Source organism: Pseudophryne corroboree, chromosome 6, assembly GCF_028390025.1.
Source record: "Pseudophryne corroboree isolate aPseCor3 chromosome 6, aPseCor3.hap2, whole genome shotgun sequence".
NCBI lineage: Eukaryota > Metazoa > Chordata > Amphibia > Anura > Myobatrachidae > Pseudophryne > Pseudophryne corroboree.
The window spans coordinates 705,569,613-705,641,701 of record NC_086449.1 but is presented as its reverse complement, the minus strand read 5'-3'; positions in this window follow the sequence as shown (position 1 = coordinate 705,641,701).

Here is a 72,089-nt window from a genome sequence, read left to right as displayed (position 1 = left end):
CAGCAAGGGTGAGATTGTGTTTTCGACGAAATTCCCACTTCAATTGGAGAATATCGTCCATCTTTTGGTCTATGACCTCTACCGGATCCTCGGTGCTATTTGTGATATACGTGCAACACTTTATGCCGTACTGTGTTGCTAATGTAACACAATATCCGCCTGTTACTGCTGTAAGATAATTAAGAACCATCCTATGCTGAACTAGTTCTGTTTTATAAGCTTGAAGTTCTCTTCCAGTGTATCTAAACGTGTCATCATACATTTCAGTGATATTATCTAACAAATTGGCGAGTGCGGAAATGTATCTATAATTCATCACTCCTCGAGCGGTACGAGTGAAATCTAACGCTACCAGAACCTGAATCCCGGTGGATTCATGGATAAGATCAGAGGCCGGATGCTCTAACCTTTCTGACAGTTGTCTTTTAACTCGGTGCTCGTAATGAGTGTGAGTATAAGGAGCTTGGGCACCACGGTGTATGTCCTTCATTTTGTCATGTGTAACAGTCATCACTTCAGGCAATACTTTTCCAATATAACACAATCCTTCAGAGTTTGGGGCAAGCCACTTGTATGCCTTTCTCCCGCATATGAAATATGCATCATCGGGGAGAACATATGGGACGGAGAAGGACATGACAATGTTACAAACCTTCCAGGTGAAATCTCCTGACCCTAATTCTTCCATCTGCCTAATGCACGTATCGGTTTGTACGATATGTGCACAGTATCCTGGTGATACCTCTCCAACTCTAGTAATCCTATTTCCTAAGGTATATCGATACCGGAAAGATTTTCCTCTACTGGCTATGTGGCGTACGAGCTCTGTATCTGTAGGCATTCTATCTGCTCTGTGTGAAAAGGTCATGGTAAGGTTGCTCCATGACACTTCCCAATTTCCCGGTTTTCTGGGATTGGAGATGTTAAAACATAAGAGGGACCTATCCACATGGTATTGGTGGAGCTTCAAACTAGGAGGGCTGGAGATGTTAAACCTCCGGTCCACCGGTCTCCCACCACTTAGCTCAAGTACCTCCCCTAACGTTAAAGGAAATGGTACTAGCCCTGATTTACTGTGACCCTGAGGTACTTGAGAGCATACCCAACAATCGGTCTTGTTTAACACATTACCCACTAGAGAGTGATAGTCACTCAATGGATGCCGGTCCATATGGATATTAAAACTAGATTGGCATTTCTTTATGCATCCATCTTCAACCAGATTATCACAGAGCCTACAGATACAATTTTCTTCAGCTAACAATCCATCACAATTTCTTCTATCGGATCGTTTTCTGATACTCGCCTTTGCTTGTTGGTTTGGTTGATCTTGGAAAACTACGCCTCCATCATCATAATCGGAACCCATTCCAGAACCTCTCTCGACCTCTATGGTACTCTCGCCGGAACAGACTGCTCTGGTCAACATCATGGTTAACATCAAAATCCGGATCACAGTCTCTTGGGGCAAGTCCATCTTTGAGGAAAAAAATAGAGAAGAATGAGAAGGGGGAAAAAGAAATCTTAAGGGAGAGGGGCTGGGAAGTGGAGAAAAACAATAAAAGGGAGAAGGGAGTCGACAACTGCTTTCGGTCTTCAAGGCTCAGGTGCCGCCTCAGTCCTCCTGGAACAGACACTCCAGTGATACAACCTCTACCGTCTGTTCCTTATCACGGGACTTCTCTGGATCGGCAACCTTTTTGCAGTGGGATGAATGGACCCAAGTCTCTCTCTCAGCAACCTTCAATGCTGTGGTGCTAGTCAATAAGACCTGGTATGGTCCTTCCCATCTATCAATAAGACAACCTGAGCGTAGAAAATTTCGTATCATTACATAATCCCCAGGTTCAATGTCATGACAATTACTACCTGGTAAATCAGGAATCACCAACTTCAGATTATCATTTTGACTCCTCAACTGCTTACTCATGTTAATCAAGTACTTTACAGTTACTTCATTGTTACATTTCAAATCATCCTGAGGGTTAATCATGACATGCGGTTGTCGACCAAACAAGATTTCAAAAGGAGACAGATTAAGAGGGGACCTGGGAGTGGTTCTGATGCTATACAAAACAATGGGTAAAGCTTCTGGCCATGTCAATCCTGTCTCTGCCATTACTTTACTCAATTTATTTTTAATAGTGCTGTTCACTCTTTCGACCTTCGCACTCGCCTGTGGACGGTACGGAGTGTGCAGCTTGCTATCAATACCCATCAATTTACACATTCCTTGAAAGACATCACCTGTAAAATGGGTACCCCTATCACTTTCAATGATTCTAGGGATACCATATCTACATACAAATTCCTGCACAATTTTCTTAGCTGTAAACATAGCGGTATTTGTAGCTGCTGGAAAAGCTTCGACCCAATTCGAGAAAACATCTATACAGACAAGTACATATTTCAAATTTCGACATGGGGGTAATTGAATGAAGTCAATTTGTATTACCTGGAAAGGGCCGCCGGCAGGTGGGATATGGGATGGTTCTGTAGGTATTGCTTTTCCAACATTCTTTCTCAGACAGGTAAGGCATGACATTGCTCTTTTACTCGCATGAGAGGAGAATCCTGGGGCGCACCAGTATGCTCTTACCAATTTGCACATCCCCTCCTTGCCTAGATGAGTCAGCCCGTGAGCTGCTTCAGCCAGACATGGAAGGTATGCCCTGGGGGCCACCGGTTTACCATGTCCATCCGTCCAGAGCCCTGAGGACTCCTGGCCATATCCCTTTGCCTTCCAGACTGCTCTTTCCTGTGTGGAACACAAATTCTGCATCTCACACAACTTCTGTGTGTTGATGGTATTAAATACCATCAACTGTGTGGTGTCTGTCCGTGTGGGGGTAGCAGCTGCAAGCTTTGCGGCTTCGTCTGCTCGGCTGTTACCAAGGGATACTGGGTCTTGGCTATATGTATGTGCTTTACATTTGATAACAGCCACTCTGTCGGGTTCCTGTATCGCTGTTAGAAGCCTTTTTATGTGAGCTGCATGCGCTATCGGTGTACCAGCTGCCGTCATGAAATTTCTGAGACGCCATAGCGCTCCGAAATCATGTACTACCCCGAACGCGTATCTAGAATCGGTGTAGATATTGGCTGACTTACCCTTAGCCAATTCACATGCTCTGGTTAGGGCGACCAGTTCAGCAACCTGGGCTGAGTGAGGTGGGCCTAGCGGTTCCGCTTCTATGGTGTCTTGGTCATCTACGACTGCGTATCCAGTACACAAGTCTCCCGAGTCTGACTGTCTGTGACAACTACCGTCCGTGTAGAACGTGAGTTCTGCATCTTCCAGTGGATTGTCACTGATGTCAGGCCTTGCGGTAAAATTTTGGGTCAAATATTCCATACAATCATGTGTATCTTCCTTTGCATTAAATCCTCCTTCCCCATCACTCTCACCTTCCACCCTTTGTGTCTGACCAGGCACACCTGGGAGAAATGTTGCAGGGTTTAATGCACTGCATCTTCTTATGGTGATGTTTACGGGGGCCATTAATGCCAATTCCCATCTTGTAAACCTTGCTGATGAGACGTGTCTGGTTTGGGCAGAATTCAATAAGGCAGATACCGCATGTGGTGTATGGATTGTGAGGTTGTGGCCTAGCACAACATCTTCGCTTTTCGTCACTAGCAATGCTATCGCCGCAACGCTACGCAAGCATGTGGGGAGGGATCGCGCTACCGTGTCTAGCTGGGCGCTGTAGTATGCGACTGGCCTGCTGGCGTCACCGTGTTTTTGGGTTAGTACACCTGCTGCGCACCCAGCACTTTCTGTTCCGTATAGTTCAAAGGGTTTCCCATAGTCTGGCATACCTAGTGCTGGTGCCTGCGTTAGGCACTGTTTGAGTCTCTCAAATGCTGTTTCAGATTCGTCTGTATGCGAAATCCGATCAGGTTTGTTTGAAGAGACCATTTCCTGCAAAGGTAGCGCCAATATGGAAAACCCTGGGATCCAGTTACGGCAATACCCACACATTCCTAGAAACGTCCTGATCTGTTGTTGGGTTTGTGGCAGTGTCATGTCTCTAATGGCTTGGATTCTATCAGCGGTCAGGTGTCTCAGTCCTTGTGTTAGACAGTGTCCCAAATATTTTACCTTAGCTTGGCATAATTGCAACTTGTCTTTGGAAACCTTGTGACCTGTGTCTGAAAGATGAAACAGGAGCTGTTTCGTATCCTTCAGAGATGCTTCCAGTGAATCTGAACACAGTAATAAATCGTCCACATACTGTATCAATACTGATCCACTGTCTGGTTGGAAAGACTGTAAACAATCATGCAAAGCCTGAGAAAATATACTTGGACTATCTATGAAACCTTGGGGTAACCGAGTCCACGTGTATTGGACTCCTCTGTATGTGAATGCAAACAAATATTGGCTGTCAGGGTGCAGAGGTACCGAAAAGAAAGCGGAGCAGAGGTCAATAACAGTGAAAAATTTGGCAGTGGGAGGAATTTGCATTAGGATGACAGCTGGATTAGGCACTACGGGGAACTGACTCTCAACTATTTTGTTAATCCCCCTTAGATCCTGCACTAGCCTGTGACCCCTCCCCCCACTCTTTTTAACAGGGAAGATGGGACTATTTGCGGTGCTGGACGTTCTTACTAGAATGCCCTGTTGTAGCAAGCGCTCTATTACGGGAAAAACTCCTAGCTCCACCTCTGGCTTCAGAGGATACTGTGGGATTTTTGGAGCTATCCTACCATCTTTTACTTGCACAACTACTGGAGCTACGTTTGCCATTAATCCAGTGTCCTGTCCATCTTTTGTCCAAAGTGACTCTGGTATCTGAGATGTCATTTCTTCTACTTGGGATGGATTCCTATTTGTCATAATGGAATGTGACATTAATTTTGATGGGGAGTCTAGCATGTCTCGTACTTCCTGAGCGTGATTCTCAGGAATGTCCAAGAATACACCTTCAGGGGTACAATAAATGACGTAACCCATTTTACATAGTAAGTCTCTTCCCAGGAGATTGGTTGGTGCCGATGCAGCCAGCAAAAAGGAATGCTTGGTATGCAAAGGCCCTATTGTAATCTCGGCTGGTTTGCTAACAGGGTAGTGCTGGACTACTCCTGTTACTCCCATGGCTGGAATTGTCCTACCAGTGGTTCTCATGCCCACTGTCGAATTTATCACTGACTTGGCCGCCCCTGTGTCTACAAGAAAGTTTAAAGTTTTACCAGCCACATTGATTGCAATCTCTGGTTCGCTTCCAAGACTGGCAATCAACTTAACTGGCTGCAGATTACAGGTATGGCCACACCCCTATTGGGTATGCTGACCTTCCTGAATCCCATTGGCAGCAACTACTTGTGGGGGAGTTAGCTGGGAACTACCAGAGGCATGCCAATCTCTGTTCGGGGGATATCTTTTTGTTTCCCCTGTATGTGGCTCAAAACTCCGCCTCTGTGGACCCTGCTCCCAATGTCGTGTGTTGTGTTGTTGTCTAGGGGGTTGAAAAGATCTTTGTACATTCTTTGTTCTACATTCTCGTGCAAAGTGTCCCGGTCTGTTACAAGAAAAACATGTTATTATACTTGCCTTACCCACAGGATTCGGTGGTACATACGCAGGCTGCCTTGTGGTCAGCGCCTGTATACTTACGGACATCAACTTATCACTTTGCGACTCTCTGTGCCTAGTGATGTTTCTGTCGTGATCAATAGCAGCCTCTCTCAAGCCGGACACTGACAGACCTCGCCAGCATGGTTGCGTGGTCTGAACCCTAGTCTTTAATGTTTCCTTTAAACCATCCATCAGTACAGATACTGCTACTTCCCGATGGTTTGGGTTGGTCTTTATGTCTTCTATACCCGTGTACTTTGCCATTTCTAATAGTGCCCGGTGAAAATATTCTATTGCCGTTTCGGACTCCTTTTGCTTAATGGAAAATATTTTATTCCATTTAACAACGGCTGGGAAATACTCTTTTAGCTGTAAATTTATCCTTTTTACATTATCCTTGTTGTACACGTCTGTAAGCGGTACATCTTTATCCAATGCACAATCAGCTAAAAACTGAGTTGCATCAACATTGGAAGGTAAACAAGCTCTTAGCAGTATCTGCCAATCCTTGTTGTTGGGTTCTACAGTGTTACCTAAATCCCTGATGTATTTTTGGCTAGCAACTAAATCCTTCCTGGGGTCAGGAAATTCGGACACTATTGTTCTTAATTCCATTCGGGAAAATGGAGTGTACATGGCAATGTTCCTTATGGGAGTGGCTCCAGACACATCTGTTTTTCCATTGGGAACTGCTATTACCCTTACAGGAGCAATTCTAACAGCCTCTTCCTGTGTAGATTCTACTGCTTGTTGTGGTACAATTGTTTCAGTGTAGTGCATGGTGCCGTACTTACCCGTTGACACGACCTCACCTATCCCTCCGCTAGGGGCTTTCACTAATCTCGTGGGTGTCGCTGTGCCTACTGTGGTCTCTGCTATGGTGGCTGCAAGAGAGAGAGCTGAAATTGTTGCTGAATCGTCTTCTTGATCACACTCCTGAGGAAGGTTCAAAACAGGGTACAACTTGCACGGGTTAATACTTGCATGAGTTATTTGGTTAACATCATTAACATTTACAGGGTTACTAAGAGTTTGTGTTTTACAACCCAGTGCGTTTCTCTCCGCAATCAACTTCTCTCCTGCAATGTATGGTGGAGGAGGAGCTGTGGCAATCAACTTCCTGACTGCCCCAGATCCTGCCGCCAGAGCCAACCCTCTCTGTATCTCACCTTCCTGGTGCCATAACTGTAAACAATCATGATGTTGAATTCGTCTCTTTGTTGATTTTACGAGACATATCCTCCTCCTTAAATTTTGTAACACTTCTGGACTGAAGCTACCTATTCTTGGGAATTTGTCCCTGTCTTGTACAGTCATTCTCTCCCATTCATCACATAAAACCTCTGTGTGACTACCGTATTTTTCACACATTACATATCGTGCCGACCCAATTGGTCGGTTCTCTGAATCAACCCGAACCGAGGTTGATCGCCCCCTACCTGAACAAATGGCCCCCATAATCTGCAGGCGTTGCTTATTCCTCCTTGGATCTTTATCTCAAGGTTTTCAGCGAACCCTTACAAACAAACCAAGATGTCCTTGGGCAGGCCGGCGGTGGTGGTTTATCAAGTACCCCACTTACTTCTCGCCCACGTTGGCCAGTACTGCAATCACTGTAACCAGAGCTGCTGTACCCAACCTAGGGCCCCTGTGAACCTTTATTTACTGGGGCGCGTTCCCCAGCAAGTATCGGTTGTTGGATAGTTCCTGAGTGACCAGCGAACTTCCCTTCCAAAAATAAAAAATTACGCAAATCACGTCAGAATGTACAAATAGCGTTTGTGACCACTTTACTCTAATGGTATTAGGTCAGATTACTAACTACTGCACACAATTACGTGCGGTCCAATCGTTCAGTACACGAGCACTACTTGTCATGTACTGAAAGATCAATGGAATCGATGTTTCCGGCCGCGATTCCTTCAGCAAGAGCTTGTATGGCCTATATGGGTTCTGCACCAACACCCCAGGCGTTGTGCCACTGGACTTTTATAGCGGACCTCTTTGTCTATTTTACCTGTTACCTTATGACCTCCTGGTCTGTTACCTTATGACCTCCTGGTCTGTTACCTTATGACCTCCTGGTCTTGTTACCTTATGGTCCGCTATACTCTAATGCTCAAATATTATTTAACCAGGGATGCCTCCCTAGCCACCGTATATGTCACTTACACGTATGTCCCTTGACGAGTACCCGGCTTTCCTTTTGGTTCCACCTTAAAGTTATATAAACTTTTTGTATACAAAACACACTCACTCAACACATGTACACTTTTGTTTCTATATCTATTTCTGCGCAGAAATTGTCTTTAGGCCAAAAGTGTTACCAATTAGGAGCAGGATCTGTTAAACTAAATTTCAGATTTTTCCAAAAATAGATTTGCGTTATTTACCGCGTCGCGTTATCTACCGCTGTGCGTTAATTATCGCCTTTGCGTTACTTCACTTTATCACAGCTTGAGCTACGTGGGCGTAACCGGACGCTACGTTGCGTAATGAACGCTGCGTGCGTCTGCCTTTTGGATTGCGTACGCTAGTCTTTGTTAGCGACACGTGTACGCAATATAAAGATCCACCGTAACACAATTTCTATTTTTATCAATGTAAATGATCCCTGATCATCTACCGCAATCCACACTGACTGCCTTGTATCTCAGACAAACCGTGTGTTTGTTCTATACTTTAACTATCACCTCTACTATGAAATAACAGCAAATCTCTTTTTAGCACTTTCTATCAACTATGAAATTTGGCAAACAGGAATAGTGATATACGAAAATGAAACAGAAAATGCAGATATATGTATGCGTGCGTGTATACGCAAGACAGAAGAGAAATAAAACAGTTTTAAAAGACACAAGCGTTTTGTTCTTACTTCCGGTTCCCGGATTCCTTCAGCACTCTTTATCTAAGCGAAGCAGACGCTTATCCCGTCAGCACTGTGAGACAACCTCCCACCCTTTGCTGGAGGGATAATGTCTGCTGATCTACCTAGTGCAGATATGAGAAGGATAGGACGAGTCCCCAATTGACAATGCTAAATTCCTTTGTCGTATAACAACCCTTTATGAAGCTAAGAACACTGTACGCTGTTTGCTTAAGAAGTACCGTAATGGTACGCTATTGGCGTAGCGATCGCTCAGCCGTAGGCGAGACGCTCTAGCGTCACGTTCGCTCACGGCCCAGTGATCACAGGACACGTTATTGGCTATGACTAGAGTAATGATTCGCTATGGCGTAGCGGACGCTCGAGACCACGAGGAGATCACCAGCGGCGCAGACGCTCACAACACTATACCTTAATGTTTAAACCTTATACCAAAGAAATACACAGAATACCTTAATGTGAATACAGGGTGTAAGTGCAACCTTGTGTAACCTGACTAACTACAAAGCTGCTTGAGCGTCACCGACGCTCAAGTGAACACTTAACACTATAGAAAACACACAGATACTGGTTTAGGTTCCAAAGCCTATTAACTGTATTATATCTAATATACTTGTAAAAGGGGATAACAGTACAAATGATACACTACAATATAACAGAGACTTCCTAACCACAGAACTAAAATACAAAAAGACAATACTACTCTGACCTAAATGCAATACAATACAATGCTATAATACTATGAGAGATATAAGAGAAAAGAGGAGAGAGAGAGATGGAGAGAGAGAGAGAGAAATTGGCTCACAGAAAGACAATGATTACGGAGAGAAACTTACGCACAAAGGGTATGATCGCCTGCGCCTCGATATCCAGCTCCCGGCTATCAGCAGATAACCGTTGATGAGAGAGTGAGAGCTGGATGTGGTCGGCCTGCCTATTTATGCCCCACACACAATGCAATCTCCTGGTCCTACAATCCCATTGTCCATTGGCCGAAGGAATTCGGCCCTGCATCATAACAAAAGGTCATAGGGTGATTCATACAGGTGGGCTGTGACGATTTCCAACAGCTCAGGTGGGTGGGAAACTGGGTTTCCCGCCGCATACCTGAGTATGTGTAAATAATAGAAATGGACATAAACTTCTTATGTCCATAACTATTCGCACGAGCGATTAATACGCTCCAAACCAACACCGGAATATTGCTAATTAAATACTCTTCCGATGGGTACCAAACACTGCTGTATGATTCCTGTTAGATCCTTCGTACGATATAAAGAGGGATTCCTCAGCTCTGGGACATTGTATTTTAACCAAACTTTCAGAATCTATCAAAGGGACCATGATCTATAAACTACATTAATTGTGAACATTTGTAACGAATGAGTCGCACGCTACGGCTACATAAACTCTACCGTAAATACGCATACCGCGCCTGCGAGTGCACGCTATTGCGGGTATGCGCCTCCACGGGAGAGCGTACGCACGCGCAGCGCGGACCAGTGTGCGGTGCAAATATGGCAACGTGTATTGAGACATTTTTCTGACTTTGACAACAGGACATGCACACTTTAACAAACCCATCATTTCAGCGACAGGGTCTGCCACACGACTGTGACTGAAATGACTGGTTTGTTTGGGCCCAACCAAAAAAAGAAGCAATCAATCTCTCCTTGCACAAACTGGCTCTACAGAGGCAAGATGTCCACCTCCTCCTCTTCCTCCGATTCCTCACCCCTTTCACTGTGTACATCCCCCTCCTCACAGATTATTAATTCGTCCCCACTGGAATCCACCATCTCAGGTCCCTGTGTACTTTCAGGAGGCAATTGCTGGTGAATGTCTCTACGGAGGAATTGATTATAATTCATTTTGATGAACATCATCTTCTCCACATTTTCTGGAAGTAACCTCGTACGCCGCTTGCTGACAAGGTGAGCGGCTGCACTAAACACTCTTTCGGAGTACACACTGGAGGGGGGGAAACTTAGGTAAAATAAAGCCAGTTTGTGCAAGGGCCTCCAAATTGCCTCTTTTCCTGCCAGTATACTTACGGACTGTCTGATGTGCCTACTTGGATGCGTTCACTCATATAATCCTCCACCATTCTTTCAATGGTGACAGAATCATATGCAGTGACAGTAGACGACATGTCAGTAATCGTTGCCAGGTCCTTCAGTCCGGACCAGATGTCAGCACTCGCTCCAGACTGCCCTGCATCACCGCCAGCGGGTGGGCTCGGAATTCTTAGCCTTTTCCTCGCACCCCCAGTTGCGGGAGAATGTGAAGGAGAAGCTGTTGACGGGTCACGTTACACTTGACTTGACAATTTTCTCACCAGCAGGTCTTTGAACCTCTGCAGACTTGTGTCTGCCGGAAAGAGAGATATAACGTAGGTTTTAAATCTAGGATCGAGCAGGGTGGCCAAAATGTAGTGCTCTGATTTCAACAGATTGACCACCCGTGAATCCTGGTTAAGCGAATTAAGGGCTTCATCCACAAGTCCCACATGCCTAGCGGAATCGCTCTGTTTTAGCTCCTCCTTCAATGTCTCCAGCTTCTTCTGCAAAAGCCTGATGAGGGGAATGACCTGACTCAGGCTGGCAGTGTCTGAACTGACTTCACGTGTGGCAAGTTCAAAGGGTTGCAGAACCTTGCACAACGTTGAAATCATTCTCCACTGCGCTTGAGTCAGGTGCATTCCCTCTCCTTTGCCTATATCGTAGGCAGATGTATAGGCTTGAATGGCCTTTTGCTGCTCCTCCATCCTCTGAAGCATATAGAGGGTTGAATTCCACCTCGTTACCACCTCTTGCTTCAGATGATGGCAGGGCAGGTTCAAGACTGTTTGCTGGTGCTCCAGTCTTCGGCACGCGGTGGCTGAATGCTGAAAGTGGCCCGCAATTGTTCGGGCCTCCGACAGCATCTCTTGCACGCCCCTGTCGTTTTTTAAATAATTCTGCACCACCAAATTCAATGTATGTGCAAAACATGGGACTGGCTGGAATTTGCCCAGATGTAATGCACGCACAATATTGGTGGTGTTGTCCGATCTCACAAATCCCCAGGAGAGTCCAATTGGGGTAAGCCATTCTGCGATGATGTTCCTCAGTTTCCGTAAGAGGTTGTCAGCTGTGTGCCTCTTATGGAAAGCGGTGATACAAAGCGTAGCCTGCCTAGGAACGAGTTGGCGTTTGCGAGATGCTGCTACTGGTGTCGCCGCTGCTGTTCTTGCTGCGGGAGGCAATACATCTACCCAGCGGGCTGTCACAGTCATATAGTCCTGAGTCTGCCCTGCTCCACTTGTCCACACGTCCGTGGTTAAGTGGACATTGGGTACAACTGCATTTTTTAGGACACTGGTGACTCTTTTTCTGACGTCTGTGTACATTTTCGGTATTGCCTGCCTAGAGAAATGGAACCTAGATGGTATTTGGAACCGGGTACACAGTACCTCAATCAAGTCTATAGTTCCCTGTGAATTAACGGTGGATACCGGAAACACGTTTCTCACCACCCAGGCTGCCAAGGCCTAAGTTATCCGCTTTGCAGCAGGATGACTGCTGTGATATTTCATCTTCCTCGCAAAGGACTGTTGGACAGTCAATTGCTTACTGGAAGTAGTACAAGTGGTCTTCCGACTTCCCCTCTAGGATGACGATCGACTCCCAGCAGCAACAACAGCAGCGCCAGCAGCAGTAGCCGTTACACTCAAGGATGCATCGGAGGAATCCCAGGCAGGAGAGGACTCGTCAGACTTGACAGTGACATGGCCTGCAGGACTATTGGCTTTCCTGTCTAAGGAGGAAATTGACACTGAGGGAGTTGGTGGCGTGGTTTGCAGGAGCTTGGTTACAAGAGGAAGGGATTTAGTGGTCAGTGGACTGCTTCCGCTGTCATCCAAAGTTTTGGAACTTGTCACTGACTTCTGATGAATGCGGTCCAGTTGACGTATAAGGGAGGATGTTCCTAGGTGGTTAACGGCCTTACCCCTACTTATTACAGCTTGACAAAGGCAATACACGGCTTGACACCAGTTGTCCGCATTTCTGTTGAAATAATTCCACACCGAAGAGGTGATTTTTTTTTGTATTTTGACCAGGCATGTCAATGGCCATATTCGTCCAACGGACAACAGGTGTCTCCCCGGGTGCCTGACTTAAACAAACCACCTCACCATCAGAATCCTCCTTGTCAATTTCCTCCCCAGCGCCAGCAACACCCATATCCTCATCCTGGTGTACTTCAACAGTGACATCTTCAATTTGACTATCAGGAACTGGACTGCGGGTGCTCCTTCCAGCACTTGCAAGGGGCGTGCAAATGATGGAAGGCGCAACCTCTTCCCGTCCAGTGTTGGGAAGGTCAGGCATCGCAACCGACACAATTGGACTCTCCTTGAGGATTTGTGATTTAGAAGAACGCACAGTTCTTTGCTGTGCTTTTGCCATCTTAACTCTTTTAAGTTTTCTAGCAGGAGGATGAGTGCTTCCATCCTCATGTGAAGCTGAACCACTAGCCATGAACATAGGCCAGGCCCTCAGCCATTCCTTGCCACTCTGTGTCGTAAATGGCACATTGGCAAGTTTACGCTTCTCCTCAGACGATTTTGATTTAGATTTTTGGGTCATTTTACTGAGCTTTATTTTTTTGGATTTTACATGCTCTCTACTATGACATTGGGCATCGGCCTTGGCAGACGACGTTGATGGCATTTCATCGTCTCAGCCATGACTAGTGGCAGCAGCTTCAGCACGAGGTGGAAGTGGATCTTGATCTTTCCCTATTTTACCCTCCACATTTTTGTTTTCCATTTTTTAATGGAAATATATCAATAGCAATGGCCTACTACTATATATACTGCGCACAACTGAAATGCACCACAGGTATGGGTGGATAGTATACATGATGACACAGAGGTAGGTAGAGCAGTGGCCTACTGTACCGTACTGCTATATATTATATACTGGTGGTCAGCAAACTGTGCAAAACTGAAATGCACCACAGGTATGGATGGATAGTATACTTGACGACACAGAGGTAGGTAGAGCAGTGGCCTACTGTACCGTACTGCTATATATTATATACTGGTGGTCAGCAAACTGTGCAAAACTGAAATGCACCACAGGTATGGATGGATAGTATACTTGACGACACAGAGGTAGGTAGAGCAGTGGCCTACTGTACCGTACTGCTATATATTATATACTGGTGGTCAGAAAACTGTGCAAAACTGAAATGCACCACAGGTATGGATGGATAGTATACTTGACGACACAGAGGTAGGTAGAGCAGTGGCCTACTGTACCGTACTGCTATATATTATATACTGGTGGTCAGCAAAATGTGCAAAACTGAAATGCACCACAGGTATGGATGGATAGTATACTTGACGACACAGAGGTAGGTAGAGCAGTAGCCTACTGTACCGTACTGCTATATATTATATACTGGTGGTCAGAAAACTGTGCAAAACTGAAATGCACCACAGGTATGGATGGATAGTATACTTGACGACACAGAGGTAGGTAGAGCAGTGGCCTACTGTACCGTACTGCTATATATTATATACTGGTGGTCAGCAAACTGTGCAAAACTGAAATGCACCACTGGTATGGATGGATAGTATACTTGATGACACAGAGGTAGGTAGAGCAGTGGCCTACTGTACCGTACTGCTATATATTATATACTGGTGGTCAGCAAACTGTGCAAAACTGAAATGCACCACAGGTATGGATGGATAGTATACTTGACGACACAAAGGTAGGTAGAGCAGTAGCCTACTGTACCGTACTGCTATATATTATATACTGGTGGTCAGAAAACTGTGCAAAACTGAAATGCACCACAGGTATGGATGGATAGTATACTTGACGACACAGAGGTAGGTAGAGCAGTGGCCTTCTGTACCATACTGCTATATATTATATACTGGTGGTCAGCAAACTGTGCAAAACTGAAATGCACCACAGGTATGGATGGATAGTATACTTGATGACACAGAGGTAGGTAGAGCAGTGGCCTACTGTACCGTACTGCTATATATTATATACTGGTGGTCAGCAAACTGTGCAAAACTGAAATGCACCACAGGTATGGATGGATAGTATACTTGACGACACAAAGGTAGGTAGAGCAGTGGCCTACTGTACCGTACTGCTATATATTATATACTGGTGGTCAGCAAACTGTGCAAAACTGAAATGCACCACAGGTATGGATGGATAGTATACTTGACGACACAGAGGTAGGTAGAGCAGTGGCCTACTGTACCGTACTGCTATATATTATATACTGGTGGTCAGCAAACTGTGCAAAACTGAAATGCACCACAGGTATGGATGGATAGTATACTTGACGACACAGAGGTAGGTAGAGCAGTGGCCTACTGTACCGTACTGCTATATATTATATACTGGTGGTCAGCAAAATGTGCAAAACTGAAATGCATCACAGGTATGGATGGATAGTATACTTGACGACACAGAGGTAGGTAGAGCAGTGGCCTACTGTACCGTACTGCTATATATTATATACTGGTGGTCAGCAAACTGTGCAAAACTGAAATGCACCACAGGTATGGATGGATAGTATACTTGACGACACAGAGGTAGGTAGAGCAGTAGCCTACTGTACCGTACTGCTATATATTATATACTTGTGGTCAGAAAACTGTGCAAAACTGAAATGCACCACAGGTATGGATGGATAGTATACTTGACGACACAGAGGTAGGTAGAGCAGTGGCCTACTGTACCGTACTGCTATATATTATATACTGGTGGTCAGCAAACTGTGCAAAACTGAAATGCACCACAGGTATGGACGGATAGTTTACTTGACGACACAGAGGTAGGTAGAGCAGTGGCCTTCTGTATCGTACTGCTATATATTATATACTGGTGGTCAGCAAACTGTGCAAAACTGAAATGCACCACAGGTATGGATGGATAGTATACTTGACGACACAGATGTAGGTAGAGCAGTGGCCTACTGTACCGTACTGCTATATATTATATACTGGTGGTTAGAAAACTGTGCAAAACTGAAATGCACCACAGGTATGGATGGATAATATACTTGACGACACAGAGGTAGGTAGAGCAGTGGCCTTCTGTACCGTACTGCTATATATTATATACTGGTGGTCAGCAAACTGTGCAAAACTGAAATGCACCACAGGTATGGATGGATAGTATACTTGACGACACAGAGGTAGATAGAGCTGTGGCCTTCTGTACCGTACTGCTATATATTATATACTGGTGGTCAGCAAACTGTGCAAAGCTGAAATGCACCACAGGTATGGATGGATAGTATACTTGATGACACAGAGGTAGGTAGAGCAGTGGAATACTGTACCGTACTGCTATATATTATATACTGGTGGTCAGCAAACTGTGCAAAACTGAAATGCACCACAGGTATGGATGGATAGTATACTTGATGACACAGAGGTAGGTAGAGCAGTGGAATACTGTACCGTACTGCTATATATATAGTTATACTGGTGGTCAGCAAAATTCTGCACTGTCCTCCTACTATATACTACAATGCAGCACAGATATGGAGCATTTTTCAGGCAGAGAATGTATAATACTGGTGGTCACTGGTCAGCAAAACTCTGCACTGTCCTCCTACTATATAATACTGCTGGTCCCCAGTCCCCACAATAAAGCAATTAGCACACTGAGCACAGATATTTGCAGCACACTGAGCACAGTCAGATATGGAGCGTTTTTCAGGCAGAGAACATAGATATTTGCACTTGCAGCACACTGAGCACAGATATTTGCAGCACACTGAGCACAGATATTTGCAGCCCACTGAACATAGAAACTGAGAGGACGCCAGCCACGTCCTCTCACGATCATCTCCAATGCACGAGTGAAAAATGGCGGCGACGCGCGGCTCCTTATATAGAATACGAATCTCACGAGAATCCGACCGCGGGATGATGATGTTCAGGCGCGCTCGGGTTAACCGAGCAAGGCGGGAGGATCCGAGTTGCTCGGACCCGTGAAAAAAAGGTGAAGTTCGGGCGGGTTCGGATCCCGAGGATCCGAACCCGCTCATCACTAATATGTATCAATGATCTAGGAATAGGCCTGGAAAGCACAGTGTCAATCTTTGCAGATGACACTAAACTGTGTAAGGTATTTAACTCAGAAACCGATGTGGAGTCTCTACAGAATGACTTAGTTAAACTGGAATTATGGGCATCTAAATGGAAAATGAGGTTCAACATAGAAAAATGCAAAGTTATGCATTTTGGGACAAAAAACACACTTGCATCCTACACTCTAGATGGAGAAAATCTAGGAGTAACTATGATGGAAAAAGATTTGGGGGTGCTCATAGACCATAGACTTAGTAACAGTACACAATGCCAAACTGCAGCAAAGAAGGCAAGTAAAGTGCTTGCGTGCATTAAACGGGGCATTGAGACCAGGAATGAGGATGTAATCCTGCCATTGTACAAATCATTGGTACGCCCACACCCAGAGCCGGCGCTACCCGCTCAGCAGCTCCTGCAAAGCAGGGAGGCGCTGGTCGGAAGAGGCGCTCTCCCCGCTCTGCTTTTGCTGCTGGCTCCCGGCTGCCGCTGCGTCTGTCACACTGTATGACAGACGCAGGCAGCGTGTAGCGTGGCTCCGGCTCTGTCCCTCTTGCTCCCACCCTCCTGTTTCAACCCCTCCTCCCCAATGCACTTTAGGCAGCACTCTCCCGCACAGCGCCGGTCAGAGCAGGATTTCCAAAAGGGCCCCCTGCCGCCCATCGCAGATCCGATCTAATCTGCGGTCCCTGCTCTCCGCTGGTACAGACAGCCGGCGCCGCATACTCATAGCACTATAGGACCGGACCCCTGAGCGACGGCTCAGTTGTCCAATAGCATGTAAAACAGCAGCCTGCGGCTCAGTCATTGGCTGAGCGTGCAGGCTGCACATGAGAGAAGAAGGAGGAGGGCTGATCCTGGACGGCATGTGGAGCCATGTGTCTCAGCAGCCTGTCTGCAAACAGTAAGGCTGCCTCTTTATAAGATTGTTCTTCCTCCTGCTGCTAACATTACATTTTACATCTTAGGCTGTGGGTCACACACACACACACACACACACACACATATTATATATATATATATATTATATATACACACACACACACACACACACACACACACACATATATATATATACATACATATATATATACATACATATATATATATACATACGTACATATGTGTGTGTGTGTATATATATATATATATGTATATCTATATATATATTAGAGATGAGCGGGTTCGGTTTCTCTGAATCCGAACCCGCCAGAACTTCATGTTTTTTTTCACGGGTCCGAGCGACTCGGATCTTCCTGCCTTGCTCGGTTAACCCGAGCGCGCCCGAACGTCATCATGACGCTGTCGGATTCTCGCGAGGCTCGGATTCTATCGCGAGACTCGGATTCTATATAAGGAGCCGCGCGTCGCCGCCATTTTCACACGTGCATTGAGATTGATAGGGAGAGGACGTGGCTGGCGTCCTCTCCGTTTAGAATTAGAATAGATTAGAGAGACACTTGATTTACTAATTTTGGGGAGCATTAGGAGTACTCAGTAGTGTACAGTGCAGAGTTTTGCTGATAGTGACCAGTGACCACCACTTTTATTTATAATCCGTTCTCTGCCTGAAAAAAGCGATACACAGCACACAGTGACTCAGTCACATACATACCATATCTGTGTGCACTGCTCAGGCTCAGGCCAGTGTGCTGCATCATCTATATATATTATATATCTGTCTGACTGCTCAGCTCACACAGCTTATAATTGTGGGGGAGACTGGGGAGCACTACTGCAGTGCCAGTTATAGGTTATAGCAGGAGCCAGGAGTACATAATATTATATTAAAATTAAACAGTGCACACTTTTGCTGCAGGAGTGCCACTGCCAGTGTGACTAGTGACCAGTGACCTGACCACCAGTATATAATATTAGTAGTATACTATCTCTTTATCAACCAGTCTATATTAGCAGCAGACACAGTACAGTGCGGTAGTTCACGGCTGTGGCTACCTCTGTGTCGGCACTCGGCAGCCCGTCCATAATTGTATATACCAGTGACCTAACCGTGGTTTTTTTTTCTTTCTTTATACATACATACTAGTTACGAGTATACTATCTCTTTATCAACCAGTCTATATATTAGCAGCAGACACAGTACAGTGCGGTAGTTCACGGCTGTGGCTACCTCTGTGTCGGCACTCGGCAGCCCGTCCATAATTGTATATACCACCTAACCGTGGTTTTTTTTTCTTTCTTTATACATACATACTAGTTACGAGTATACTATCTCTTTATCAACCAGTCTATATATTAGCAGCAGACACAGTACAGTGCGGTAGTTCACGGCTGTGGCTACCTCTGTGTCGGCACTCGGCAGCCCGTCCATAATTGTATATACCACCTAACCGTGGTTTTTTTTTCTTTCTTTATACATACATACTAGTTACGAGTATACTATCTCTTTATCAACCAGTCTATATATTAGCAGCAGACACAGTACAGTGCGGTAGTTCACGGCTGTGGCTACCTCTGTGTCGGCACTCGGCAGCCCGTCCATAATTGTATATACCACCTAACCGTGGTTTTTTTTTCTTTCTTTATACATACATACTAGTTACGAGTATACTATCTCTTTATCAACCAGTCTATATATTAGCAGCAGACACAGTACAGTGCGGTAGTTCACGGCTGTGGCTACCTCTGTGTCGGCACTCGGCAGCCCGTCCATAATTGTATATACCACCTAACCGTGTTTTTTTTTTCTTTCTTTATACATACATACTAGTTACGAGTATACTATCTCTTTATCAACCAGTCTATATATTAGCAGCAGACACAGTACAGTGCGGTAGTTCACGGCTGTGGCTACCTCTGTGTCGGCACTCGGCAGCCCGTCCATAATTGTATATACCACCTAACCGTGGTTTTTTTTTCTTTCTTTATACATACATACTAGTTACGAGTATACTATCTCTTTATCAACCAGTCTATATATTAGCAGCAGACACAGTACAGTGCGGTAGTTCACGGCTGTGGCTACCTCTGTGTCGGCACTCGGCAGCCCGTCCATAATTGTATATACCACCTAACCGTGGTTTTTTTTTCTTTCTTTATACATACATACTAGTTACGAGTATACTATCTCTTTATCAACCAGTCTATATATTAGCAGCAGACACAGTACAGTGCGGTAGTTCACGGCTGTGGCTACCTCTGTGTCGGCACTCGGCAGCCCGTCCATAATTGTATATACCACCTAACCGTGGTTTTTTTTCTTTCTTTATACATACATACTAGTTACGAGTATACTATCTCTTTATCAACCAGTCTATATATTAGCAGCAGACACAGTACAGTGCGGTAGTTCACGGCTGTGGCTACCTCTGTGTCGGCACTCGGCAGCCCGTCCATAATTGTATACTAGTATCCAATCCATCCATCTCCATTGTTTACCTGAGGTGCCTTTTAGTTGTGCCTATTAAAATATGGAGAACAAAAATGTTGAGGTTCCAAAATTAGGGAAAGATCAAGATCCACTTCCACCTCGTGCTGAAGCTGCTGCCACTAGTCATGGCCGAGACGATGAAATGCCAACAACGTCGTCTGCCAAGGCCGATGCCCAATGGCATAGTACAGAGCATGTCAAAACCAAAACACCAAATATCAGTAAAAAAAGGACTCCAAAACCTAAAATAAAATTGTCGGAGGAGAAGCGTAAACTTGCCAATATGCCATTTACCACACGGAGTGGCAAGGAACGGCTGAGGCCCTGGCCTATGTTCATGGCTAGTGGTTCAGCTTCACATGAGGATGGAAGCACTCAGCCTCTCGCTAGAAAACTGAAAAGACTCAAGCTGGCAAAAGCACCGCAAAGAACTGTGCGTTCTTTGAAATCCCAAATCCACAAGGAGAGTCCAATTGTGTCGGTTGCGATGCCTGACCTTCCCAACACTGGACGTGAAGAGCATGCGCCTTCCACCATTTGCACGCCCCCTGCAAGTGCTGGAAGGAGCACCCGCAGTCCAGTTCCTGATAGTCAGATTGAAGATGTCAGTGTTGAAGTACACCAGGATGAGGAGGATATGGGTGTTGCTGGCGCTGGGGAGGAAATTGACCAGGAGGATTCTGATGGTGAGGTGGTTTGTTTAAGTCAGGCACCCGGGGAGACACCTGTTGTCCGTGGGAGGAATATGGCCGTTGACATGCCAGGTGAAAATACCAAAAAAATCAGCTCTTCGGTGTGGAGGTATTTCACCAGAAATGCGGACAACAGGTGTCAAGCCGTGTGTTCCCTTTGTCAAGCTGTAATAAGTAGGGGTAAGGACGTTAACCACCTCGGAACATCCTCCCTTATACGTCACCTGCAGCGCATTCATAATAAGTCAGTGACAAGTTCAAAAACTTTGGGTGACAGCGGAAGCAGTCCACTGACCAGTAAATCCCTTCCTCTTGTAACCAAGCTCACGCAAACCACCCCACCAACTCCCTCAGTGTCAATTTCCTCCTTCCCCAGGAATGCCAATAGTCCTGCAGGCCATGTCACTGGCAAGTCTGACGAGTCCTCTCCTGCCTGGGATTCCTCCGATGCATCCTTGCGTGTAACGCCTACTGCTGCTGGCGCTGCTGTTGTTGCCGCTGGGAGTCGATGGTCATCCCAGAGGGGAAGTCGTAAGCCCACTTGTACTACTTCCAGTAAGCAATTGACTGTTCAACAGTCCTTTGCGAGGAAGATGAAATATCACAGCAGTCATCCTACTGCAAAGCGGATAACTGAGTCCTTGACAACTATGTTGGTGTTAGACGTGCGTCCGGTATCCGCCGTTAGTTCACAGGGAACTAGACAATTTATTGAGGCAGTGTGCCCCCGTTACCAAATACCATCTAGGTTCCACTTCTCTAGGCAGGCGATACCGAGAATGTACACGGACGTCAGAAAAAGACTCACCAGTCTCCTAAAAAATGCAGTTGTACCCAATGTCCACTTAACCACGGACATGTGGACAAGTGGAGCAGGGCAGGGTCAGGACTATATGACTGTGACAGCCCACTGGGTAGATGTATGGACTCCCGCCGCAAGAACAGCAGCGGCGGCACCAGTAGCAGCATCTCGCAAACGCCAACTCTTTCCTAGGCAGGCTACGCTTTGTATCACCGCTTTCCAGAATACGCACACAGCTGAAAACCTCTTACGGCAACTGAGGAAGATCATCGCGGAATGGCTTACCCCAATTGGACTCTCCTGTGGATTTGTGGCATCGGACAACGCCAGCAATATTGTGTGTGCATTAAATATGGGCAAATTCCAGCACGTCCCATGTTTTGCACATACCTTGAATTTGGTGGTGCAGAATTTTTTAAAAAACGACAGGGGCGTGCAAGAGATGCTGTCGGTGGCCAGAAAAATTGCGGGACACTTTCGGCGTACAGGCACCACGTACAGAAGACTGGAGCACCACCAAAAACTACTGAACCTGCCCTGCCATCATCTGAAGCAAGAAGTGGTAACGAGGTGGAATTCAACCCTCTATATGCTTCAGAGGTTGGAGGAGCAGCAAAAGGCCATTCAAGCCTATACAATTGAGCACGATATAGGAGATGGAATGCACCTGTCTCAAGTGCAGTGGAGAATGATTTCAACGTTGTGCAAGGTTCTGATGCCCTTTGAACTTGCCACACGTGAAGTCAGTTCAGACACTGCCAGCCTGAGTCAGGTCATTCCCCTCATCAGGCTTTTGCAGAAGAAGCTGGAGGCATTGAAGAAGGAGCTAAAAGGGAGCGATTCCGCTAGGCATGTGGGACTTGTGGATGCAGCCCTTAATTCGCTTAACAAGGATTCACGGGTGGTCAATCTGTTGAAATCAGAGCACTACATTTTGGCCACCGTGCTCGATCCTAGATTTAAAGCCTACCTTGGATCTCTCTTTCCGGCAGACACAGGTCTGCTGGGGTTGAAAGACCTGCTGGTGACAAAATTGTCAAGTCAAGCGGAACGCGACCTGTCAACATCTCCTCCTTCACATTCTCCCGCAACTGGGGGTGCGAGGAAAAGGCTCAGAATTCCGAGCCCACCCGCTGGCGGTGATGCAGGGCAGTCTGGAGCGACTGCTGATGCTGACATCTGGTCCGGACTGAAGGACCTGACAACGATTACGGACATGTCGTCTACTGTCACTGCATATGATTCTCTCAACATTGATAGAATGGTGGAGGATTATATGAGTGACCGCATCCAAGTAGGCACGTCACACAGTCCGTACTTATACTGGCAGGAAAAAGAGGCAATTTGGAGGCCCTTGCACAAACTGGCTTTATTCTACCTAAGTTGCCCTCCCACAAGTGTGTACTCCGAAAGAGTGTTTAGTGCCGCCGCTCACCTTGTCAGCAATCGGCGTACGAGGTTACATCCAGAAAATGTGGAGAAGATGATGTTCATTAAAATGAATTATAATCAATTCCTCCGCGGAGACATTGACCAGCAGCAATTGCCTCCACAAAGTACACAGGGAGCTGAGATGGTGGATTCCAGTGGGGACGAATTGATAATCTGTGAGGAGGGGGATGTACACGGTGATATATCGGAGGGTGAAGATGAGGTGGACATCTTGCCTCTGTAGAGCCAGTTTGTGCAAGGAGAGATTAATTGCTTCTTTTTTGGGGGGGGTCCAAACCAACCCGTCATATCAGTCACAGTCGTGTGGCAGACCCTGTCACTGAAATGATGGGTTGGTTAAAGTGTGCATGTCCTGTTTTGTTTATACAACATAAGGGTGGGTGGGAGGGCCCAAGGACAATTCCATCTTGCACCTCTTTTTTCTTTTCTTTTTCTTTGCATCATGTGCTGATTGGGGAGGGTTTTTTGGAAGGGACATCCTGCGTGACACTGCAGTGCCACTCCTAGATGGGCCCGGTGTTTGTGTCGGCCACTAGGGTCGCTAATCTTACTCACACAGTCAGCTACCTCATTGCTCCTCTTTTTTTCTTTGCGTCATGTGCTGTTTGGGGAGGGTTTTTTGGTAGGGACATCCTGCGTGACACTGCAGTGCCACTCCTAGATGGGCCCGGTGTTTGTGTCGGCCACTAGGGTCGCTAATCTTACTCACACAGCTACCTCATTGCGCCTCTTTTTTTCTTTGCGTCATGTGCTGTTTGGGGAGGGTTTTTTGGAAGGGACATCCTGCGTGACACTGCAGTGCCACTCCTAGATGGGCCCGGTGTTTGTGTCGGCCACTAGGGTCGCTAATCTTACTCACACAGTCAGCTACCTCATTGCGCCTCTTTTTTTCTTTGCGTCATGTGCTGTTTGGGGAGGGTTTTTTGGAAGGGCCATCCTGCGTGACACTGCAGTGCCACTCCTAGATTGGCCCGGTGTTTGTGTCGGCCACTAGGGTCGCTAATCTTACTCACACAGCTACCTCATTGCGCCTCTTTTTTTCTTTGCGTCATGTGCTGTTTGGGGAGGGTTTTTTGGAAGGGCCATCCTGCGTGACACTGCAGTGCCACTCCTAGATGGGCCCGGTGTTTGTGTCGGCCACTAGGGTCGCTAATCTTACTCACACAGCTACCTCATTGCGCCTCTTTTTTTCTTTGCGTCATGTGCTGTTTGGGGAGGGTTTTTTGGAAGGGACATCCTGCGTGACACTGCAGTGCCACTCCTAGATGGGCCCGGTGTTTGTGTCGGCCACTAGGGTCGCTTATCTTACTCACACAGCGACCTCGGTGCAAATTTTAGGACTAAAAATAATATTGTGAGGTGTGAGGTATTCAGAATAGACTGAAAATGAGTGTAAATTATGGTTTTTGAGGTTAATAATACTTTGGGATCAAAATGACCCCCAAATTCTATGATTTAAGCTGTTTTTTAGTGTTTTTGGAAAAAAACACCCGAATCCAAAACACACCCGAATCCGACAAAAATAATTCGGTGAGGTTTTGCCAAAACGCGTTCGAACCCAAAACACGGCCGCGGAACCGAACCCAAAACCAAAACACAAAACCCGAAAAATTTCAGGCGCTCATCTCTAATATATATACATATATTTATATATATATATAGCGCACATTGACTGATGGCGGCACTCTTTGGACATAGGGGCTTCACAGAGAAAAAAGAAAATGCAGCGACGAACACTAGAAGATTGACAGCGGAGGGGGTTCCGGGGCGGATACTCAGCGTTGGATGCCGTTTTCGTGGAGTGGTCATCCGATCGCAGGCGTGTCCAGGCAAATGGAGGGCGGGTGTCTGATGTCAACGCCGGGAGGAAAGTCGCTGGGTCCGTCGCACAGGGTAAATATAACCAGCCTTACTCCTCAGCAGCACAAAACTTTTTTTATCTCAGCAGGGCTGCACAAGCGAACGCAGCCCTGCTAAGCTAAAATACACTCCCAGTGGGCGGTGGCATAGCGTTTGCATGGCTGCTAAAAACTGCTAGCGAGCTCGGAATGATCCCCATTGTGTATAAGGAGCACTACTGTGTGTCATAATTTGAATTAGGTACAGAACTATTTGGTGCACTATTAATCAAGGGCACTACGTGTGGTATAATGTGAATACGATTGTGATACTGTGTGGCGTAATTTGAATTGGGGACACTAATATGTGGCCATGCCCCTTCCATGTGAGACCACGCCCCTTTGGCGAGCACTGTCCCATTATTACATATGGGAGGGAGGGCGCAAATGTATTGTTTGCAGGGGGGCGCCGGACACCCTAGCACCGGCCCTGCCCACACCTGGAATATTGCGTTCAGTTCTGGGCCCCATATTACAAAAAGGATATGGGGGAACTAGAAAGAGTTCAAAGACGAGCTACTAAATTGATTAAACGGTTAGATACACTGGAATATGAGGAGAGGCTTACTAAATTAAATATGTATTCACTAGAAAAGAGGAGACTAAGAGGAGACATTATTAATATCTTCAAATATGTAAAGGGTCATTACAAGGAGTTAGCAGCGTATTTGTTTATTAGAAGAACTCTGTTTAGGACGCGAGGGCACTCACTGAGGCTAGAAGAGAGAAAATTCCATACACAATGTAGGAAAGGGTTCTTCTCCGTAAGGGGAATAAAGATTTGGAACTCACTGCCGGAGAAGGTAGTAATGGTAGACTCTGTAATTGCATTTAAAAACGAATTGGACAAATTTCTAACAGGAAAATGCATCAAGGGCTTTAGCATTTAGAATAATGATTAATGACATTAACATTATCTGGTAGCGGTTGGAATCATTGCTATAAATCGGTACTAAAACATTACTAGAATACAGGTTGAACCCGATGGGCATTTTGCCTCTTTTCAACCTCACTGACTATGTAACTATGTAACTATGGAATTAGAGATGAGCGGGTTCGGTTCCTTGGGATCCGAAACCCCCCCCCCCCCGAACTTCACCTATTTTACACGGTTCCGAATGCAGCCTCGGATCTTCCCGCCTTGCTCGGTTAACCAGAACGCGCCCGAACGTTATCATCCCGCTGTTGGATTCTCGCAAGATTCGTATTCTATATAAGGAGCCGCGCGTCGCTGCCATTTTCACTCGTGCATTGGAGATTGAACAGAGAGGACGTGGCAGCGTTCTCTCCCTGAAAAGCTTCGTAATCTGTGCTCAGTGTGCTGCAAATATCTGTGCTCAGTGTGCTGCAAATAATCTGTGCTCAGTGTGCTGAAAATATCTACGTTCTCTGCCTGAAACGCTCCATATCTGTGCTCAGTGTGCTGCAAATATCTGATCAGTGTGCTACATTGTGGGGACTGGGGACCACCAGTATATAATAATTATAGTAGTACAGTACAGTAGGCCATTGCTGTATCTTGCAGCTCTGTGTCACTGCAAGTATCCATTCCATATCTGTGTGGCATTTTTGTGAGCAGTATATATAGTATTACAGTGCAGCATTTAGGTGACTAACAGTATATAGCTGTACAGTAGGCCATTGCTGTATCTTGCAGCTCTGTGTCACTGCAAGTATCCATTCCATATCTGTGTGGCATTTTTGTGAGCAGTATATATAGTATTACAGTGCAGCATTTAGGTGACTAACAGTATATAGTTGTACAGTAGGCCATTGCTGTATCATTCTTGCAGCTCTGTGTCACTGCAAGTATCCATTCCATATCTATGCAGCATTTTTGTGAGCAGTATATATAGTATTACAGTGCAGCATTTAGGTGACTAACAGTATATAGTTGTACAGTAGGCCATTGCTGTATCTTGCAGCTCTGTGTCACTTCAAGTATCCATTCCATATCTGTGCAGCATTTTTGTGAGCAGTATATATAGTATTACAGTGCAGCATTTTGGTGACCAACAGTATATAAGCACATAAGGGAAGAGGGCCCTGCTCATGAGAGCTTACAATCTAAAGGGGAGGGGTAGACAAACATGGGTGACACAGATGGGGTACATAGAGAACATGGAACAGAGGGTTAGGATGAGATTTGGCTGGGTTTGGTGAAGAAGTGGACCCCCAGAAGGCACAAGTGAATACTTTACGTTGCAACATTTTACTGGGCTATGCAGGAGAAAATTAAAAATAGGGGAAAAAATAAATAAATAAATAACTTCTACCGCTTTCAAAAAGGTCAATGGAAGCTGAAATAATGGACAACTACCTCATGGAAGCCAGATACAGTATACCAAACAGTACTTAGCAGAGTTAGGAATGAGTGCTTATGAAATACAGTAACATTTTATCATAATATTTCAGAAACTGCATGGCTGGTCTCTTGCACTCTTTTGCTCTAATACACCACCTGCTTTAGTATTTATATTCAAAAACATTATGGGGTATATGCAATTGCGGTCGAATTGCCGCAAAAGTCGAAAAACGGGGCATTTTCGACAAAAAAACATGTCGAATTGGATTTGACAATGCAATACAGTACTTTTCGACAAAAAAAGGACATTTCAGATTCGACTTTTTGCAATTTGACATTTTTAAAATTCGACATGTCTGCAGTGGTAAAATTGCAGCTTTTCGACAAAAGTATATTCAATTGAAGAATGTTGATTCGACAACAGTGCTTTTCGACAGTAATTTCGTCAATTTCATTCCGCCTCATTTTGCTGGCGGAATCTAATAAATATATTAAAAACTTGTTTTTTTGTGTTTTTTTATTGCTAATAGCATATCTATTTATATTAGAATGGATTATGTACTTGGTTTGTCTATTAGGAGACACAAGTATTATTTATATATTTTTTAAAAGATTATTATTTTTTTAACTGACTAATAGAGAGAGCATGGTTTTCAGTGGGAAGGGGTGGGAATGGGTTAAAATCCTGAAAAAAAAAATGCGTGGGGTCCCCCCTCCTAAGCATAACCAGCCTCGGACTCTTTGAGCCGGTCCTGGTTGTAAAAATACGGGAAAAAAATGACAGGGGATCCCCCGTATTTATAGAACCAGCACCGGGCTCTGCGTCCGGTCCTGGTACAAAAAATATGGGGGACAAAAGACGTAGGGGTCCCCCGTATTTTTAACACCAGCACCGGGCTCCACTAGCTGGAGAGATAATGCCACAGCTGGGGGACACTTTTATATCAGTCCCTGCGGCCGTGGCATTAAATCCCCAACTAGTCACCCCTAGCCGGGGCACCCTGGAGGAGTGAGGACCCCTTAAATCAAGGGGTCCCCCCCTCCAGCCGCCCAAGGGCCAGGGGTGAAGCCCGAGGCTGTCCCCCTCATCCATGGGCTGCGGATGGGGGGCTGATAGCCTTGTGACAAATAAAATTATATTGTATTTTGCAGCAGAACTAAAAGTCCCAGCAAGCCTCCCCCGCAAGCTGGTACTTGGAGAACCACAAGTACCAGCATGCGGGGGGAAACGGGCCCGCTGGTACCTGTAGTTCTACTGCAAAAAAAATACCCAAATAAAAACAGGACACGCACACCGTGAAAGTAAAACTTTATTACATACATGCCGACACACACATACTTATCTATGTTCACACGCCGACCTCTGTCCACTTCTCCAAGTAGAATCCACAGTGTACCTGAAAATAAAATTATACTCACCTAAATCCAGTGTAGCTGTCCTGTTCTTTTTTATAATCCACATACTTGGCAAAAAAAACAAACCGCATACCCGAACCACGCACTGAAAGGGGTCCCATGTTTACACATGGGACCCCTTTCCCCGAATGCCGCGGGTAACCTCACCGCTGACCGCAAAGTTCCCACCATTGAAGATAATGGAGCGGCTGTGCGATGCGCTGTCTGACAGCTCAGACGCGCATAGCCAATCAGGAGAGTGCCACGACGTGGCGCTCCCTGATTGGCTGAAGGGACTCTCTGTGACAGGAGTCACGGGGGGTCTCAGCATTTGGGGAAAGGGGTCCCATGTGTAAACATGGGACCCCTTTCAGTGCGTGGTTCGGGTATGCGGTTTGTTTTTTTTGCCAAGTACATGGATTACAAAAAAGAAGACAGCTACACTGGATTAAGGTGAGTATAATTTTATTTTCAGGTACACCACGGATTCATCTTGGAGACGTGGACAGAGTCGGCGTGTGAACATAGGTAAGTATGTGTGTGTCGCCATGTATGTAATAAAGTTTTACTTTCACGATGTGCGTGTCCTGTTTTTATTTGGGTATTTTTTTTTGTGCAGAACTACAGGTACCAGTGGGCCTGTTTCCTCCCTGCATGCTGGTACTTGTGGTTCTCCAAGTACCAGCTTGCGGGGAGGCTTGCTGGGACTTGTAGTTCTGCTGCAAAAAACAATAATCTTTTATTTGTCACAAGGCTATCAGCCCCCCATCCGCAGCCCATGGATGGGGGGGACAGCCTCGGCCTTCACCCCTGGCCCTTGGGTGGCTGGAGGGGGGTGACCCCTTGATTTAAGGGGTCCCCACTCCTCCAGGGTACCCCGGCCAGAGGTGACTAGTTGGGGATTTAATGCCACGGCCGCAGGGATCGATATAAAAGTGTCCCCCGGCTGTGGCGTTATCTCTCTAGCTAGTGGAGCCCGGTGCTTGTTCTAAAAATACGGGGGATCCCCTGTCAATTTTTTCCCCGTATTTTTACAACCAGGACCAGCTCAAAGAGCCCGAGGCTGATTATGCTTAGAAGGGGGGACCCCACGCAATTTTTTTAGGGTTTTTTAACCATTTTTGTGCCATCCGAAAAGTCGAATCCAGGATGCACTTAGCCGTCAATTGGGCCGTTTTTCGACAGCGGGACTGTCGAATCCGTTTTTAATTGAATATGTCAAATTCCGGGACCCACCGGCCGGGATTCGACAGTCGAATTGTGTCGAATTTAAAAACGGGCGAAAAAAAAGCCGCAATTCGTCCGGAATTGCATATACCCCTATGTCTCCATAATCCCAAAAACGTCAGTCTTCTTCCAGTGATTTGGACCAATAATACCATTGATTAGAACAAATAATTCCTGTGATTTTGTCATTTTCTTCCAGTGATTTTGACCAATAATACCATTGATTAGAACGAATAATTCCTGTGATTTTGTCATTTTCTTCCAGTGATTTGGACCAATAATACCATTGATTAGAACGAATAATTCCTGTGATTTTGTCATTTTCTTCCAGTAATTTGGACCAATAATACCATTGATTAGAACTAATAATTCCAGTGATTTTGTCATTTTCTTCCAGTGATTTGGACCAATAATACCATTGATTAGAACGAATAATTCCAGTGATTTTGTAATTTTCTTCCAGTGATTTGGACCAATAATATCATTGATTAGAACAAATAATTCCAGTGATTTTGTCATTTTCTTCCAGTGATTTGGACCAATAATACCATTGATTAGAAGAACGAATAATTCCTGTGATATTATTGAGGTGTTTGTGTCGCTTAGCTTAGCCGTCCAGCGACCACAGTGCACCTCTTTTTCTCTTTTCTTTGCATCATGTGCTGTTTGAGGCCAATTTTTTTAAGTGCCATCCTGTCTGACACTGCAGTGCCACTCCTAGATGGGCCAGGTGTTTGTGCTGCCCTCTTGGGTCGCTTTGCTTAGTCATCCAGCGATCTCAGTGCAAATTTTAGGACTAAAAATAGTATTGTGAGGTGTGAGGTGTTCAGAATAGACTGGAAATGAGTGGAAATTGTGGTTATTGAGGTTAATAATACTATAAGATCAAAATTGCCCCCAAATTCTATGATTTAAGCTGTTTTTGAGGGGTTTTTGAAAAAAACACCCGATTCCAAAACACACCCGAATCCGACAAAATTTTTTTAGGGAGGTTTTGCCAAAATGCGTCCAAATCCAAAACACGGCCGCGGAACCGAATCCAAAACCATAACACAAAACCCCAAAAATGTCCGGTGCACATCTCTAGTCAGAATGATCCCTCATAGTACTGTAGCTCCTAGAGAATTTGGTGGTTGATAGAAAAGAGTGTACATACTGTATACAGAATAATTCAACCAACAGCATATAGTTCAGGGATCAAGATGAGAGCATTTTATACATTATAAACTGATTTGCCAACAGCAATCATAATATCATGCAAGTTCCTGCTCCTGTGTTCTGAGTCAAACATATACAGTATAGAAAAAATTATCCACAGAGAATGATATGTTTATAAATACTTGAGCATATGTAGAAGCGTTTTTTAGAGTAATAAACAATAATTAGTAGATACACATGAAGCCTGTAGGTTAATTTGCAGAGTACAAACAGGAATTGACCAACAATAATTATTAGAAAGCCCAAATGGGCATATATATTATACCAGGTAAGCTTGGTGTGGGCTGGACTGTTCACCATTCAGCTCCACTAGTCACAAATGGCCATTTCACCAACGGGTGGCTTGTTCACTCTCTCCCTATCAGCATCTATTATTTTATAGATTGGGAGATGACAGGTTGAATTTTATGTGTATGTTCTGTGTACTACTCATTTCTATTCAATACATCTTTTATGCGATAACCTATTAAAAGTGATGAGTTATAATAACTATGAAGAATAAAATGGACACAGAGGTCTGGAAAACAAGGAGTGTGGAAGCCAGGTAAAGCATGCCATTGATTGAAAAGTAAAAGAGTAAAAAGAGATTCATGGGCCTTGCAAGCTAGAGGACTGTCAACAATACCCTAGTTTAGTATAGTATAGTATAGCCCAGAAATGTACAATTAAAAGAAATGTGGTGCACAGTGCAATTGTCCCACTTTATGTTGAATATTAAAAAGGACATGCACAGTTTAATAAACCAAGCTCTTCAATAACAGGGACTGCTATATTTGTATCTGAAGTGCATGGGCCCCCACAAACCAAGCTACTGTCACACTTTAGGGTTGCTCACACTGCTACTTGCCTCTCCGCTGTCTGTCCTGGTTCAGGATCATTCGGTGTTCATTGCCCCCCAGCTGGTGTCCACTGCTCTTCATTCAGTGCCTGCTGCTCTCCACACTTTTGTTCCACATGCCATACTGGCATTTACCACCATCTCCTTCATGCAAATTACATTGCATGGGCACCACTATTTTAGAATGTATCATCGGACCGCAGTTCCACCAATGGAGTTCCTGCTCTGGTCCAGCTGACTCAGCCCACCAATCGGGAACAAGTAATCCCTATATAAGCTCTTCCTGGAGAGTTGACTGGTTGCCAGTTCAAATTAATTGATTCCAGATTTCATTGAGGTCCAGCAGAACTCACTGTCTTCCCTAGGGCATTGTCTCTGCTAGCATTACAGCCCGGTTACTCTAAATGGACTACCGGTCCCCCCCACCCACCCCCCCAGTTTCACTGCTATGCATTACGGGTCCTAGCTTGGTTTTACTGCTACACATTACCAATTCCAGCTAGGCTACATTTAACACATAACTGTTTGCAGCCTTGTTTCACTGCCATGCTGCTATTCATTGCAGTGTCCCAGCCCAGCTTCATTGTCATGTTTTACCGGTCCCGGCACGGTTACATTGTTACACGTAGCCAGTGCCAGCCTAGCTTCACTGCCATGCATTACCAGTCCCAGCCTGGTTTCATTGTTATGCATTACCAGTCCCAGCTCAATTTCACTGCCATGCACTACTGGTCCCAGCCTGGGTCTACTGTTACACTATACCAATCCAAGTCCGGTTACATTGTTATGCATCACCGGTTTCAGCTTGGTTTCATTGCTACACATGACTGATCCCATCTCAGATTCACTATCAAATATTGCAGTCAGTCATCCAGTTTATCTCCAAGGTTCTAGTCCAGCCATCCCACCTCAGAATCTCCTAACCGTAATTTCACATTGCCCACTTCTCAAGGTAGTTCCTTGTCATCATATTACACCATCCATGAGCATAGGCGTGCGCAGCACATTTTATTAGGGGGTGCATCGTCGGAGGGGCATGTCCAGCACCACCTACTGGGCGTGTCTAGCACTGCCTGTCGGGCGCATCTTGCACCACCTACTTTTCATTTCATATGCACCTTACCTAAATAGCGATTTCTCACAATGGGAAACCTCTGAAGAAATGTATCCTTCCTGGTCAGACAGCATCTTCAGTCGGTATTCACTATTCATTTAGGACATCACATGGTATGGAAGCCACCTGTTTGTGTAGGAATATAACCAATGTCATCATCATACAACAGAGGTTCAAGCAGACTTGTGTCACCTCCTGTCCTCTGTGTCTCTCAGTCACACCATCATTCCCTCCATGCGTCTGTCAGCCACACCATCTCCCACTTGTGTCTCTTAGCCACACCATCATCTCCTGCCCATATCTCTCTCCCACACCATCATCTCCTGAGTTGTCTCTCAGCCACCCTATCATTTCCTCCATAAGTCATCTCTCAGTCACACCATCATCTCCTCTGAGTCGTCTCTCAGCCACACCATCATCTTCTCTTTGTGTCGTATCTCAATCACACCATCATTTCCCACCTGCATCATCTCTCATCTACACCATCATCTCTCACTTGCATCTCTCTGCCATAACATCATCTCCTGTCTGCATCTCTTACCATCCCCCTTCACTTCACACATTACACTACATAGTACTGGCCCTTATTTACATTGCACTGCACAGTAGCATCCCTTATACAAGTTACACCTGACCACACAGTTGTATCTGTTAATCATATTACACCAGACATCAGAGCCTGTTATACACATTGCACCACAGTAAAGCCTCTCCGCCACATTCCTACTCATCATCATTCCCATTCCTTGTCATTCCTCCATCCCCTCATCTTTCACCCAATCCCCGTAAATAGATGTTACATCAGCTAACGACCCTTGGTGCGGGGTGCAGAAGTGGACAGTTACAAGGTGCAGGGAGGGAAGGTTTCGGGCATAGAGGTGGGCAAAAACAGGGTGCAGGGAGGGAAGGTGTAGGGTGCAAAAGTGGACAGTTACAAGGTGCAGGGAGGGAAGGTTTTGGGCATAGAGGTGGGCAGTAACAGGGTGCAGGGAGGGAAGGTGTAGGGTGTAGAGGTGGGCAGTTACAGTGTGTAGGGTGCAGAGGTGGCAGTTATAAGGTGCAAGGAGGGAAAGTTTTGGGCATAAAGGTGGGCAGTTATGGGGTGTAGGGAGGGAAGGGTGCAGGGTGCAGAGGTGGAAGGTGCATATTGTTGGTGGGCAGATTCAGGGTGCAGGGGGGGTGGCAGTTGCAAGGGGACAGGTGCACAATAGGAGAGTAAGGAACAAATGGTTACTAGTACCTTAGAGGTAGGTAGCTCAAGGATAAGGGTCCCTTTGCAGCAACAGAAGGGTACAAACATCCCACAGACCCATTGCAGCAGCAAAAATACATACAAAATTACCAAACCAATGCAGGGGCCAGAAGTCAGTGGATCAATGCATAGCAGCAGGAGATCAAAGGTTAGCTCTGCACTGTACAGAGACTGGGGTACAGCAGCATCGCCTGACAGCAGGTGGCACCCTTGCCCACCCCCCACCCCCTCCCTACCTCCAGGGGCGCGGGAAGAAGCTTCCTGCTCAGACACTGCAGGACACATGCCGGCATCATCACAGGGACTACATCATGGTAGAGGTGTCAATATATAATATTTATGGCCAATTCTTATAAGCTTGACAAGATTTCATAATGTTGTTGTTTCTCTTGGTGCATGAGTTGACTGATCACCATTACTGGGTCTCTTGAAAAATTATACTTTTTTCCTTTGCAAGAGAATCTGAAGCAGGATAAATTGCAAAGGGGTGTAGTATGAGTGGCCAGCGAGCGGGATCCTGGCGGCCACAATACCGGTGCCGGGATTCCGATCGCTGGCATGCCGGCAGCGGGGCAAGCGAAAATGAGCCCCTTGCGGGCTCACTGCACTCACCATGCTGCGGCCACGGTGGTCTGTTACGCGCCCCACGCTATTTATTCTCCCTTTAGGGTGGTCATGGACCCCCAAGAGGGAGAATAGTTGTCTGTATGCCGGGTGTCGGGATTCTGGCACCGGTATACTGAGCGCCGGGATCCCAACAGGTGGCATACTGAATGCCACCCGCTTCAAAGAGCTCTTTACATCTATTGCAATGTGTGTCAGTTAGAAAGACATTATATACAATTTAAACCTAGGATCACGTATGGTTGCCAAAATGTTGTAATCCAATTGCAAGATGTTTCCACTGTGGCCCTTAATTTTGAAGATGGAGCCAAGTCAAATGAATTATATCTATACATATAATAAAACTGTAAGGGTTATGTCTGTACGTCGCCATTTTTTTGAGAAATATACTTCTAGGGACTGTTTAGAAGTATGGAGATGAAAAAAAAAATCAGAATTTTTTTCTGTCTGTTCATTCCAGCATCACGCAAAAAACTACTTTATGATTTTGGATCACGTTTTCACTATTGTATAGCTTAGTGACCTAGAAAGAAACTGAAGTTAGTACTGTATGATATGGGGGTCATTCCGAGTTAATCGCTCGCTAGCTACTTTTAGCAGTCGTGCAAATGCATAGTCGCCACCTGCGGGGGAGTGTGTTTTCGCTTTGCAAGTGTGCGAACGCGTGTGCAGCCAATCGGGACGAAAACGTTTTTAGCAGTTTCTGAGTAGTTCTGAACTTACTCAACCCTTGCAATCACTTCAGCCTGCCTGGTCCCGGAATTGATGCCAGACACCCGCCCTGCAAATGCTTGGACACACCTGCATTTTCCCAAACACTCCCAGAAAATGGTCAGTTGACACCCATAAACGCCCTCTTCCTGTCAATCTCCTTGCGATCAGCTGTGCGAATGGATTCTTCATTAAATCCATCACTCAGCAACGATCTGCTTTTTACCCGTACGACGCGCCTGCGCATTGCGGTGCATACGCATGCACAGTAGTGACCTGATCGCTGCGCTGCGAAAAACGGCAGCGTGCGATCAGGTCGGAATGACCCCCTGTGCCTGATGCCAGTAAAGACTCTGTGTTTCACTGGAAAACCTGCCTACCGAGTTCCTTATTTCCAGTACCTGTTTTACTATATATATATATATATATATATATATATAAATATAGTCATCTCGGGGTCTGGCACTCCATAGTTAAGAATAGTAACTTATGCCGGTGCCTTTGCTTACAATGTAGATACAGGCTCGGCGGCGCGGCACTCGGCTCTTCTTTATAAATGAATGATGCAGACCACAGTCTGCTGATCAACGTTTCAATATAATTAAATATTCCTGACGAAAATATTGAATTATATTGAAACGCTGATCAGCAGACTGTGGTCCGCATCATTAATTTATATAGAAGAGCCGAGTGCCGCGCCGCCGAGCCTGTATATATATATATATATATATATATATATATATAATCATACATATTCAACACTTCAAACTGTAATTCATCTGAATTCAGGGAATGTTAGTTCCAAAATATTGCAATACTTTGATAAGCTGACAAGCCACTTCACGGCCATTCCCATTTGGTCAGTCCCTACAATGGCTTTCAAAAATCTTAGCATTGTTCTCAGGCATCTTTTGGATTTTAAATACACAATGGCCCTCATTCCGAGTTGTTCGCTCGTTCTTTTTCATCGCATCGCAGTGAAAATACGCTTAGTACGCATGCGCAAAGTTCACACTGCGACTGCGCCAAGTAACTTTACTATGAAGAAAGTATTTTTACTCACGGCTTTTTCTTCGCTCCGGCGATCGTAATGTGATTGACAGGAAATGGGTGTTACTGGGCGGAAACACGGCGTTTCAGGGGCGTGTGGCTGAAAACGCTACCGTTTCCGGAAAAAACGCAGGAGTGGCCGGAGAAACGGTGGGAGTGCCTGGGCGAACGCTGGGTGTGTTTGTGACGTCAACCAGGAACGACAAGCACTGAACTGATCGCACAGGCAGAGTAAGTCTGGAGCTACTCAGAAACTGCTAAGTAGTTAGTAATCGCAATATTGCGAATACATCGGTCGCAATTTTAAGAAGCTAAGATTCACTCCCAGTAGGTGGCGGCTTAGCGTGTGTAACTCTGCTAAATTCGCCTTGCGACCGATCAACTCGGAATGAGGGCCAATATGCTTCTGTCATGGGTTTAGGAACCACACCCAAGCATATCAGTTAATAAACACCTGGGAAATTTCTTAACATTTAATTTACATATGGACAATAGGGGTGCAAGAAGAAGTATATACAGTATATATATATATATATATATATATATATATATGTGTGTATATATATATATATATATATATATATATTAGAGATGAGCGGGTTCGGTTTGTCAAGATTCGAACCCCCCCGAACTTCACGTGGTTTTCACAGGTCCGAGGCAGCCTCGGTTCTTCCCGCCTTGCTCAGTTAACCCGAATGAGGCCGAATGTCATAATCCTGCTGTCAGATTCTCGCGAGATTCGTATTCCATATAAAGTACCACGCATCACCGCCATTTTCACTTGTGCATTGTAGATTGAGCGGAGAAGACGTGGCTACGTTCTCCGCCTGAAAAGCTCAATATCTGTGCTCAGTGTGCTGCATTGTGGTGACCACCAGTATATAGTAGTACAGTACAGTAGGCCATTGCTGTATCTTGCAGCTCCGTGTCAGACTCAGTTCTAGAATCCTGATCAGTGCTCAATATCTGTGCTGCATTGTGGTGACCACCAGTATATAGTAGTACAGTGCTGCATTGTGGTGACCACCAGTATATAGTAGTACAGTACAGTAGGCCATTTCTGTATCTTGCAGCTCCGTGTCAGACTCAGTTCTAGTATCCTGATCAGTGCTCAATATCTGTGCAGCATTGTTGTGACCAGTATATAGTAGTACAGTGCTGCATTGTGGTGACCACCAGTACATAGTAGTACAGTACAGTAGGCCATTGCTGTATCTTGCAGCTCCGTGTCAGACTCAGTTCTAGTATCCTGATCAGTGCTCAATATCCGTGCTGCATTGTGGTGACCACCAGTATATAGTAGTTGTCACGATCCTGACTGTAATTCTCGTATTTGGTGACTTACCTCTGCCATCTGTCCTGGATCCTGTGCCGTTTTTGCTCACTGAGATAAACAGCTTCTCAGCACCATGACTTTCCTGAGTTCTCTGCCTGGAAGGTAATAGTTAACGAGCTCCACCTGTGGTGATCTTCTGTGTGAGTCTGATTTCAGTGATCTGAAGTTTAGGCCTAAAAACCAGCATCCTATGAATTGCAGAAGTTCAGGCTTCAGTGTTCTCTCGGCCTGCTAGGCCTCATTTTACATCACAGCCTAGGCTAGAGTAGTCACATGACAGTGACTGTTCACCTGACCCAGAGTTGTCCAATCCTCTTCCAGCCTGAGACTCTCTGCATCATCTAATCCTGCTCACCAATCACCAAGGACCAGGAAGTATAAGTCAGGAGGCTGAGTAAGAAACTGGGCCAGTTCCTCGTGTCACACACAGCTGTGTGAGCTTTAATGCTGAGCTCCCTAAAGTTGTGATCTCCAGAGCTCCCGTATCCCTGTGGCCTCCGTGCCTCTGCACCTCCGTGCCTCAGTATCTCCGTGCCTCAGTATCCCCGTGCCTCAGCACCTCCGTGCTTTCAGCACCTCGTGCCTCCAGTACCTCCGTGAATCAGCATCTCTGTGCTTTCAGCACCTAGTGCCTCGGTACCTCTGTGATTCAGCACCTCCGTGCCTCCTGTACCTCCGTGCCTCAGAATCTCTGTGCCTCAGAACCTCCGTGCCTCTGCACCTCCGTGCCTCAGAATCTCCGTGCCTCTGCACCTCCGCGCCTCTGCACCTCCGAGCCCCTGCACCTCCGAGCCTCAGCATCTCTGTGCCTCCAGCACCTCGTGCCTCAGCACCTCGTGCTTCCAGCATCTCCGTGCCTCCAGCACCTCGTGCCTCCAGTATCCCATGCCTCAGCACCTCCGTGCTTCCAGCATCTCTGTGACTCAACACCTCGTGCCTCCAGTACCTCCGTGCTTTCAATACCTCCGTGCTTCCAGCACCTCCGTGCTTCCAGCAACTCCGTGCTTCCAGCATCTCCGTGACTCAGCACCTCGTGCCTCCAGTACCTCCGTGCTTTCAGTACCTCTGTGCCTCAGCACCTCCGTGCTTCCAGCATCTCCGTGACTCAGCACCTCGTGCCTCCATTACCTCCATGCTTTCAGCACCCCGTGCCTCAGCACCTCCGTGCCTTCAGCATCTCCGTGCTTCCAGCATCTCCGTGCCTCCAGCATCTCGTGCCTCCAGTATCCCGTGCCACAGCACCTCCGTGCTTCCAGCATCTCTGTGACTCAACACCTCGTGCCTCCAGTACCTCCGTGCTTTCAGTACCTCTGTGCCTCAGCACCTCCGTGCTTCCAGCATCTCCGTGCTTCCAGCATCTCCGTGACTCAGCACCTCGTGCCTCCAATACCTCCGTGCTTTCAGTACCTCTGTGCCTCAGCACCTCCGTGCTTCCAGCATCTCCGTGACTCAGCACCTCGTGCCTCCAGTACCTCCGTGCTTTCAGCACCCCGTGCCTCAGCACCTCCGTGCCTCCAGCACATCGTGCCTTCAGTATCCCGTGCCTCAGCACCTCCGTGCTTCCAGCATCTCTGTGACTCAACACCTCGTGCCTCCAGTACCTCCGTGCTTTTAGTACCTCTGTGCTTTTAGTACCTCCGTGCTTCCAGCACCTCCGTGCTTCCAGCATCTCCGTGCTTCCAGCATCTCCGTGACTCAGCACCTCATGCCTCCAGTACCTCCGTGCTTTCAGTACCTCTGTGCCTCAGCACCTCCGTGCTTCCAGCATCTCCGTGACTCAGCACCTTGTGCCTCCAGTACCTCAGTGCTTTCAGCACCCCGTGCCTCAGCACCTCCGTGCCTCCAGCATCTCCGTGCCTCCAGCACCTTGTGCCTCCAGCACCCCTGTGCCTCAGCACCTCGTGCCTCCAGCATCTCGTTCCTCCAGCACCTCCGTGCCTCAGTACCTCCGTGCCTCAGCACCTCCGTGCTTCCAGCACCCCAGTGTTTCTACGCACCCCAGGGTCTCTACGCACCCCAGTGTCTATACGCACCCCAGTACCTCCAAGCACCTCAGTGCGTCCAAGCACTTCCGTGCCTCCTAGTACCTCAGTGTCTCCAAGCGCCTCCGCACCTCCTAGCATCTCAGTGTCTCCAAGCACCCAGTGCACTTTAGCGCAGTTGTACCTGGTATCTTCACTGATTCATCAGTGCCTTTCCAGTTCTGTCTTTCAGGAGACCTTCAGCGTGCCTCCTGTCTGCCGACCTAATCCTGCATGAGGAGAACCTAGATTCGGCCATCTCTCCTGCGGTTCCTCTTCCCAGTCACCAGAAGAAACCCCGAGTCCACAACACTCCCAAACCAGGTCAGTGGTAGTATTCATATAATCCTCCAGTCGCCCGCACAGACTTCACTAACACCGGGTTCACAAAACCTCAGTCATGACAGTAGGCACTGGCCACATGGACCCGGCCGAAAGTGTTTGTCTGACGCAGGACCTCCTAAGCAATATTGCAGGACGCTTGGAAGGTCTGGAGTTGACTCAGCATCAATTAGCACAGTGTCTGCAGCGGAATTCTTTCTCCAGAGATTCTCTGACCTTCTGCACTAAGACTCCTGACCAACTGCAGTTTTTCTACCAGATGTTATTACAGTTACAAGAACTTTTGTCTAGTATTCTTTCTGTGATGCCTGATCTCTTCAGGAATACTACCAACGTTGTTGATCCTGTTTTGTCCCATCCAGTTAATAGAGTCTCTTCCTCTGTGCAAGGAAAAGTTGTTCATCAGAGCTATCCACGGCCCAAACTCTCTGAAGCTGAACGTCAGCGGCGTAGGGAGCTACACCTCTGTCTTTACTGTGGAAATTCAAGTCATTTTGTTAAAGACTGCATACTTCGTAAGCCAGGGAAGGGTGACAAATCTCAGTATCACAGTGCTCATGTCTACAAGTCATCCACAGTAGCCGATCCTGCTACTTCTGACAGGGGTATCAAGATGGCTACTCTGAAAGAGACTCAATTTATGACTGGGGTCCGGTGATTAAAGGACCTTATTCCAAGTTGGGTGTCCAGAGAAGAATATTAAAGCCAATTAGAGTCACAGAGGAGTCTGTGTCTTTTGCCCAAGGAGGGGCATCCGTGTCTTTAGCCCAAGGAGGGGCGTCCATGTCTTTAGCCCAAGGAGGGGCTTCCGTGTCTTCAGCCCAAGGAGGGGCGTCCGTGTCTTCAGCCCAAGGAGGGGCATCCGTGTCTTCAGCCCAAGGAGGGGCGTCCGTGTTTTTAGCCCCAGAGAGGGGTTCAGAGTGTCCAGCCCCAGGAGGGGCGTCTTCAGAGTGTCCAGCCCCAGGAGGGGCGTCTTCAGAGTGTCCAGCCCGAGGAGGGGTGTCATCAGAGTGTCCAGCCCCAGGAGGGGCGTCTTCAGAGTGTCCAGCCCCAGGAGGGGCGTCTTCAGAGTGTCCAGCCCCAGGAGGGGCGTCCGTATCTCCAGCCCCTGTGAGGGGTTCAAAGGTCCAGCCCCCGAGAGTCTACAGAGTGCTGCCCAGCCAGAGAGTCTACAGAGTGCTGCCCAGCCCCGTGAAGTGGGGGCTCTTGCCTCAGCCCAGCCCCGTGAAGAGGGGGCTCCTGCCGGTCCAGCAATACTCCAGGCCCTGCCTGGTCAGTCCGTTCCGGTTCCAGCTGGTCCATCGATTCTCCAGGACCAGCCTGGTCAGTCTCCTTTGGCTCCAGCCAATTCAAGTATCCTCGGATCTAATCCAGTCCTACTCGTCCAGCCAGAGATTTCTCCAGTTTCAGTCTGTTCAAACTCATCTGGACTCAAACCGATTCCAAGCATTGGTCCGAGTAAAGAACTTTTGTAAGTTGGTCCCAGTAAAGGACTTCCACCATCTAGTCCACAACTTCTGCAGGGAAATCTAATACATCTTCTCATCAATGTCAGACTAAATCTGCTGTAGCCACCAAAGTCAAGAAAATTCCCAAGGCTACTCACTTAAAGTCTGAATATGCTACAGAGCCGGATACCGATCTGAGTACAGTTTTCTCAGCTTTGTCCCTAAGCTTGTCTGAGCAACCTAATGTTCCATCTGCTGATTCGGATAAAGGACATCAGACTAATATTGCTGAGAAGGATACTGATGTTGCTTTCTCAATCCAGTCATCAGAGTCATTTGCCTCAGTCGCAGACGCGAGTGTCGCAGCTTCAGGGGAAATTACTAGCATCACCATCCAGAATGAGATTTCGAGTGACTTTTCAGTCTCATTTGAGGATTCCAGTGAGGCAATTTCAGAAAGGATATTTTCTCATCAATGTCGGGATAATTCTGCTGTAGCAACTAAAGTAAAAAAAAAATACCAAGGCTATTGACCTAATGTCTGAATGTGTACCTCAGTCTAATGTTTCAGTGACATCTGTTTCCTTGAGTCCAATTTCATCCTCCACTCAGTCTTCTGAACATTCAGCCAATGCTCCGTTTTTTGACTCCTCGCTTTCTGAGCAAGATAATGCCTTGATGAACCAATACCTTAAGAATTTCAGTGATGCCAAGAATTGGGAAACTGTACAAAGACAACAGCCTGTTGATTTAAGAGTTGGTTATGTTTCCATTGATTCCACTCCAAGTTCCTTGTGTTATTCTGAACTTGTTAATGCAGCTAACAAAACGGATGTAGTTACTCCCAAAGAAGACTGGTATCTTCCAATAGACTTGGACTCAGACTCTGAATTTGATTCAGTTTATGATTCTACTCCTTTCCTGGGAGGTCCCATTCGTTCCTGTTATACTTTAACGCATGAAGAGGATCCAGAATTACCAAAAAACTCTACAGGTCTCGGTATGAAAAGTCCTCACTATAGAACAAGAATTAATTTAAGCCTCAGTGGAGTGCTAGCTTCAAAAGCACAATCCTCTCGTACTACTAATCTAGGAAAGAAACCTTCTACAGTTTATTCCTCAGTCCTTTCAGATGAAGGAAATTCCAGTTTTGTCAATGATGGATGGTCTACCTGTTCAGAAGATGATCAGGAAGACTTCTGAAGAATTCAGCTTAAGTTTGTTTCTGGACCCTCAGGTTTCCACTTTTCAGAATCTTTGTGTACAAGTTATTCGTCAAGTTCTTCTGTATGAATTTCTCAAGTTCCCCTAAGATTCAAGTTGGGTGTCCGGAGTTCACCCTTGAAGAGGGGGGTACTGTCACGATCCTGACTGTAATTCTCGTATTTGGTGACTTACCTCTGCCATCTGTCCTGGATCCTGTGCCGTTTTTGCTCACTGAGATAAACAGCTTCTCAGCACCATGACTTTCCTGAGTTCTCTGCCTGGAAGGTAATAGTTAACGAGCTCCACCTGTGGTGATCTTCTGTGTGAGTCTGAATTCAGTGCTCTGAAGTTTAGGCCTAAAAACCAGCATCCTATGAATTGCAGAAGTTCAGGCTTCAGTGTTCTCTCGGCCTGCTAGGCCTCATTTTACATCACAGCCTAGGCTAGAGTAGTCACATGACAGTGACTGTTCACCTGACCCAGAGTTGTCCAATCCTCTTCCAGCCTGAGACTCTCTGCATCATCTAATCCTGCTCACCAATCACCAAGGACCAGGAAGTATAAGTCAGGAGGCTGAGTAAGAAACTGGGCCAGTTCCTCGTGTCACACACAGCTATGTGTGAGCTTTAATGCTGAGCTCCCTAAAGTTGTGATCTCCAGAGCTCCCGTATCCCTGTGGCCTCCGTGCCTCTGCACCTCCGTGCCTCTGCACCTCCATGCCTCAGTATGTCCGTGCCTCAGCACCTCCGTGCTTTCAGCACCTCGTGCCTTCAGTACCTCCGTGCCTCAGCATCTCTGTGCTTTCAGTACCTCTGTGCTTCAGCACCTCCGTGTCTCCTGTACCTCCGTGCCTCAGAATCTCTGTGCCTCAGAACCTCCGTGCCTCTGCACCTCCGTGCCTCAGAATCTCCGTGCCTCAGAATCTCCGTGCCTCTGCACCTCCGCGCCTCTGCACCACCGAGCCTCTGCACCTCCGAGCCCCTGCACCTCCGAGCCTCAGCATCTCTGTGCCTCCAGCACCTCATGCCTCAGCACCTCGTGCTTCCAGCATCTCCGTGCCTCCAGCACCTCGTGCCTCCAGTATCCCGTGCCTCAGCACCTCCGTGCTTCCAGCATCTCTGTGACTCAGCACCTCGTGCCTCCAGTACCTCCGTGCTTTCAGTACCTCCGTGCCTCAGCACCTCCGTGCTTCCAGCACCTCCGTGCTTCTAGCATCTCCGTGCTTCCAGCATCTCCGTGACTCAGCACCTCGTGCCTCCAGTACCTCCGTGCTTTCAGCACCCCGTGCCTCAGCACCTCCGTGCCTCCAGCATCTCCGTGCTTCCAGCATCTCCGTGCCTCCAGCACCTTGTGCCTCCAGCACCCCTGTGCCTCAGCACCTCATGCCTCCAGCATCTCGTACCTCCAGCACCTCCGTGCCTCAGTACCTCCGTGCCTCAGCACCTCCGTGCTTCCAGCACCCCAGTGTTTCTACGCACCCCAGGGTCTCTACGCACCCCAGTGTCTATACGCACCCCAGTACCTCCAAGCACCTCAGTGCGTCCAAGCACTTCCGTGCCTCCTAGTACCTCAGTGTCTCCAAGCGCCTCCACGCCTCCTAGCATCTCAGTGTCTCCAAGCACCCAGTGCACTTTAGCGCAGTTGTACCTGGTATCTTCACTGATTCATCAGCGCCTTTCCAGTTCTGTCTTTCAGGAGACCTTCAGCGTGCCTCCTGTCTGCCGACCTAATCCTGCATGAGGAGAACCTAGATTCGGCCATCTCTCCTGCAGTTCCTCTTCCCAGTCACCAGAAGAAACCCCGAGTCCACAACACTCCCAAACCAGGTCAGTGGTAGTATTCATATAATCCTCCAGTCGCCCGCACAGACTTCACTAACACCGGGTTCACAAAACCTCAGTCATGACAGTAGTACAGTGCTGCATTGTAGTGACCACCAGTATATTGTAGTACAGTACAGTAGGCCATTGCTGTATCTTGCTGCTCTGTGTCACTTCTAGTATCCTGATCAGTGCTGAATATCTGTGCTGCATTGTGGTGACCACCAGTATATAGTAGTACAGTGCTGCATTGTGGTGACCACCATGATATAGTAGTATAGTACAGTAGGCCATTGCTGTATCTTGCAGCTTCGTGTCAGACTCAGTCCTAGTATCCTGATCAGTGCTCAATATCTGTACTGCATTGTGGTGACCACCAGTATAGTAGTACAGTGCTGCATTGTGGTCACCACCAGTATATAGTAGTACAGTACAGTAGGCCATTGCTGTATCTTGCAGCTCCGTGTCAGACTCAGTACAATAGTCCAGTGCTGTTCTCGCTGCTCAGTGTCAGTTCTACGTAGTATCATCAGTGATCAGTATAATCAGTTCTCCGTATAATCAGTGCTCAGTAAGATCAGTGCTCAGTAAAATCAGTGATCATTATAATCAGTGCTCAGTAAAATCAGTGCTCAGTAAAATCAGTGATCAGTATAATCAGTGCTCATAAAATCAGTGCTCAGTAAAATCAGTGCTCAGTTTAATCACTGCTCAGTAAAATCAGTGCTCAGTATAATCAGTAATCAGTATAATCAGTTCTCAGTATAATCAGTGCGCTGTTAGACGTGCGCCCGTTTTCCACCATTAGTGCATTGGGATTTAGACAATTGATGAAGATATTGTGTCCCCGGTACAAAATCCCATCTAGATTCCACTTCACTAGGCAGGCGATAGCGAGATTTTACCAATTAATATCAGTGATTTATAATTATTAATTACAGTGATCTTGCCAAATAATTCCAGTGATTTTGTAATTTTCTTCCAGTGATTTGGACCAATAATACCATTGATTGGAATTAATAATTCCTGTGATTTTGTCATTTTCTTCCAGTGATTTGGACCAATAATACCATTGATTAGAACGAATAATTCCTGTGATATTGAGGTGTTTGTGTCGCTTATCTTAGCCATCCAGCGACCACAGTGCACCTCTTTTTCTCTTTTCTTTGCATCATGTGCGGTTTGGGGACTATTTTTTTAAGTGCCATCCTGTCTGACACTTCCATATATGTCCAGTGGTACTGCCATTTGATATCATTTCCGACATTACTACCATTTAATTCCAGTGATTTTGTAATTTTCTTCCAGTGATTTGGACCAATAATACCATTGATCAGAACGAATAATTCCTGTGATTTTGTCATTTTCTTCCAGTGATTTGGACCAATAATACCATTGATTAGAACAAATAATTCCTGTGATATTGAGGTGTTTGTGTCGCTTAGCTTAGCCATCCAGCGACCACAGTGCACCTCTTTTTTCTCTTTTCTTTGCATCATGTGCTGTTTGGTGACTATTTTTTTAAGTGCCATCCTGTCTGACACTTCCATATATGTCCAGTGGTACTGCCATTTGATATCATTTCCGACATTACTACCATTTAATTCCAGTGATTTTGTAATTTTCTTCCAGTGATTTGGACCAATAATACCATTGATCAGAACGAATAATTCCTGTGATTTTGTCATTTTCTTCCAGTGATTTGGACCAATAATACCATTGATTAGAACAAATAATTCCTGTGATATTGAGGTGTTTGTGTCGCTTAGCTTAGCCATCCAGCGACCACAGTGCACCTCTTTTTTCTCTTTTCTTTGCATCATGTGCTGTTTGGTGACTATTTTTTTAAGTGCCATCCTGTCAGACACTTCCGTATATGTCCAGTGGTACTGCCATTTGATATAATTCCCGAAATTACTGCCAGTTAATTGCAGTGATTTTGTCATTTTCTTCCAGTGATTTGGACCAATAATTCCATTGATTAGAACGAATAATTCCTGTGATTTTGTAATTTTCTTCCAGTGATTTGTTCCAATAATACCATTGATTAGAACAAATAATTCCTGTGATATTGAGGTGTTTGTGTCGCTTAGCTTAGCCATCCAGCAACCACAGTGCACCTCTTTTTCTCTTTTCTTTGCATCATGTGCTGTTTGGGGACTATTTTTTTAAGTGCCATCCTGTCTGACACTGCAGTGCCACTCCTAGATGGGCCAGGTGTTTGTGCCGCCCACTTGGGTCGCTTAGCTTAGTCATCCAGCGACCTCTGTGCAAATTTTAGGACTAAAAATAATATTGTGAGGTGTGAGGTGTTCAGAATAGACTGGAAATTAGTGGAAATTATGGTTATTGAGGTTAATAATACTATAGGATCAAAATTACCCCCAAATTCTATGATTTAAGCTGTTTTTGAGTGGTTTTAGGAAAAAACACCCGAATCCGACAAAAATTTTTAAGGGAGGTTTTGCCAAAACGCGTCCGAATCCAAAACACGGCCGCGGAACCGAATCCAAAACCAAAACCCGAAAAATGTCCGGTGCACATATCTTATATATATATATACTGTATATAAAATAGGTACATATATTGCACACCCCGAAAAACACTCAGGACTGCTGTCATAGATCCCAGGACCAGCTGCTTCTCCAGTGGGCAGCTTTTCGTCACTTGCTCACGAGTTGGTAGCCACAAGCATTGTTTTTGTGTTGGTCCCTGAATGAAAAACTACAAATATTGTTTACAAAATAATTTTCTGATCAATGTGAACAATTTAAAATATACATCGCAATATTAGATGGCCCTATTGTCTTTCTTAAATTAGTTCTGCTGAGCAATAACAGACATGCACATGAACGTAGCTACAGGCAAGTGCTATTTTTTTCATAAAAGGCGTGTGATAAAAAGAAGACACTTTCTTCAGGATATAAAAGGAGAATGTAACAACAATAAATTGTCACTAAAGAGAAGTCTCTAATTTTGTTAGAAACGTGTAGTGCTCTCTTTGACTGATCACTATTTAACTGACATACACTGTTCCTAGTGACTAGACTAATTGAAATTGCCATCCCTTTGGCATGTTGTGGCATCTAAAATGTGATCAGACAGAAACTAAATATCTGCTACATACCCATCGGCAGTCAGTTTTGTGGAGAGAGAACATACAGTACTGGGCCTGAGCAGTGGCGTCAGAAGGCGGGTGCAGGGGGTGCGGCTCGCACCCAGGTGTCACCCTACGGAAGGGGTTACACCAAGTGCTGGCTCTTCTGCAGTGTCAGGAGCCGAGTGCTGCAGTGTGATAATCCTCTGCAGCACTCGGCTCCTGTCACAGAAAAGAAGCCGGCACTGCACACTGCCTAGTCTCCGGGAGCAGCCAACATTTCTGAGGAAGTTGGATACACCCCCACGGAGTGATGAAGAGGAGACCCGCGAGGCTACGCCCATTTAAATTAGGCCACACACCCCTTTTCATCCACCCGCGGCTCCGACGAAGAGGGGGGCGTGTGTGTAGTAATGCAGAGAATGTACCCTCACCTGGAGATGCCTCTGGGCCTGAGTCAGAAGCTATTCATGCAATGGCCAATGTTTATTATGCATCCAGATCAGTACTGCATACAAGATTGAGATGCATTCATGATGTGGCTCAGACACATGCCCTCTTCTGCTTTTGTATGTCTGTTGATACCCAGACTTGTTTTAAAATGATGCTAATTTCAAAGTGTAAATTACAGAGTGTCACAAATCGGACTTCCAAAACACATTTCATGCACTAAGTGATTCCTCACTTACCTGTCCTGCTAGACAGGTTTTCTAGTTGTACTTTTTATTGTGGAGCTGGTGCATGGGTGTCATTTTGGATTTTAGCAGCTGACCAAATATCCTCCAATTGGAATGCTTCCATATGTCAGCTGACTCTGGCAGCCAATCTGAGACCTGCAGATTTTATTTAAATTCATCCTTTCCATCAGCACATGGCCAGATCAGCTAATCTCACTACTAAGTTCCTGGTTCCTGGTCTACAGCTAGTCTGCTGACTTCATTGGATTTTTTCTGTGTCTTAGTATTGCTGGAATTCCTCTCTGCAATTAGCCAACATTAGCGCTGTTGTGACACAGTTAAACCATGTGATTCCTTTGTGTCTACTCTGATGGGATTCCATTCTCCTCAAATCTACAGTTTCACCTACTGTATGCTTTACACTCAGAGCTGCTGCCAGCTTGCATTCACTGATTATAAAACTTTCCTGTGCTCTAAAGGGGTTGGGAATGAGTGACCGGCGGTTGGGATATAGTTTAGGTTGCCAGTGAGTGGGGCAAGCGCAACAAAGCCCCTTGTGGGCTCGATGACTTACTGCACTCGCCACAGGTTCTATTCCCACTCTATGTGAGTCATGGACACCCGCGAGTGGGAATAGTCCCTGTCAGTCGGCATGCCTACTGTCGGGATTTCACCTGGGCGGGATTACGGTGTCGGTAATGACTGGCGGCCTCCCGACAATCGGTGACATAACCTCACCCCTTTCTAAAGTACTCAGCTCTGTTGGAAGCTGTTGCTAAATCCTAGACTTGTTTATGTGCCCGTGTCTTAGTGTTGCTGATGCTATTCTTTAATTCTACAGACTTTTTCATGTGCCTACGTCTTAGTGCTGTTGTGGGTCTTTCTCCTAATTGTTTTCCACCGCTGAGTTTAAGCTAATCTAATCATCAGTGTACTCCTGTCTGCTGTTCTCAGGATCTGCAGAGTTTTGTTCTTATCTGTTATTCAGACAGTTGCATTCTCCTCCCTGGAATCCTCCATCGTCCAGCAGATTTTCTGGATCTCTATGTGCAGTTAACCTTTGATATTCCTGCAAGCAAGTTATCCAATTGCTACGTGTACAAGGTCTAGCCTAACTATAATATGCTCATTTCAACTGGACATTATCATTTCAGTCCTGTGCTGCTAACACAGTGGTACTCTGTTACATGCTGTATTCCTCTGTAGTGAGCACATAATATAGGCTTTTCATTTACTCAGTTCCCTACTAGAGTATAAGCACTATACAGTATACAGCAATGCAGCCTTCAAGTGTTTTTCAAGCTCTGCTACACTCCATTGGTCCTAGCCCAGCTCCAGTGTTACATATTACCAGTCCTAGACCAGTTTCTGTTACAAACTGAGTACCTGGAACTCAGGGGAGTGGGTGGCAATTGGGGAGTTCCAGTACTCATGAGTGAAGCTGCGGCTAGTTATGAATGACCGCAACAATGCCTACTCTAACTACTGACTCCGTTACTCCCCCCAGTGGTCGGTTGGTGCCTGCAGGGCTAGTCTTCTCCTATAGCTTCCGCATTTGAATGGGCGAATTAGGTCCGCCCAGACTCCGATGCCCCCAGGTCTTGCGAGGTAACAAGGCACCAACTGAGACTGTGAGTGAATAAGGGGAAAGCTAACTAAGACTAGCGTGACTACCAATGGGTGGGAATACAGAAAGGACAACGAACAGACTATGTGCGGCACGGCTGCCGAAATCCCAACATAGGAACCAAGGCTGAGTGTTGAAAGCTATGACACTGAATATACGAGTGATTGTGAATGCAACAATGCATAAGATGTAATAAGCAACTTAATAAACTGTGAAAGCATCAATGCTCAAAGGTGTTAAAATACAGAAATATAAGCAAGGCAGTGTCTGAGTGGAAACTCCACAAACTGCTTAGCAAAAACCTGAATACAAAGCTGGATGGATCTGGACAGGTTATTAATTGAGCAAGGTCTCCGGATCACGGGTACAACACAGGTAGACAGGATCTCTCACGAGCTGACAGGTTCAAACTGAAGCAGGAACTATCACAAGCATTTTAGGAGTGACCAGGAGGGAAATATAAATGATGCTGCCCCAATCACCGTTCAGAACCTAAATTGAACAACAAAGTGCAGCTGCCTTGCTGCACGTACCAAGAACCTAAGCAACGGGGAACGCCTACTGCTTCTGGTGTCCCCGTTGCCAAGGAGTGCGGCGACCCCCAGTGCCCGGCATCAGCCTGTTGCTAGGCGCTGGGTGGTGACCAGGAGAACTTGCGCCAGGCGGGGTTCAGCGGGATGTGCGGCATCCCGGATCTTAGGCAACAGCTGGGATGTGCACCTCCCGATGCTAACAGTTTCATTATGAAGCATTACTGGTCCTAGCCTGGTTTCCGTGTTAAGCAGTACTGGTCCCATTCAGGTTTCAGTGTTAAGCATTACCCGTCACAGCCCAGTCTCCAGTGTCACCAATTCCAGTCCATTTATCAACTCCACCAGTTCCAGTCCAGTCTCCAGCGTCAGCAGTTTCAGTCCATTTATCAATTCCACTGGTTGCAGTCCAGTCTCCAGCATCACCAGTTGCAGTCTGGTTATCAACTCCACCAGTTCCAGTTCAGTTTCCTATATCACCAGTTCCAGTCCGTGTATCAACTCTACCGGGTCCAGCCCAGTCTCCGGAATCCCCAGTTCCAATCTGGCCTCCAGCATCTATGACTTCCAGCCTGGTTATCTAACCTTCCTCTTTATCCCAGAGTCTTCGCCAGCGAGTATCATCATTCATGAACTTAGCAATACTCATATCAGCTTTCATCCATATAGCCCAGCTGTCCCAGATCATTGCTGCTTATAGTGCACATAACAAATTCATATAGTCCACAAACAAATTCAGATTCCAATGCATACTGACATTGAGGAGTTATCTAGCAGTATATAAATAAATGTAAATATTAAATGCAAAAAAAAAAAAAAAGATGCCTGTAATGATTTGTAAAAATACTTTATATCAACGATGATCATGCATGCACACAATGATAGATACAACTAAGTAACTATCACCCCCTTCAGGTCTATAGCTGTGTACTTTTGTATAAATACATAGGAAAGGTCATTTTTTATGTGTACTGTAAGCAGCAATGAATAATGCCACCTACAGTCATAACAAGTACAATTTTAATGACTAATCACCTAAATCTCAGTGTTTGTTCGTGTAATTGATTTTAGTTGATTATTAAATAAATGAGAATCAAGGCTATAATTGGTTTAGATAAAATGGTCATAAATAAGGTTTTGCATTAAGGTCTATTTGTCATACTATAGTTAGTAGCTGTCATTATGGTAAGAGAAGACTGAAAACAACCACACTAATGATTCTCTGCATTCTTCATATGCTGAGCTAAACAACTCATCACAATACTTTTGGCATAGAAATTGTATCTCTCTCAGTTAAGCTAAATATACTTTTCATTCTCCTAAGCTGTTAACTTGCTATTTCCTGGAGCAATCAATGTTAGTTATAATGATGGAATAGAGGGCAGGGGTCGAGTCAGGGCTAGAGAAACACACATACAGTATAATTCAACAGCAGCTTTATTAGGCCAAAGTTCAGGATCCACAAACACAGCAACATCGGGACAGCAGTGCAGCGTGTCAAGGGTGGGAGTGAAATGGCTGTTTACTATACAAACCGTGTATTCAGCCATATTACTGTTATTATTACCATTATCTTTATTTATATAGCACCACTAATTACTCAGTCCAATGTGGGAATATATTTAATTCAAATAACTCACTGAACCATCACAGCTAGCAAAGTGGGAACTCACAAACTATACTCTTTTTCATAGGCCTGTTAGGCCTTGAGTAGGGTATAGGCCTGACTAGTTTGAAGAAGTGACCGAAATACCCTAATACCCCTTTCTAATGCAGCAGTAACCTGGGTTATTGCTGGGTTAACCCGGGTCATGACTCAGTGTAAATCGGTCCTTGAAAAATAATCCGGGTCGAGCAACTTGGGAATCCGACCTTGGTAGCTACCAGGATCGTACACAGGTAATGGAGCACTGTAAATGGTGTGACCTCTTATTTTGTTGCTGTGGGATGCATCTTACCCTGACATGTACGCATCACAGCACAGGATCCGGTTTCTGTGCAGCCGGAGCGTGCGTTACCAAATGCTATGCAGGGATATACAGCCTGCGATGCGGCAACATTATAAGAGCACACATCTGTATGCAGATGTCCTCTTCAAGGGAGTGTCATATGTCAAGTGTTTTGGGGGCCAACCCGGGAATAACCTGGGTCCAAGGTGCAGTGTAAATGGGGTTTGACCTGGGTTGTCACCATGTCTGGTAACTCAGGCAAGACTTGGGTTTTTGGTGGATAAGTGGAACACATTTTTAGAAAATTTAGCCTCATGTTTCGCAGAATCCCTGCCAACATTTATGGTTAAATCTAAGCTTGTCTCTACTGCATTCCTGGAACATAAAGAAAATTCCAGTGGGGTTAATTGATAATGCATTTAAGCTTGCAGCCCAATATCAAGAGACCCCTTTTCACTGCAAGTCCTACTCTATCACTCAGAATTATATACCTGGTAACTGCTATCACATCAGAATTAAACTTAAAGTATGCTACAGTACCTGGTTTAAATCTCACCTGCCAACTGACTTATGAATTTTAAAGGTCACCTTTCTGATGTGATAGCAGTTGCCAGGTTTATAATTCTGAGTGATAGAGTAGGACTTGCCGTGAAATTGACGTTGGGCTGCAAGCTTAAATGCATTGATCAATTCATGAACTAAAACCCAGTGGCCTCCTCCTCCTGGCCTGCCGGACCTTTTAGTTCACTGATCCAACTACTTCTACCACCTCATATGGCCACTGCCAAAGAGCGAAGAGCTTGCTCTCTTGGGACGTAACTAGAACCAAAACATTATGCCCACTACAGAGATCACAGCAATAGCATAATTTTTCTTCTGTCAACCTTTTACTTCAGCACACCAAAGGGCTTATCTTCCCCAACCTCTCGTACAGTACATTTGAGAAATAAATGCTTGGTTCTCCAGGCCCAGGTTGTCCCCAACCCTCCTGCAGCATATGAAAAATGCCCCAGTGTTGCCTCCCATACAGTAGCTCAAAAGGGCTAAACCCCTCTGAGGCTTTGGGGTACCTCTCTGACAATGAACAACAGGTAAGGAATCCGTCTTTTCCTGCACCACTGCCTTTCTGATCATATGCTTCAGGGTCTGATTAAACCTTTCCATTATTCCATCCGATTGTGTATGGTAGAAAGAAGTGCAGCACTTTTTCACAACTAGTAGGTGTCACATATCCCTTATTAGCTTAAATATGAAAGATATACCCTGATCAGTAAGAATTTCCTTAGGGGTTTCCATTTGGGCATACAAGTGAACTAGCTCGCTAGCTAGCATGTTAGACTTTATATTTCATAAGGGTATTGCCTCTGGATAGCATGTTGCATAGTCTAGCACCACCATACATACTGGTGGCCTCGAGCTGACTTCTGTAAGGACCCAAACAAATTCATGCTGATTTGTTTAAAGGGCACCTCTATCATTGGTAGACAAGAGGGGCCTAGTAAGAGGATTTAGGACAGGTTCTCTGGAAAATGAGGAAATGCTGGAAATACTTTTTCATGGCCATGTGTACCCCCAGCCAATAAATCTTAGCAAGACTCTATCCCAGGGTTTGCCCTCACCCAGGTACCTACCAGACATGGATATGTGCTGCCTTTAGTACCAGCGGAAAATGTATTTGGGGCACTACTAGCTGTTCCACAACACTCTCCTGCTCACTCTATACAGGCAATCATATTTTAATAACAAAGATGATAGTGGGGCTACACAGGGTGCCCCATTTATCTCCATCACCATTGTTAAAGGCTTGTTTCAGGGTAGCATTATTAACTTAGTCCTAGGCAAAGTACTGTAATGGAAATAGTCTCAGCTGGCTTGTATGCAGTTTCCCCCAGGAGGACCACGAATGGTCGGCCTGTGTCCTTCAACTGGTGCAATTTCATTGTTGCCTTGCCTTGTTCCACAATTCCACAGATGTTCCACAATTCCACAGATGTTCCATGAATACACAGGACCTTTACTCTTGGCAACCAAAATGCTGGCTCTGCTGGGATCAGTGAACCTGAAACCAGGGTAAGTTCATTACCAGTGTCCACCAAGACCAGGACCACGTTTTGGTTAATGAAGACTGTTACCCAAAACAACCAGTTATAAGCAGTTGCAGAAACTGCTGCTGACTTGGCTGCTGCCTGTTTATGAACATTTTCAGTATTTCTTCCTTTTTGGCTTATCTGTGTTTCGGGAAGAGGAAACTAGCTTCTGTTAGCATCTCAAGTCTGATACCACTTGTGCAAAGAAGCTGTGTAGTGAAAGTACACATTGACTCTGGACTTATCCTTTATGGTTTATTGTGTCAGGATGACCGCAGACCAGTAACCATCAAACAGAAAGTGTTCAAAGTCCTATCACTAATAGAGATCTACTCCCTAGTCATTGGCCAGCTTTCCTAGCATTGGTCCCACCAATAAATGGCCCAGGCAGTCTTTTATACCTTAGACGCTTCCTCCCTCCCCCAGACTGACAGGCAAGTGATGCATTCACCCTGCCTTCATAAGATAGTTCTTCACAGGTGCTCTGTTTGACTACTGGCATTCTTTCAGCTGCACCAGACTACAGGGAAGAGGTGCACTGCAGATAAAACACACATTTTCTATCCTCCAAATATATGACAAAGCTTATGTCAGCCTTCTACAGGTGCAGGTCCTAATTAGCCTGCTCTCAGACTGAAGGCCTAAAGACCTAAAATGGGCCTTGTGGATGGAGCCCTCATTTCTGTTTCACATTCACACCCCCTGGACCAAAATCCGTGTTACAAGCTGCCGCTGCGGCTCATATCTCCAGCAGGTCCCGGTCATTGCTAGGCGACCAGGGTGTCCTAGTACTTCTACCCGGCGATCCTCACCGGTTGATAAGCAACCAGAGTGCCGGACGGCTGCAATGGATTCTGGGTCTGCCGCTCTCTAATAAGCCAGAACCCGTGTTCTACACACAGCGCTGCATCTCTGTTATAAGGCACTCAGTCCAGCTATCCAGTGCTGATTATAGTTTGTGTCTCTCAGTATAAGCTGCTGGCCCCTGTCTCCAGACCTTGCCTATTCTTTGGATACTCTGACGGATTTTCTGGACGTACATTGTCCTAGCCCTTGCCTAAATTGTACCAACATTGTTTTCCAGTGTGTTAACCGTCTGCCTGCCTCCCATTGTTCCTGAAGGTTCCAACTGTGTTGTGCCTGCATACCATCTGCACTGTGTATACTAGCCATCTCACAAGTGCCTGCAATCCATCTCACAGCGTCTCTTCTACCTACACTGAGATACTTCCCTGGTCCTGAGCTAAACCCTTTGTGCTCTTGTGTTCCTGTATACACCCAGTATACTCCAGCTTATTTACCTGTGGTCTTAAGCCTATTGCATGAGCCCTACTGCTAGAGGCTTAAGTCCAGGTGGCAACCTAAGTACCAGTGTGCGTTTCATGCAATAAGTGAACAGTGAGGGGGCTCACAAGCTCTAGGGGTCTCACACAAATAGCGCTGAAGTTCCCTCACAATCCAGCTTATGCTAAAAGCCCAAACTCTCATTGAGTCTGTTTAGCAAAACAGAGATTTCCTGGAGGTTTAAAATACATAGGCCAGAAACATATATGGTATATATATATATATATATATATATATATATATATATATTTATTTATATATATATATATATATATAAATATATATATATTAAGCCACTATTCCTTAAGAACTACTGTACATAAGAAAGTAATGCAGTTTTATGCATTGATTGAACTGGAAAAATGTCATAAGTGAAATGCACAGTGCCAGGGATATAATATTTGAGTTGTGCTTTGTTTCGAATTTCAACAGTATACCAATGTATTTGTAAATTCCTTATTTTGGGGAATTAAAGGCCTATAAATATGTATGGGAAGATGATGTACAGCTTAATTTGTTATGGGGCATGCTTTGTGTAGGACAAGAACACTGTAGGTCACAATGCTACAGCGAATCCTGATGCCACTTTGAATCAAGAATTAACTGTTTTATTCAGTAACATCACTTTAATGGCAGTCAGTGAAAATAAAAGGCATTATGGCTTCAGGAACAGATACAGATGTTGTAGGACTATATTAGTGCTGCAAGTATTCGCACCCTTCAGCCAGTCCAATGGACGCTCTAGGCCAGGCATGTCCAAACTGCGGCCCTCCAGCTGTTGTGAAACTACAAGTCCCAGCATGCCCTAACACAGTTTTGCTATTAGTGAATGCTAAAGCTGTCAGGGCATGCTGGGATGTGTCATTTCTCAACAGCTGGAGGGCCGCAGTTTGGACATGCCTGCTCTAGGCACACACTCTGAAGCCTGTAGAGCTGCATAGAGTGTCCTGAGGATGCTCCAGGGAGTGCTCTTCTTCCTGGTGCCAGTGTCATGCCCCGTCAGCGTGAGGTTGACACAAATTCAAGAGGGCCACCAGAGGGTAGAAACTTGCTCTGCACCAGCGTTAAGATGTAGCTCTACTGTAGCTAACCCAAGATGGTACTGCAGGCGTTCCAATATTGTGAACCCTGAAGACATTTGCTCACTCCATGTCTGTCTGTTATTACCCAGTTTTGTTCTATTACTGTTGTTCCAGTTGTAAACCACAACGGAATATGGTATGTGGGATTTGGTAGGCAGAATCCTGACAATGCTCAGTATCCCGACACCGGGGAGGGAAGGTTAGGATTAGGCACCCCAGGGGAGAGTTAAGGTTAGTCTGCAGGGGTGGAAGGAATAGGTTTAGGCTGTGGGATAGGTTAGGTTTAGGCTGCAGGTTGGGCGGTTAGGGTTAGGATATGGGGAGGGTTAAGGTTAGGATGTGGGGAGGGTTAAGGTTAGGCACCCCAGGGGAATTATTAGGGTTAGGCTGCAGGGTGGATTAGCGTTAAGATGCAGGGTGGGAGGGTTACTGTTAGGCACCCCAGGGGATTGTTAGGCTGCAGGGGAGGGAGGGACAGGATTAGGCTGTAGGTAGGGGGGGTTAGGGTTAAGAACCCCAGCGGAAGATTAAGGTTAGGCTGGGGGTTGGATTAGGGTTAGGCTGCAAGGTGGGAAGGTTAGTGTTAGGCATCCCAGGGGAGGGTTTGGCTGCAGGGGAGAGAGAGATAGGTTTAGGCTGTTGGGAGGGGGGTTAGGAAACACCAGGAAGGGTTAGGGTCAGGCTGCAGGAAAGATGGATTAGGATTAGGGAGATTAGGGATTAGGGGTAGTATACAGATATTTACCAACTAGGTATCGGAATCCTGAGTATTGGGATGCTGCGGTCAGTATTCTGACTGCCGACATCCCAAACACCGGATCCCAATACAATACCATGCTACGCTATATAAGAAACTTAATAAATAATAACATGCAGTCTTGAGTATAATTGGCATGCATGTAAACAGGAGATATACAAGAGAGCATCAATAGTTTTCATCATTGATTGTAGTTTCAGAATTAGATCAGCTGATTTATTATACAGAAAAGCATCATGTGACTTTTGAAAGGGGGGCAGACAGATTGCGTGTATCTAGCAGAAGAGGTGAGGCATAATATTAAGTTAAAGAGCTGCAGTTTTAGTGGGAGTAGTACTTAGTAATGATGCAAGGAACACCTTCCACAGGACATAACCCTAACTCCAACTATAACTCTGCAATGAATCTATAAATCCATTCAGAAGATGATAATTATCTGCCTGTGACTGTTCTCATCTGCCATCATCATTAACAGGCTGCATATTGATCTGGTTGCTCAGCCTGAACAGTGCACAGCCAGATCAGTCCAATTTGGCTAATCATGCGTGTTACCAAATTGATTAGGGTGCTGTCATTTGGCCATTTCACTATTTTATTGCTAAGTCTAATGTCTCTGTGTCACAATCAGGCTCTTCATCAACAGATAGGGACAGAGTCTTGTTTCTTTTTAAATCATCCTAGTAAAAAAACTATTCCCCCTTTTCCCCTTTAATCTATAAAGTATATAGTTGCATCAGTTTTAGAACAGAGGAGAGGGAACTCTGAAGTTAATAGCACCCTACTTAGGAATACATTTTATTTAATTACCTTTTATAAGTATCTCATTTCATGCTGTGCCTTGTCTTCTTTTCCTTTAACACCCCCTCCCCCTTACGCTCATCATTACATAAGGATCTGTATGTCATTATTAAAGTTAAATTATTCATTGTGTTGGGTAAAGAGAATGTGTGTCTTTCTCATTTCAGCCTTCTGCCAGCCGGGTGAAATGTTTCGGAGAAGTAACACATATTTGTTCTGAGATATAAGGGAATCTGGCACACAGCTGATCAGCCTGGGAAAGGAGAAGTCACAAAGCTGTCAGCTTTTTTGGCAAGCGATATGAGGCATTCTGATATATAAGTCTCATTTAGTGCACACTGTACTACGGAACACTTCTCTAACTGAACTTGCAGTGAGTTTAGTCAGGTTTTCTGTACTGTACTCTTGTTTTCGAATGTAAATATGTATTGTGATAAAGAAGCTGTGAGTGGAAACACACACTGACTCTGGACCTCTCCACTATGGGGGGTATTCAATTGAAGTCGGAAACTGCTGTCTTGTCGGAAAGTTGGCAGTTTCTGACTTTTTTAGGTCGGAAGTGGTTCCGACCTATTCAATCCTTTCCGACAAACCAGCAGTTCTGACTTGTCGGAATGCACGTGGATCGGTGGATTAGCCGGGGATCCACATGTTTTGACAGATTCTGCTGCCAAATCCGCAGGTTTTGACCCCGGTTACGACAATATCAATCCGACTTTAAAAAAAGTCGGATTGGCATTGTCGTGAACGGCCAAATCCGGAAAGGATCCGACATCTATCGAATACATCCCTGTGGCCTTATTATGTGAGGATGACCACAGACCAGCAACCATTACACAGTAAAATGTTCATGGTCCTGACACCGACTAACAAATATCTACTCCTTAGTCACTGGCCAGCTTTCCCAGCATTTGTCATCAACATAAATTACCCAAACAGTTATTTTTATACCTTAGACTCCTCCCCCCTTTCCAGACTGACAGGCAAATGACACTCCCACCTTGATTTTAAAAGGAAGCTCTTGACAGCTGCTCTGGTTGATTAATCACATGCTTTCATCACCCCCAGGCTGGAGAGGAATACAGCACTGAATTAAACAAGCAAGTAAGATACACATTTCCTATCCTCCAAATGCATGTTTTTATGGGTTTATCAGATTGACACCTCTTATTCCTTTGTATCGTACTGCCCCTTAATGTTGCTTGCTAGTTAAACTCATAAATTTATTCCCATGGGCTGAAAACAAAAAGGTTAAGGAACTAATGGTCCAAAAAGAGGCGAGCATTCAAAAATATAAATCAGACGGGAAGGCAGAGTCATTCCAGTGCTATAAGGAGTGTAACAAATTATGCAAAAAAGAAATCAGAGCTTATAGCAAAGGAAAGTAAAACATACCCTAAAAAGTTTTTTAACTACATCAACAGCAACAAATTAAAGAAGGAGAGTATAGGCCCTTTAAAAGGCAAGTTAGGCGTCTTAATCAAAGACAATAATGATATAGCAGAAAAAGATTTTTTCTCATCTGCATTCACAAGAGAGGACCAGATGGCAGGGATTTTACGTATAACCTCAGCAATGTTAATGTCCCACTGCTAAATGCTTATTTAACTGAGGAAGTAGTCTGTGACCGATTCAAAATATATTAAGATTAATAAGTCACCTGGCACCGACGGAATTCACCCAAGGGTTCTCATAGAACTACACTCCGAACTAGCAAGACCTCTATATCTGATTTTCAATGACTCACTTACAACAGACATGGGCCAGTATTTACTAAAAATCCGAGTTTGGTCGATTTGTGTTTTTTTTTCTAAGTCCCAATCCGGGAATTCACTAAGCACCAATCTCGGCAGTGTCTGGTCTATTCGTAATGGTTTGAATGACAACGTTCCGAAATACGAATGAATAGACCATCTGTCAAACGCGGCTGTTATTTCATAGAATACGGGAATTCACTATTCATTTGTATTTGGGTGTTAGTCTCTGAGTGCTCAAATGCGGTCGTATTTTTTTGCGATTCGTTAAAAAAAGCGGCAAAAAAATAGACCTGCTTTTTTTCAGTCGTGTTTACATGTGTTGCAAATAAAAAATCACTCACACCTGAATTAGGATGCCTATAAAAGGATGTTAGGCCCATTTCAATACACCTACACTCAGAAATGGCAGCAGGACTGTGGGCCAGTGATCTTTTGTGTGCTGTGGGATTCCTCAGACTCAGACATCAGCCTGTAAGTACCCAGGGCCAAGAAACTGAACATGGTCAGCAGGTTGTACAGGTTCCGCGGAGGATGCGCAGGCCTCGTTTTTTTAGGGGGCGTTTAAACTTGAACGCATTGTCTGATGATAAGGTCATACAGATGTTCCGTCTAAATCGTAAAACAACATTTTCCGTCTGTATGACCTTGTCAAACTGGGCCTAGACCCTGAGACAGCACGCTCTCGCCCTGTCTCAGGCCTGCACAAACTCCTGGCTGTGTTGCACTTTCTGGCTACTGGCAGCTTTCAGGCTGTGTCTGGGGATGTCATAGGAATCTCACAGCCCTCATTTTCCAGAATCTTAACACAGGTGATGTATACCTAACGACCTCTTCTGTTTTGTGTTTGTTTTAATTTGTCGGTGGCCAGTTCGGTCCTAAAATCTCATGTTTATTGTTCTTTAAAATGTTCACACAGGTGTTGGCTGTTTTGCAGCCCCACATCGAGGCCTCAATCTGCTTCCCTACCCAGGAGTCTCAGTGGCATGCCGTCAGGGTAGATTTCTATGAGCTGGCTGGCATGCCCAATGTGCTTGGAGCCATAGATTGCACACACATTCAGCTGAGACCACCTAGGGGCAGGCAGCACATATATACAAACCGCCATTTCGAACACTCCACAAATGTGCAGGTGGTTTGTGATGCAAATCTCAAAATAATGAGTGTTGTTGCTGGTTACCCTGGGGGCTGCCATGACTCCTTCATCCTCAGTCAGTCATCCCTCTTTGATAAGTTTGAGGACGGACAAATGCCAGATGGATGGCTGCTGGGTATGTAATTTGATATGTGTAGGCCTGCGTATACTTTGTCCAAATACAGGTGCAGATGTATTAACCTGTAGAAGGCATAAGGAAGTGAGAAACCAGTGATCTGTGCAAGGTGAGAAAGGCACCAGCCAATCTGCTCCAATATGTAAATGAACATTTAGGAACAGATTGTCTGCTGCCTTTATTACCTTGCACATATCACTGGTTTTTCACTTCCTTATGCCTTCTACAGGTTAATACATCTGCCCCACAGTGTTTTACTTATGTGTTGCTGTATCTTAACATGAATCACGTTACTATATCTGATATGGCTGTTTCTCTTGGCTTCTAACTCCATTGTCCCGACCTGATACCCCTGCTGAACACAATTACAATAATGCACATAAGTCCACGCGGAATGTGATAGAAAGATGTTTTGGTGTGCTGAAATCTAGGTTTCGGTGTCTGGATAAGTCTGGTGACCTTTTGTTGTATAGTCCCTCCAAGGTGACTCAAATTGTGTTCTGCTGCTGCTCTCTTCATAACATGTGTTAGCAACAACATCTGCCACATGTTGAGGAGGAGGAGGAGGAGGAAGAAGAAAGCAGCCAGCAAGCAGAGGAATTAGAGACATCTGGTGATACTTGGAGTACTGATGTAGGGAGGCAGGTTAGGCAACAGATCATCAATCGCTATTTCTAAGGTAAGCTTGGTTTGCTTATTTCATTTGTTGTGTAATCATAAATAGATGTTTTGCCTTTTTTTCCAAAAACCATTGAATGTGTCTGTCTCATTGACACATACAAACATACCCTCGCTATATGAAAAACAAATGTTGCATGTGTATTGTGTGTATTTTTAATTTCAAAACAACAGATTATGAGCGGCATGCATTAAGTCTGGATAAGTGTTCGAAAACTTGCAATGCTAATTTCTTACAAGCCCACATCATCCATTTAGTATTTCACTTTATCATTGTGTGTAACGTCCTAATGCACAGGTACACAAACTCGGCCCTCAGGACCACACACAGTGCATGTTTTTCTCGTAACCCAGTAGAAGCACAGGTGTATGAATTACTCACAGACATGTTAAAAGGTTGAAAGGTGGAGCTAATTATGTCACTTGTGATTCTGTGAGTAGACCTGCAAAACATGCACTGTGTGGGTTCCTGAGGGCCGAGTTTGAGAACCTGTGTTCCCAAAAAACACTCAACATATAATATGTTAGCCTTGAGGAATACATGTGTCCCTATGTGTGATGCACCATCATATTTAGGACTCACAAACTTACTGTAATCTGGAAAAATGTTATTCCTAATGTTTGATGCTGTAAACTTGATGATGTGTAAGTAAATACACAGTTTGCCACACATATACATTATTATACACAGTTTTTGTTTTTTTGTTGTAAAAGTACATATTTGTTTGTTTCAGCATCATGTGTAAAAACATGCTTAATAATTTAAAACACACACACATGTCCCAACAATACTGACATTCATTTGGACAATGTTTTTCCAACAAAACAAAGGAAACATATTACAAGCTTTTTACGCAACTCAATTGTGTTCTTCTTGCAATGTTGTATAGATAAGGTAGCTAAGATATGTATCACTAACATTGTAATTTGGATTGTCTGCAGGCAAAGAGAATGATTTGAATCTAGAAAGAGTAATGATTAGAAAAAAATCAAGTGGTCAGTTTACTTCCTGCTAAAGACATTCTGCCTGGCTGGCAATTATTGTATCTGCAGGCAAAGAAAATGATTGGAATCTAGAAAGAGTAATGATTAGAAAAAAATCAAGTGGTCAATTTACTTCCTGCTAAAGACATTCTGCCTGGCTGGCAATTATTGTATCTGCAGGCAAAGAAAATGATTGGAATCTAGAAAGTGTAATGATTAGAAAAAAATCAAGTGGTCAGTTTACTTCCTGCTAACATGTATGTGTGGCTCCATCAACATTTCCCTCCTCCAATACCCAAAAAAAAGTTAATGAATAAATGTGCGTACTAATTTTTATTTTTATTTTGGTCCACTTATAAATTAATGATGTTGAAAAAAGGGTCAAGGAGCTAAGTGTTATATTTTTTTAAGCAACAAAAACACTTGCTAACTATTTTGAGTTACTTATCACAAATGTCTAACTTGTTTTTATTCACATTTTTTTGGGTGGCTGCTTGTCCTGCCCTTTGCCTTTAGCACTGTCATGTTGGCGTGCTCTGGTGGACCATCTTGGTGGTGATGAGACTGGCGTGATATTTGGAGTAGTCGTACCAGAACTGCTGCTTGTTTGCTGTTGGTGCATGCATCTGAGTGTTTCATTCAGGTTAGTGAGGGTGGCATTGAGTTAACGTGTAGCAGCATTTTGAATGTCTACTATTCGGAATAAACTTTCATGAATCTTTTGATTGTTTTGAAAAATGCTCATATAACTTTGATTGTTGTCTGTGCTGTTCTTCCATTAGTCTGTGCTGTTCTTCCATTAGTCTGTGCTGTTCTTCCATTATGCGCTGTAAGTTGCCCATGACCTGTGTAATGTCTGTACGCATGAGTTTCATGGTATTGCCTATTCTGGTTGTTTGCTCATTTTGTCTACTCAGATTTCTTGATATTCTTCTGAGGTGAGATGGTAGGCTTGCAAACATTTGTGTCTGCTTACGCAGGCAATCTTCATTAGTGGCCTGCTGTCTAGCCCAAATAGTCCAAAACACCTGATCAGGGCCTTGTGTTCCTGGTGTTGTTGGGCTGTGTTGTGGTAGTGGTGTGCATTGCTGTGGTGGTGTACTCACAGGTGCTGGGGGGCTCATTCCTTGCATTAATGGCTGCATTTCTAAGATGTTTGTCTCCTCCATGTCACTGTGTTGGTGTTGTTGCGGAGGGATGCTGTTCCCAGGACTCGAAGCTGAAATGTTAAACAAATCTCCGTTAGCTATCCATATGTTTGTGAAATGTTAAAAAATCACTACACATGGAACACATGTCATTCACTGTTGCTTTCAACTATTCTGGCTAGCAACATCATCACTCATAGCTTAAAAACATACATATGCCTGTTTGAGGCAAATGTGTCTGGTTACTTAATTGTGAAAGCAAACACTTTAGTTTTATTGTAGCTCACACATACTCCACCATAAAAACACATTGGAATACATAATGTGTTACCTTATAGCTTTGTTCAAACAAACATAGTAATGTTTTTATATGTATTTTGCAATGTTACCTCAAGCACACATGAGATTTTTGGAAAAACAAACTTACTTTTTGAAAAACAAACCAACATGCTTTTTTGTTGCAGCATCTTATACCCAATGTCATACTGTATGGCTTAAGTGGACATACATATCTTTACTGGATGTGGACAAGGCCATTTAGTTTGGATTCCATTTCAGCTTTTACTTACTGCGGTAAGTATTTTAGTTTTGGATGTGTTTTGACTTAATGCGGTTATGACTGATTTTGATTATGTTCTGAGATTTTACACATTTTTTTCAGTTTGATACTCACAATCAAGATGAGGGGAGTGTGGATGATGTCTTGGAGGTGTGTCCAAAATTTGGAGTGGGGGTACAGAACATACGGACGATAATTTCGTGGCGGGGTAGCCTGCTGTGTTTGTGCCGGGACATACGACCTTGCTTTCTTTTCGGCCACAGGTTTTTTGTGGTGATGTCTTACAGAAGTGCCACTTCTGCTGCTCCATACTTCTTTTGATTGACCTTTCAATGAAAGTGCAATTTTGTTATGCCCATTCCTTTACAAGCATACCCTATACTACAATGGACACTTTACCTGCTTCCGCAGCGTCATCATCATCAGATGTGATAGGAGTTACTGGCCGACGAGTAGTACTGCTTTTTTCAGACACTGTATAAAATGAATTATATTAATAAATCATGCTATTGTGTATACATCCACCCATTATGCTTATAAATATTTTTTCTTTAAGAAATGCTTGGTTTTTATTTAAAACAAACATAAGGACCAGAAAAAAAAAACAAAAAAAAAAACCAATGACCAAAACACATATGCACTATGGCAACATCAACACAGGAAAACATGTACAGGACACTGACATAGGCCACAAGTTCAAGGAAAGGTTTTTTAAAATAAATAAAACACACAACTTCATTTTGTATTGGAAGGAAAAATATTACAGATGCAATATCTAATTTGCTCTGTGATGTGGCACTCCAAAGATACATTACCACTATATGAGCAAAAACAAAATGCAGCAATTTAAAAAAAAATACACTGCAGTGTGGTGTCACAGTACAAATACAAGCAAAAAAAATAAAAATATAAAAAAAAATTTAAATTAAATAAATAACATTATCTAAAGATGACATTACACATGTAAGTGGTTTACAAACCACTTTCCAGTACTCCAGCCTCTAACATGACAACGACTTTTTTTAAAAAATTCAACATGGATCACTAATATATAAAACAGTCATAATTTTTTTTTTAAAAACACCCAAAAGGAAAACATTATTGCAGGACAATTCAGAGACACACCAAGTCCAAACTACACATGCAAAATATCTATCTGAAAAACACATGACATACAATAAAGTGCTGACACACACTTGAAGATGTGAGTAATTTGCAACGTCACATGACACACATTACAATAAAAAACATTAAAAAAAAAAGTAAATGCAAATACACATGCTCACCATTCTTCCTGAGCCCGGACATGGGTTGCAGAGACAACTTCTTGAGGTATTACACTCCGCATGGGCTCCTCATACTCCAGATAACTTGCAATATAGGGCTGCCCACCACCGGTTTTCCGAGCCTCCTTGGCCTCCTTGGCCATTTTGGACTTGACACGTCGCTTTATGTCATAATACCGTTTGCGGAACGTGTCCTCCGTCCGCTTGACCACCCCCTCACTATTGACAGCAGCAACTACTTTCGCCCACAACACCGTCTTCCTCCATGTTGGCACCTTGGCGGACTCAGGGCCAAATAGCTGCCTCTGATACTTCATCAGCTCACGCACCAATGCCACATTTTCAGCAAAACTAAACTTAACATTCCGCCCAGTCTTAGTAGTGGTGCGTGGCTGCGGAGCACTCTGACTGTCACTATCACTTGAGGCTGCTGCAGCAACCTCACCCACCTCCTCCACCTCACTAACCTCACTAACACTCACCTCCTCCACCTAACCAACCTCCTCCCCCTCACTCACACCCTCCACCTCTGAGTCACACATAATTGTGTGTCTAAACAGTTAACACAGGGAAAAAAAAAGACAAACAACACACTCCTCCACTACCACTACACAACTCACACACACACACACACACACACACACACACACACACACACACAAACACTGACAAGGGACTATAAAGAAAAATAACTTGGACTAAAAATGAGACAAAACCACAAAATACAAGACAACAAGAATGACAAGACGACTTTCAAACACAATACCACACTCAGAATCGCTACCACCACTCCTCTTCAAACCACAAATTCACCTACCTCCACAGCACAACCTCCCTCCTCCTCACCACTAACTAAACCCACGAGGTGCAGACGGTTTGGGGCTTATTTATATGGTTGCGCACAGACACTACTACCATCTGAAACACAACCAATCACGAACGGGGATGAAAATCGAAACTGAAAGTGAAAATGCGGCCGCGGAAAAAAAAAAACCCTGCCGCGTTTAACTTAGGAAAAAAACCAGCAAATACAACAAAAACACGTACGCAAACGACAATGACGGCCATAAATGTGCCAAAAAAAAACGACTGGCATCGACATCGGAAAACACGAAAACCATAAAGTCGACTGCTTCGTAACTTTGCGTATATGGATTCAAAAAGTTGCATGAAAATGCACCCGATACAAAACGAGTTTAACCACGAATTATTAGTAAATATTGCCCATGGTTCCCAAAGTCTGGTATATAGCGGAAGTTGTGCCGATATTTAAAAATGAAGTAAATCTGAAGCAGGTAATTATAGGCAAGTAAGTCTTACATCTATAGTGGGGAAAGTACTGGAAGGTATTTTAAGAGATGGAATACAGGAGTTCCTTGAAGCAAATAAGGTTATTAATAGGAACCAACATGGATTTGTGAAAGACAGATCATGTCAAAACAATAGGCTTTTATGAAACAGTTAGTGCAAACCTAGATCAGGGTAAGGAGGTGGATGTAATCTTTTTAGACTTTGCTAAAGCTTTTGATATGATACCGCACATGAGACTTATCTATAAGTTACAAGAACTGGGGCTAGGAAGCACACTATACACTTGGGTTTGAAAGTGGTTAGATAACAGGGAGCAGCGAGTGGTGGTAAATGTAACTTTTTCATAATGGATTGAAGTATTAAGTGGTGTACCACAAGGGTCTGTACTTAGTCCTCTTTTGTTCAATATTGTAATAAATGATCTAGGAGTAGGTCTAGAGAGCATGGTGTCAATTTTTACAGAAAATACCAAATTGTGTAAGGTTATAAATTCAGAGGGGGATGCTGAGTTTCTTCAGAACTACTTATTTAAACTTGAAGAATGGGTAGCTAAATGGAGAATGAGGTTCAATATAGACAAATGTAAGGTAATGCCCTTTGGTAGCAAGAACAAAAATACTACCTACACACTAAATGGGCTAAAACTTAGGGATTCTGTACTGGAGAAAGATTTAGGTGTTCACATAGATAACATACTTAGCAGCTGTACTCAAATTAGGAATGCAGCAAATAAGGCAAACAAGGTATTAGCATGCATTAAGCGAGGAATTGATGCAAGGGATGAGAAAGTTATACTCCCATTATATAAATCACTAGTAAGGCCACATCTCAAATACTGTGCACAATAATAGGCACCATACTACAAGGAGGATATTCTGGAACTTGAAAAGGTCCAGAGGTGGGTGACCAAATTGATTAAGGGGTTGGAGACACTAGAATATGAGGAAAGGCTTGCTAGGCATGTTTACACTGGAGAAAAGGAGATTAGGAGGGACATGATTAACATGTACAAATATTTGAGGAGACAATACACTGAGCTAGAGGGGGGATTTGTTTTTGGTAAGAACAATGCAAAGGACACCAGGACACCCACTCAGGTTAGAGGAGAGGAGATGGAAAGGTTTCTTCACAGTAAGGACAATACTTATTTGGAATTCTCTGCCTGAGGGAGTAGTAATGGCAGACTCGGTCATTGCTTTTAAGAATGGGCTAGATACATTTCTAATGGATAAGAAAATACACGGTTATGGTGGGTAAATCACACACTATATAAAAACAAAAAACAAAGAGTTTTAAACATAATGGCCAAACATTCACCGCAGTTAAAATTAGTCTTAAAAAATATTACAGTGTAGGAGATCATAAATAGGTTGAACTCAATGGACAAATTGTCTTTTTCCAACCTCAGAAACTATGTTACTATTGCCACTGTATGTAACATCAAGTATGACCTTGTTGTGCTAGTGTATGGTCAGTGACAACTACCTGATGTATTGTATGTGATATACTTGCTGATGGCCTATCTCGTGATATATTTAAGATATCTCACATGCAACTCATCCTATCCAATTCTAGGGCATACAGTATGAGCTAATGTCGGCAAAACAGAAGCCACTGCACATGCATATAAATGAAGGTATAGACGAGGCAGGGGAAGTGATGTATGCAATAGGGAAAAATAATGGAGATGCCAAGGCAGCTAGTTGTAGTGAATACTGTACATTATGCTGCATTTATTTATTTATATTTCAAACATGGTTGACAATTCTACCTGTATTCAAGGTTCTATTTTATTTAATCCAAACATACAGTAATAGCAAATGCATATTTTGATATCACAACAAATGGGTGTGGATCATTAGGTCGACCTTAATTAGGTCAACAGTCAATAGGTCATCCCCATATGGTCAACCTACAAAATGTTGACATGGTCAAAAGGTCGACAATGGAAAAAGGTTGACAGGTACAAAAGGTTGACACATGAAAAGTGAACATGGAAAATGTTTGACAATTTTTTTTCTTTTTTTGATATTGTTTTCACCATCAGAGCACAGGGAACCCCAATCCGTGTACCATGTCCACTTACATGGCTCACTTTTCTCTCAATGCTGCGGGCAAGGTGCCCTGTTGCGCTTGGCACAGGTTTTTATTCCCAATCGTTGACTTCTTGTACCTGTCTACCGTAAGCACTGTCGACCTTTTACACGTTGAACTAATGACCATGTTAACCATTTAATCATGTCAACCAAATACATGTTGACCATTAGTGGCCTATTTACTGTCAGCCTTTTCACTGTCAACTTATAGTCCAGATACCAAAACAAACAGTAGCATCTGTTTGGTTGGGGTCACCCAGTGTGTCAAAGTGCACTTGAAAAGGGGGTGTGGCTTCACAGGGGTGTGGTGTGTTCTCACAACACGCCTCTGTTTACAGCATCTGGCAGTGTGCCCAGCACTCCTGGAGATACTGGCTGCCCCATAGACTCTCCCCATACTGCCAGCACCTCCTTAGTGCCCAGGAACTAGGCATTGCATCATAATGTTACAGTGGAGCACCCGGTTCCCAGTCTCTGATAAGTGACCGGTATATAGGTGTCACCCCATGGATGGTGACATCTGGAACCTGATTCAGCTTCAGTTGCAGTTTTGCTATTATAGCAAAACTGCAGCAGGCTGCAATCGCAAGGCCGCCAGGCATGCAAATTCCCGGCAGCAATGTGATTGCAATGCAATTGTGATCGCATCACTGGTTTTGTGGATGCCCCCCTGCCTCCACAGCCAGGCTGCAAAGGCAGACACAAGGCTGCAATTTTCCGGGTCGCAGATACCTCAATCTGGTTCTACTGTCCGTGGTATTGGTTACCTTGGTACTCACGGTTAATAACACAACCTAACTGCTACCAGCACGGGTCAGTTCAGTTGCCTGTCACCATGTAGCCTGTTCCTTATACCTACGACAGTTATTAATGTTCACATGATAATTTCACACAATTGGACGTAGAATTGGCCACTAGGTTAATTAAAGAACATAGAGACACACGCTACAATTAAATGTAGTTAATCCAAAACAATTTCCATGGTTTACAAATACAAAAATGGTGTCAACAATTAGACAGGTTATTTAGTTGTGCAGTTTCTATAAAACTATTAGGAAATAAAATAAGAAAATCACAATGTTACTTACACCAACGGAAAAGTAGATGGTAGAAGGTCTTATCCCTGAGAAGGGGAAACTCACAGCTCCTCTTTACTCAGTATGGCTTCTATGAGAACATGCAAATGACCTTCACAGAATCAGAGTAAAATCAGGTTTCAAAGCATGGGGGCAAGAATTGTATATACAATTTCAGAGACTTCTTGGCAACAGTGTCACATAAGTAGTCCCATAAGAAGTGTACTGCCTTATCATTATGTCCGGGGGTTTGGTGACAGGTTGCGTGCCAACAGGGCTATTGCAGTCACACCCAGGACAGAAGATGACTCATACAGGAGATCTGTTTTTTGGGATCTGAAGACACAGACCTCTTCTTTCAGGGGTCGTGCTGTGAGGAGTACACCATCTATTACCAACACAGACCTCTTGTCATAGTGTTGGTGGAATCCTGACTGGTCCTTGATCACAGGCTTGTACTCAAACCTTCGTAAGCCTAGTAATTAACAGAACAGTTGGTTCCAGCACATATCAGGTCATCAGATTACAGTTATTGAACAACCTGATATTATTTAGTCTCCTTTACAATTAAATTCAAGCTTCTCTCCCTCACCTACAAAGCCTTTACCATACCTCTCCTTTATACAATTGTTTATCTCATTTCCTCACATACTCTCACCTATGCTATAAATTCATGTCTCACCTCCTCTCTGATCACCACTTCCCACTCTAGCTATAATGACTTTACCCATGCTGCTCCAATCCTGTAGAATATGCTTTCATTCTGTTAAGACTTTCACCCAGCCTTCAAAAGTGACCTTAAAACTCAACCTTACTCTGCAGTCACCTTACTCTGCACAGTCATTGCCCAACTCTACTATGCGGATGGCACCTTACAAATTAATAATAATATAAATATGTTATTTCTGCAGCAGGTTACATTGGTTTCCACAGGGAAACATTGGGGGGGGGGGGGGGGGAGTGGATCTTGATCAAGAGGCATCAACAGGTTAAGCTTTATGCTGTCTTAGGATGCATTGGGGCCTCCTTTAAAACCACGCCTCCAGGTACTGTGAGCTCAGTTTCAGTTGGTGTCTGCAGCAGCAGGTCACTTAACAGGTGGGCTGCACTGGGCAGCCCTGAAACAGCTTTTTCTGACAGAAAATTTCTTCAAAACTGGGCTGTAAGCTCTGTATGTCATGGTGACACTTCAGCACTGCTGCTCCATCACCTCCCAAGCGGCATCGGATATTCCCGTGGCCTGTTC